Genomic DNA, 72,089 nt, shown 5'->3' with positions numbered 1-72,089 from the left:
CAAACTTCTTTTTCTAAGCTACTGTCCACAAAAGATCTATTTCATCACTTTTCTTCATTATTCCCTCTAGTAGACAAATACTGTGATCACATCTTGACGATGGATGGCAGCAACCCTGTCTCCTAGAAATTATGTTTTCATTACCGAATTATGTTATGGTGACAGACGTAATCAGCAGATGGATTATGTTCAGAGGCAATGTTTTCGGAGAGAATGAAGCACTGCAAATACACTATATGGACAAAAGTATTGGGCCACCTAAACATTACACCTACAGGAGCTTTTATGACATCCCATTCCAAATTCATAGGCATTAATATGAAGTTGGTCCCCCCTTTGCAGCTATAACAGCTTCCACTCTTCTGGGAAGGCTTTCTACAAGATTTTGGAGCGTGTCTGTAGGAATTTTTGCCCACTCATCCAGAAGAGCATTTGTGAGGTCAGACACTGATGTTGGACGAGACGGCCTGGCTTGCAATCTCCATTCTAGTTCATCCCAAAGGTGTTCAATGGGGTTGAGGTTAGGTCTCTTATAGACAGCTGAAAAATGCACCACTGAGAACACGTTGAGAAGGCTGTGGTCCCTTGCTAGGGTCAAAGGGCACCACAGCAAATACCTGTGACCTAAAATAAACTTTTCAGGGTGTGGAAGGGATGTGTTGTATTTTCCCACCACACTCCTGCACCAAACTTTACAGTTGGCATCATGCAGTCAGGCAGGTAAAGTTCTCCTGGCATTCGCCAAACCCAGACTCGTCCATCAGACTGCCAGATAGAGAAGCGTGATTCGTCACTCCACAGAACACGTTTCCACTGCTCCAGAGTCCAGTGGCGGCATGCTTTACACCACTCCATCCGACGCTTGGCATTGTGCTTGGTGAAGTAAGGCTTGCATGCAGCTGCTCGGCCATGGAAACCCATGCCATGAAGCTCCCGGCGCACAGTTTTGGTGCTGATATTAATGCCAGAGCTGGTTTGGAACTCTGCAGTTATTGAGTCAGCAGAGCTTTGGCGACTTTTACGCACTATGCGCCTCAGCACTCGGCGACCCCGCTCTGTAACATTACGTGGTCTGCCACTTCGTGGCTGAGTTGCTGTGGTTCCTAAACGTTTCCACTTTGCAATAATACCAGTTACAGTTGATCATGGAATATCTAGGAGAGAAGAAATTTCACGAACTGACTTGTTGCAACGGTGGCATCCTATTACAGTACCACGTTCAAATTCAGTGAGCTCTTTAGAACGACCCATTCTTTCACAAATGTTTGTAAAGGCAGACTGCATGGCTAGGTGCTTGATTTTATACACCTGTGGCAATGGGACTGAATGAAACACCTGAATTCGCGACTGAAAGATGCAAAAGTTAGGAACCGATAAGCAGCATTGAAATGCATGCATCTTAACAAATCCACGATTCTTGAAAATATGGAATTGGTTACAACTTGGAACCGGTTCTTGATACCCAACCCTAATGATATTTAACTTAAACAGCTCTTCTGTGACTAAAGTAAGATGTGTAACAATAAGTTACTGTTTGACATCCCAAACACTGCCAGTCAGCACGTCCACGCAATTTTCATAACGTGATGTCATTAAAGCAAAGTTCTGCTTTGTGAAACATAATGCCAAAGAGTGAATTGTGAAAAGGCTGTTTGAAAAGGACTGCATAAAAATGAAAGCAATGCAGATGGAAAATTGATAATATACCGTAACAATTACCTGCGTGTTTGCGACGGTGTGCGAAGCACTCATCTGTGCAGCTGATCTGCTGTTAACAATTATTTATCTGGTCACAGAGTGGGCAGCCTATACGGGACAAATTGACACAATATTTTTTACATGTGTTTACCATCAATTAAATTGTCTTCTTTCATAAATGTAGTGTGAATGGTAAAAGACAGTGTAAAACATATTTTACGCCAGTTGAATTGTATTTACCTGTTCAATACGAATATTAGTTTCTTTTTTTTCTCATAGACTATCAAGCCAATTTTAATGACGATGTTTAGCGAGTTTGGCAGGATGTTCAGGGTAACAGCGACGTTCAGTGAACAAGCCAAGTTAGACCTCCGAGCTACTGTGTGCTAACTATGCTAACGATGATCAGAAATGTGCTACAACATTTTTTGTCAATAGTAGTGGAATGATTTCACCCTAGGGAGCAGCGTAAAAGTGACGAGCACTCACTCTGCAGCTACCTCTTGGGACCGAAATGTCCCCAGAAACACAGTGGGCACTGACTGAGAAATAAAACCGATTCCCAACAATTCACATGCACATTTAGAGTATGCCCTTTCTGAAAAACAGTGCTACAGTATGTTGTCATTTTTAGTTTGTAGTTTCATCTGGTGTAACACAATAGCCTAATTTTTTTCACAAAAACAACACACTCATCTTGGCAAATATATTGCAAGACCATGAGAGGCTAATGATGAACAAAATAATTCCCAAAAGAACTTGTGTATTTTCTTATATGCAGGGCCTGAAGTGGCAATAGACTTTTTTGCTTTAACTTATCATTATGCAGTAAAAGTTGATTGCACAATGTAATGGCTATAGAATAATGACACCATAGGAGTATAAATTGGTTCCCTATAAGCCTCGCTTTCTCTGTGCAATTCTGCCACCGGTTATGATCTCTCGACTAGCAGACGATAATGCTTATGTTATCCCCGGTAGCTATTGGTAGCTATCCCCCATGCCAAAAGAAAAAAAGCCCCGTTGACAGAGGAGGCAAAGAAGGTGAAGAGGGAGAGTGATAAAAACAGAGGTGAAACAAGTAAGGTATTCTTTCTATTAGATCAGTAAGTAACAAAACCTGCCTACTTATTAATACTACTGGGTGTTTTACTCTGCTTTTATCTCAGCACTGAGATCAGGGTTTCTAGTTCAGATTGGGATTCTTACAGTTGTTTCTTGCTGTGGATAGTAGCCAGGCTGCTAGCGGTAGTTACTGGTTTGCGCAAAGCAATATGACAATTTCCCTGGCCTCTTCAATGAACATGTATCTTTCTTATCTCTTATTTCCAAAGTGGTGGTGTTCATTTCAAGAAAATAGACACCTTGAGGAATTCAGAAATGTATCATATATTGGGTAATTTTTTGAATTGATGCCAAGAACACGATCACAAGATAGAATTACAAAAACGATTCTATTATAGCTGAATTCACCCTTCGAGGTGAGATACAGAAGAAGCAGGAAATAATAGTCCTTTAAACGGGCTATTTATGAAATATGTTCAGTATCACTTTTTTTTTTTCAACTTGCCAGATATTAAGCGGCATGAGCCCAACTAAGGCTAGCAGTATTAACTATTGCTCCAATGACAATAATGCTAACTAGGCTCACTGGCATCATAGTATGAAGAATGCAGCATTTGCAAGGAGTACTGGTATTGAAGGAAGAGTCTAAATAAATAAAACTTCTTACCCTTTGAGAGGGTGATTAGTAAAGGATAATTTCACCTACAGCATGCTGTGCTTTTATCCTTAAATGTATGAACAACACATTTGACTGTTTACCCTCAGAAAATCATGTAGTAGAGCTGGCTTTAAGACCATGTGGAAGAACTGTCCTCCAGATGTCACTCGCAGGATAAATTCAGATTCTATAACTCTCAATAGCTCCCACATCAAATGAATTTATGCAAGACCGCTTTTGTGTGTGTGTGTGTGTGTGTGTGTGTGTGTGTGTGTGTGTGTGTGTGTTTGTGTGTGGCTGTCTGTGACATGATGGATCCTTTTGGACAGAGAGGTGCCAGCACTGCCACATGGCATTAGGCTCAGGAGGGAGAGTGGTGCATATTGGGAGCACAAACCAGGGGGAGTGATCACAGATACACTGGCTGATTCTGAGTCTGTCACTCTACTGACACATATGTGTGGATGTGTTTGCGTGGCTTGTTCATGTGTGCAGTCTGGTTCAAGGGCTCATGCTGTATGTAAATTCACTGTGGGACATTAAAGATATGATTGTAGGCCTTCTTCAAATGCACTCACTGTGTGGAGGCACTTATGCAAACCCAGTTTAGGGTTCCCCACTATGGTACCCAACCAGGTACCAAGGGGAAGAAATGTGTGTAGTGTACAGTTTCCTGACATCACATTAATGACTTATGGGTGGTATTCCATTCCACAACTTCCTCATGGTTCTCTGTTTTAACAAGCAATATATGAAAGATTTTAACGTGGAACTATTTGGTAGAACCACAGAAATTCCCTTTGTGCATAATAGTTGTTTCATGTTACTGTCAGTGCAGGCTAAACACACACACTGCACATCAAAACTTGTTATTCTTTCAGTTTTAATGATATGACATGTTTTAAAATTTACCTGTATTGTCGTTGAACAGGTGCCATAGTGTGTTATATTCTTCACCTCAGTACAACCCCGGAATCTGAATTTCAAATGTGGACATGAGCAACTGGGAAATTAGCCTCAAAGACGTCTTTAAAAATTCACTACGCTGGAAGAATAATGAAAGGCTTTAATAAGAACAGTGGGGCTCTTCCCCTCAAGAGCCTTCTATCGATCCAACTTTAACCCCACTTTGTGACCAATGGCTCAGCTGAATTTGCACAGCACTGTAGGTTTGAGACTGGGTGCCAAAGTGGAGCTTAAGAAGGCCTGATGCTATCTAAAGCCAATCTTTCAACTCTGTGGGTAGTCAGGCACTGACCTCAAGTAAGAGAGGAGGGAGAGAGGACTAGCAAGCAACCAAACATTGCTTGAGAGCCACCGAATACGAGATTTATCTGAGCCCATTCCACGACTAGCACAGCGGCCAGTTCATAGGTCACCTCTCAGGGTTTTCCGGAGACATTTATTGAGCCCTCATCACTCCCTCATTTCCTCACTGCTGCTGCCGCAATGGCCTTGCTAGAAAGGTGACTGAAGGGAATTTGAAAATGGAAAATGTGGGAAAACCTCACATGGTGTGTAGGGCCACATCACAACAGTGTGATTTTAGAGATGAATGAAGATGGATGCATGGGTGTGAGGAAGGAGATGAACACAGGGAGGAAGTTGTCCGTTTAGGCTTTTCTGGGACGGATGTATTGAATGCCGGGAAGGAGACTCAGTGTGGGGAATCTGTCTCTGGAGTTGACTCACCTGAGCCAATAACGCACTTGCACTCTGGAAGTGCCGAAGGCTAGCCAAGGCTGGCGATAAGCAGTCAAGGCAGAGGTATACGGCGTAGGTGAATGAAAAAAGGACTTGGCCAGTTTGTATGTATTAGGTAGCCAAAGATGGTCAATCAGGTCTTGGAACTTGTGTGAGAGATGACTGTGGATGCCCAACAAGTTCTCCAAAGCCATGTCAAGAATGAAGTCACTCCCTTTCCCACTTTCAAAGTAAGGAAACTTAGGCTTTGGTATACCATAAGCTGAAGCAACAAGAAGCTCCAAAATTCTAGCTCCCTCCACTGCCTGAGTAGCAGGTAATCGAGGTCCAGGAGGAGTAAAATTCATAGCAGTTGTATTAGATTACATTCGACTGTACAGGTGGACCTAATAAAGTGACCAGTGAGTGTATATTCAAATGTACTCTATTATTACTCTGAATGGCTCAAGTCAGTTTATCATTTTTAAGCTTAAGGCAACAGATACCAAATGTGAGTGAAGAAAAATGCAGAAATAGCTCTTGGTGGTGCTGGCTGTCCAGTTAACTTGTTGTTGGAGACCAAGATAAAAGAGCTGTATATCACATATACAGAATCACTGTGGCACTGTGGATCCAGCTCTAATGGTTTGTCTGCCTAACAGGGTGGGCGCTGGCTTTGGATGAGGAAAAATAAGAAGACTTGAGGAGAGCGGGGGCACATGGGATTTGATGCAGTATTCGTTATCATTAATAAGACAGCAGATGACGGATGAAAGAAAAGCAGCAAGAGGAGCACCTGGTCAGACGCCCTTATTTCTTTCACTCTCACTTCCTGGTTATTGTCTGCAGAGATACATTGTTGTGAAATTTTTAAAACTCTCTAATCTGATTTTACTAATCTCTAAAAAAAAGTCTAAATGGTCATGAAAATGATCACTTTGCAGGTCTGTATGCTTATCAAAGACAACCAGACACATATCTTTGGAGAAATCACGTCTTAAACAAGCTTGTGGAAGGGTTAACCCTAACCCATTTGATTAACATTTTAATGGGGAGCAAACAGAGACCTGCAAACACAGACCTGCAGCATGGCCTGGCCAATTGGAGGTGACACCTGGAGGAATGAGACCCACACCAACCCCAAACCAAAGAACCAAAGCTACAATAGTGGGCATCTTAGAAAAGTAATTAGGGCTCATGCTACACCAGCACACAATACAGTCAAAGTTTGTTGACTTCTTGACATTCTGCTTTTGCTTTAGTTTAGCATGATGGCACTTAAAGACCTTTCATCTCTTCTTACTTTTCAACAGAATAATTGGATTCTCTTGTGGGCCATTGGAGTGAAATAAATCCTGAGCTGAGTGTTTTTTTTAATCTAGTTAAGTGAACATGCTAACTAAAGCTAGCTGAAGTTTTATTTGCTAGTCTGCCTAGCTCCTCACCTTTACCACGTTCAGCCGAGCCTGTCATACCTGGTGCTTCTTCACACTCTTTTTTCGGCCAGACATTTGGCCTTTGCCTCTCTACTCCTTTCATCTTCTTGTTCTCTCTGTACCCTGGCTTTTCTTATTTGAGCTCCTGACTTTTGGGCATTTTGACATAGCCAGGCAGTTTGCGTTTCATGAGCAGCACATGTGTATTATGCACACCTGACAGTTTCAACCGTACCATTTTCAGTGTGTGTGTGGGGGGGGGGGGTATCAGATGACAAGTTGTCACCTTCAAGACTGTACCTTGAAGGTGGGGCTGGTGTCAGAAATTGTTCCTTAAACATAGAGTTCAAGCTGAAAAAGAGAAATAGAATGCATTAGATTGTTCATGATAATTCTCTGGAGATCAGGGGCTGATTTATGGTCAATGGTTGAAAAATTATTAGATAAAGGTTATGGAGACTTTTGCAGTTCATCACTAACAGCATTCTTGGGCAGCATGGTTAGCACTGTCGCACGGGATGTAGAGCAAGGTAGAGCGGGTCGCTGCCGATGGAGACCAGCACCTTGGCATGGCAGCTCGGTAAATGGTAAATGATCTCACTTATATAGCGCTTTTCAACCTTCACGGTTCCCAAAGCGCTTTACAGCCAAGTCTCATTCACCCATTCATTCACACATTCACACACCAATGGCGACCGAGCTGCCATGCAAGGTGCTGGTCTCCATCATCCAACTTAGGGTTCAGTGTCTTGCTCAAGGACACTTCGACATGATGGGGGCAGCCGGGGATCGAACCCCCAACCCACTCTAACCAGCTTTACCTCCTGTGCGACAGTGCTAACCACTGCGGCCTCGGTCACCATCAGTGTGTGAATGTGTGAGTGTATGGATGAATGTGACTTAACTGTAAAGCGCTTTGGGAACCGTGAAGGCTGAAAAGCGTCATATAAGTGAGACCATTTATTTATTTTAGTTTCCTAGGTTTTACAAAAGCTTGTCAGTGCTTGAAAAAAAATGGCATGCCTCATTTTGTGTTCCTGCAGGATTACATAAGCAGTTTGTCACTGGTTTCTTTAAGGACAATAATAAAAATCCAATCGATCACTCAACTCATATGGGGCTTTGGTGTTTTGTGGAGGATAAGACTGTTTTTATACGGCAGACTTTATAACAAGAATATACAAAGACTACAGGAGAACAAAGAGAGAGAAAAAGTAGTTTGCAAGGTGCAGCTGTACAAACTCCAGGGCACAAAATCCAATAAAATAAGCAATGATGAACGGATGAAAGGGACTCTTTTTCGAAGGTAAATTTTAGTGAATAAAACTATATCCTTGGAGATGTTAAATACTGGGTTGAGGATGAATGGGAAAGAATGTGCAATTCTGACAAAGGCTCTTCGGCATACAAACTGTTACCAACAGTTATGGCAGTGTGGTGCTTGTTCGGATGGTTGCAAGTGTAATGATTACTGTTATCAGTGGGCAGAATTGCTGGGGCGAATATTACAGTTGTCCAGGATAAAAATAGACCCTTTAATTTTTGGCATGTTTGGGTTTTGGCCTCGGAAGCACACTGCAGGAATTATTGTTACTGTTACTGTTGTTGCTGTGCATTTCTGTCTGTCTGTGTCTGTGTCTGAGTATTTAATAAGAGTTGCAAGGACAGAGGGGTATGTGACGGTCAATGAGCCCACTCAATGTCTTTTAACTCCAAGCTACAGCATAGCGTCTGAGATCACACTCCACAAATGGAGACGAGACGTGTTCTATGGCACCTAATAAGCTCCTACAGCAATTCACCTTTCGGTGGCTGCCTTCAAAAGATTAGCTGCAATATGGAGGCTTTACCCATGGATGTACTTTTCTTAAGTATTCCTTCCTCAAGGCCAGCATTCAGAATGAACATCCTCAGCTAAGGGCATGCCTGATCAGTATAAGACCCCTTGCTGAGCTTCCTCATGCAGGGTCTCATGTCCTGAAACTCAAGGGTCTGGAAACATGCTGCTTCCTACTGCTTTCCAGCCTGTCTGCTTTTTCATGTTCCCCTTAAAACACCCATCAAAGACACTTGGAATGGTTCCAGCCTGCAAGTATGGCTTGTTACTGAACTTAGCTTACAGTGACAGTTGGTTTAATTGATGATGATAAGTTTAGAATGTGAACAAACTGATAAACACAAATCTGCAATAGATAAAGTGATAAATTGCAGTCAAAGACACACCTGTGACCGTGTGTTAACTGCAGTTTGGAGTATGAATATAAAACATTTTTGATAAAGCTGTGAAAGTTAAATGTAAAGTTAAAGCATTGCCCGGCACACACTGAAACTGTCAATGGGGGAGAGGAGGTCGTGTGGCTCAGGTCTGTTTGGCAGCACTTGGAAGTTGTTCCATGTCCTCCTGGATCCATTCTCATATGTTTACAAGCTCTCTATGATTTTGTCATCCTAATTGTTCATACTATAATTTCCTCCTCTGTTGCTCTGCCTGAGCTGTGTAACATTTTTTCCGTTAAAGGTTTTTTGGGAGAGTTTTTTCTCGTTCGAATTGAGGGTCCAAGGACAGAGGGTGTCATATGGGGTACATATTGTAAAACCCCTTGAAGCAAATGTGTGATTTGTGATATTGGGCTGTATAAAGACATGTATTTTCTATCCCTTCCTGCCTTTTGGGGCTTTGGGGTGCTGTGAGGAAGAGCAGTGGGATCCTCCATGGCTGAACAGAAAAGAAAAGAGTGCCACCGATAGCCATTAAAATTTTATCAACAGAAAAAAAACAAATATACTAAATTTGCTGTTTGATTTACAACACAGAAGTGCACCCTTAGCATCAAGAAAATGTATACCACAGATTGAAGCTTCTATGAAATAAACCCTTTAACATACTGAGGTCGCATTTAAAAATGATTAATGATGACGACGATGATGAACAAAATATATTTATGCATCTTACATATTTCATGAGGTGTTTCAGCCAAGCTAAAAGCCTCATAGGCAACTGCCATTTTAAAATGACCATGTCTGCTGCATTATGTCAAGCCAGCAAACAGGTTTTACCCATCCCAATCTTTTCACACATGAAAGAATAGCAGTGTGTATAGAACAGTTTGTTTTTACCAAGCATGAGTTAGCATGCTAGATTTGTTTTACACGGACAGTGCAATTATCAGAAACTATTATCCCATCAGTTCCCTTTGGCACTCATTTTCCTTTTTTAATCAGTACAGTGCGTCCTTTAAAAGAAATACTTTTTATTGCATAAATTTGAAAATACACAGCCCATAAAAAAGAAATTACTTTCTCTGTGGTAATGGCTTTTCAACAAGTACAGAGTTACACATTACTGTGTGTGGGAGATTGATTACAAGAGATTGGACAGGATTAACTTTTACAACTGTTTGAACTGTCATTTGTTGACAGGGATGTCATTGCGATACAGAAAAGAAAAAGACAAGGCTGTTTGACAACTCTGCAGAGCAGAAAGGAAGAAATACAACATTATAAATGTAAACATTGGAAACAGCCCCCAGGCAGAACTGTACATGCAGAACTTTCTGGCTGTTGACCCTGTTCAGTTCCTTGTTGTGTTCTGCTCTGTCTATATATGCTTCCCCATTGAAGGTTCATGAGATGCACCTCTGAGCTATTGGAGAACTGGTTGATTATTGTTTGATCTAAGGCTTCACACATCCCCTTTCATTAGTTAAAGTCAAGATTAACCTGAGAGCAATTCATCAATTCAGGGGACACATTTACAAAAGAAGCCTAATAGAAATGTATTTAAAATCTGCCTGACAGATTATGACAACTGGTTCAGCCATTTTGCATGTAATGACTTTTGCAATGAACTCATGCCTGGATGTTTTGGGGAGAGAACCAGTATCATTTTGATCAACATGACATAAGCAACTGACAATGCAGACAATTGAACATAATCATTTGCATGAATGTGCCAAAGCATTTACAATTTGTTCAAAAGAATAAGAAATTGCTTTTATGATGTGCACTGACTAGATGGTGTGGAGGCTGAACAAGTAGTTTTGAGAATTTCAATTCTGATCTGAGAACTACACCAAAGCAACTGAGAAAAACTGTAACATCAATCCAACCATCCATTCACCATATTCACACGGTGGTCATTTTCCTCTGACGTCACGCTCAGGATGGGAAGCTCAAATGCTTATATCATGTCATACTGCTGTGTTCCAGGTTTTAAGTCATATGGTTGTAGGGAATCTGACAAATCGGTATAGGTAACGGCATATTTGATAACCCATTTGCTACCGTTTGACAACACATTCTCTATTTTGTTTCTGCACACTGCAGTTGCAATACTTATCTGAACATTTTATGTTACATGTCAGTAATTCTAATTGAGAGAGGACAAGAGAAGTGTATATTAGACACATAAGCACATATGCATGCACATACCAAGAGCCAAGATTCTGTAATGGATCAGCACCCGATTGGAATGTTATCACTCGAATGAACATTATCAGTGGTAATCAGCGGGTTATCAGAGCCTGCAACACCTACTAGTAGGTTCAGAAAGCTTAGGTTTAGCTTTAACTTTAATTAAACTATGTGATTAAGGTTTGCAGAAGATGTCATGTGACTTATGTAAGTCATGTACATAATTTTATGAAACTTGAACTTTAAATAACTCAACGGGGTTGAGTAAAAGTCCTGTGTTTGACCCATCCATCTCCTTACGCGGACTTTGTTGCTCTTTAGTGTCTACATGCCACAAGTAATTGGGACAAGGTTCCGCGTGGGTTCAGTTCACGAAGCATCCGCATTACCGTCTCACTTTTAACACAGAGGCCATGTTTTTGCTTTAAAGTTAACCACATAGTTCTCCAGCTAGTCCAGGTCCGTGCAGCTCTGATAAGATGGCCCTTCTGATGTCGCTTGTTTGAAGAGCAGCCGCCTCGTCTCCTCAGTCCTAATTCTTTCAAGCGTGCTTACAGGGTTTCACGGGACATTGTAATGTCCTGATATGTTGAAAGCTTATCGAGAATTAGATCCTAAGAGTGTCCTTTGTTAAAATACTCCCTTAGGACTTCAGTCTCCTCTTCCATCCTTTCAAACTCAGTTTAAAAGTCTTGCTGCCGAGAGTAGTAGGCTACACAATAGAAACAGGAAATGACGTTGAACTGGGACTGGACTGGGTTCAGTCACAAACAAGAAGTGTTGTCCCACCTTTTCCCTAATCTGAACTGTTGTGTTTTGTGAAATGTTGTTGTGTTTTGTGAAATGTCATTGTGTTTTGTGAAATGTCGTTGTGTTTTGTGAAATGTCATTGTGTTTTGTGAAATGTCATTGTGTTTCCTGAAATGTTTTGACCTTCAGAGACACGTTAATTTTTCGGCCTATTGGGGTTCCGGAATAATGGACCATCAGAGCAATGACATGACACCGTAATTACGATGGGAGTAAAGGGGAAGTTGGGTAATGTTCTAAAACAGGCAAAAAAATGTAGGGAGGAGGTCGATGTGGACTTTTTGTTTACCGTTTCAAACCACGTGTCAACATTGTTTTTTTTTTCAAACAATGACCACGATCATCCCCAAACCTTAACCACGAGTACCCCTAACCTTAGCGAAGTAGTCATTTTCACCCGAACCACAATGTTTTTCTAACCTTAACTTATTTGAACCCAAACCATGATCTTTCCCTACCCAAGTCATGTGTGTGCTTAGCAACCAAGCAAACCTTAAGCATAGTATTGTCACATTATAAAATATATTTTTTCAACCCTGATTTGCCATTTTTGGAAGGCACAGACAAATGATGTCTTCCTGCTGATCATCAGAGATCATCAACAGAGAAATAAACGCCTCTGCATGTCATTGTAGGGGGCGTTCAGACACATTAGCTGGTTATCTTCTGGCAGCTGTGTGAAGGTTTATTGCCGCTGTTTGCTTGTGGTAGACTTGAAAACATGTCATATTTCGCTCATTTGGTATATTTAAAGAAGGATGTTTTGCTGCCTGTCCTTTGGATATAATTGGTGACCACATTACATGCTTTTGTTTTGCATGCCAACAAGGCAAAAGTCCAGAGGCAGACCAGTGACACCAGCTTATAATTGACTAAAACAAAGTCACAGTTCACAACAGACAAGGACACTAGCTAATTAGAGCAGAGATTCAGCACAAATGTCTGGTCAGCTATATCAATACACAAAGTACTTGAACCATAAATCTGCATCGTCATTTGCTTTTACTGCTTGACAAAGAGGCTTTTAGCCTTCACGTATTGTGACAGCAGAAATCTCAGCACCTGGCCAGCTAATCGTTGAGTCATCGGTATTGATCCACAGCCCTATCAGCCCAGCAGATAAACTATGACCATGTCGGACCATGAGGGAATAAAAACCTTACTGATTGCCCCTTTAATTAGAGTCTGTCCATGCAAAACTATCCAGCAGCACAACAGCTATTCTCCCACTGCTCCCATTTACCTTTCCTTCATGGACACTGCCTGTGATAATTCTCCCATCATGCCAGCCATTGTTGCGTGCAAAGCACACCATAGTGCAACTGAAGCATCACTGAGGCCTGATGCTGGGAACAGATTCAATGTGAGCTGTTCTGGAGGGAGGGAGGGAGGGAGGCAAAGAGAAAGAGATAAGGTGTTGTTAAACAAAACAGCCTCTAGAGTCCATTAGCGAATCGAATCAGCCGTTGAAGAAGCTCACCACGTGGCCCATGGTGTTACTACATTAGCTACTTGAGTTCACAGAGAGTGTAGCGAGGAGATCTTTGCATTTAACAGGGAGATAAGTCCGAGTCTCATCCATACAACGTTGTCTTTTCTCAGCTCCATTTATTACCTGCCTGTTGCTATCTGGATTTTCTCCATACATTAAACTAGTATTTTTATTATGTTTACAAGCAGGACCTGGTGATTTATCAACCGTTTCATCCACCCGCTATCTCCCTTGAACAATGCACAGCAGCCGTTGTGGTTACTGGTACTGCACATTCATTATTCAGTATAAGTACTGAATGCACAAACTAAACCTGCAGGGAGTTGTATGTTTTCAAGATGGAGTGCATTCTGAGCCCCTGTGAAGCATGCAAAGAAGGAGTGCAGACATTTAAAGTGGTTGGCATGCTTTCATGTCACTCCTAAAATCCTTTGATATCTGTTGGACTTCCAAGTTAATTTGAGTCAGGACAGAACCCAGGATGACACATGCTTTCATTTTGGAACAGCTGTGCCAAAACACAGATTAGAAAGCGTTCAGAGCCAGCTGGACACTGTGGCCATAACAACAGCCACGCTATTGTGAATAGCACTGTACACTCTTGACATGTTTGCCAAAGTGGCATTTGGTGCTTGTGTTGCACCTGTTTATGTATTGTATACAGAGCGTCTATGGATGCCAGCGAGCTAATGCGAAGCAGGTACTCTCTGCTCCCTGAAAGGTGAGGCCTTTGTTAAAGCAACTGGGAGCCTATTGCAAGGAGCAGCTGTTATCTGCTGCGAGCAGGAGGTGAAATGTGAGCGAGCAGTAATCCACCGCAGCCACACTGGCCCTCTGAGCAGTCAAGTATACTCACCTCAGAAACAGTTGATGCCTGACAACCACAGCAAGCTCTAACATTAGCCACAAGGTTGGTTCAGAGAATGGTCACAATTACAGCCATTACTATGCGTAATTAATAGATTCCTGTCAGGCGGGGGCAAAATGACGCAGCCCTACTTTTTTTGGTCCGAGCCCTCACTGCCTCAGCTCCCTGCTATTGTCCTTTCTCACTCCCAACTGCATGCAGTCCCATTACTCTTTGTTACACATGTGGGGAGAAAATGGCAGTCTGTCTGTTAATGTCTTACCTCCACCCAAGAAGTTGTGTCACTATCAAGGATCTCACACCACGCTTGTAGAGCAAGTGATGTCAGACTGATAGAGAAGCTTATTTAATTAATGTCCTCACTGTGTGGCAGCATGAACACACCATTGGCTGACTGCTGCAGCACCAGCGCATTTTTCCACTGACAGGTCCAGCTGTCTCTACCCACAATGAGCACTGCTAATTGTATCATTGTGAGGTACTACAAGGGCCTGTCGTCTTTCTATGAGCATCACATTAGTCTTCACAGTAAATGTCTTTTAAGGAAGGCTAAAAATATATGCCTTTACACAAAAGATTACAGAGATTACAGAGAGAGTACACTTTGCAGCATACTCATGGGCTATATTCTCATATGTGCACCAGTATACTGCCAAATAGAACATGGGTCATGGGAACAGTTAATTTTTCTACTATTATTAAAGTTGAACTGAATTGACAAAAGCCCCTGCCAAATTGATTTGTAGATTTTAGTTTTTTTATCATCGAAAGGAAGAAAAACAGGTCTTATATCAGAAACTCCTTTAGTTTTCTAGCCTTCAAGCCTATAGCAGATGTATGTGTTTGAGTGACAGCTGAGCTGGCATTGGCGTGGAGATACCATGCAAACAACTTGCACTGTTAAATATAGTTTTCAAGCTATAGACCTATTCTATAGATAGCATATGGTGTTTAAAATGAAAAATTTGATTGGCTTTATGCAAGCACTGTCTCTGTGTACTTAGACAGAGATTCAGTGGTGTTCCAACAAGTTAATGCAAACAGGGGATGAAAAATATATATATAAAATAGATCTTTCTCACTTTTGTTTTTGTTTTTTTATCAAAAGAGAGCACAGGGCACACAGAGTAGCTCCGTATTTAAGATAGGTGTAAGACATGGCACACTAAGCTGTAGGCTATAAGACACAGAAGTTGGCTTAGAAATCCAGTTGTTCAACAATACAAGGAATGACTGATGCGGTTTGTAGCCAACTGGGGGATACAAATCAGTGTTTGTGATCATATAGAAAAATAGCCGTATTGAAGCTTTTCTTTTGCTACGCATGTAAACAGTTTTCTTAAAACATTCTCACAAGTATTCTCACTCTCAGACGGCCAGCTCATCTGCAAGCTCAGAACTGTAAAAACTGTCTGTGTAACTGTCTTTGTTAAGCTAGCAAAACCGTAACCTTTTGTGATCATCACTTTGAGATCAGTGTATCTATCAGTGTGACAGATTTTTGCTCCTTGTGCTGCTGGCACGGCTGCAACCTCGACTAGACTTCCCTGCAGACTTTCTAATGACTTTTACCTGACAGTTGATAAATTCTCAAATTCACAATCATAATGTTGTACTGGAAAATATGTACACCTAAATAGAACTAAAATAACTAAATTATGTCCCACAACAAAACTCTGCTCAGATGGGGGTCTGTATTTTGATATCAATGTAATATCTTGCATCAATTAATGTCTATTCAAAACAGGTTTACAAGGCAGACTATTAGTGTCCATGTGCATAGGTGTGAGACCAAATGTAAAAATGTTAGGACAACATAAAGAGTATCTTCTGTATGGCTTCATACTTGATGGGCTGAGACGTCACAGAGCTCGCTTAAGTGTGCGCTGCTACATCCTGCAGAACCACACCCATCCGGGTGAAATACCATGTTTTTAGGGAGACTCAGTAGTCTAAAGGTTGATGCAAATTCCTGTCAATGGGTTCCCAGCTCCAAGTGTCTCTCTCTCCTCTCCATCTGTGAGTACCTAGCCCTTGAGCCAGGTGTTCACTCTCCAACATTGCAGGCCTGTGTTTGCTCTGGTCAGCTCCCACATATGTGCCTCTGCTTGCCAATATGCCCACAGGCACAAATGGCTAGATTGGGTCATGAAGTGAAGGTACAGAGCTATATCTGCAAGCCTATTGTATTAATTTATAATTTCCTCCCACGTTGCTCTGTTCCTTGAAGCCATGTTATAATCACTGTTGGAGGTTGGAGGTAACCTAGCTGTCAGAAAAGTAGGCAGAGGAATAATTACAACAACAAAAAGTAGTTGGTTCAAGCCCCGCGACCACCAGGTCAGGGTGTTGAGAGGATACACTGCCACTGACACTGAGGACTGACAGAGTTAGCAAATGGGAAATACAATAAAATCAACGAAGCAGACCAGTGCCTGCTCTGGGATTGATCTGAGAGCTGCAGACTGTAAACCGACTGCTGATGTCACGAGTGAAAATGACACAGTATCACTGCGCGCACTTGAGCAAAGCACTAAACCGCCAGTCACTCCGCCATCTGTTCTGCAGCTAACGTTATCTGCCTCCAACATGCCATGCATCGTGCTTGCTACGGGGTTTAGATGTGTATCATTTGTCAGGAAAATCGTCAATTACCAATGTCAGGGACTCAGATTCTGTCTGGGCATCTACTTAAGCCTCAAAACCATACAATTTGCTTTAGATTCAGTATACCTGGCATCATTTTCTATTCCCTATAGTTCATATGTTAAACTTAAAGCTGTCTTTCTGTCCCTCTGTCTATTTGTCCATCTGTCTGTCTCTTGTATATCATTAGGGAATTGTCTTTCCAGGTACTGTTACTGATTTCCTCTCATCTTCAGTGACACAGTGAAAAGCCCCTAAATTTTGATGCTGCCTGACTTCACAGAACCTCCAAACTAAAATATATTTATTTTAAGAAGAAAGAAACAAAGCTATTTATTATTATGTTATTTATTTGTTGGGTCATTTGCTACACCTCAGCCACAATGCCACATCCGTCGATCCACGCAGTATGCACAACCATGTGGCAATAACCACAAGCAAGTGTCTGGGCTGACTAATTTGAGTTTTGCAGGTGCTGGTCTATGAGAAGTTACCTTTGTGCAGGGATTAAATTGGGATTTGTGAAGAGGGGGAACCCTTGTCCAATGAGGTTGGGGGGTTGGTATGGGTGACGGTTTCCACAGACCACACTGTGGACAGTCATAGGGACTACCACTTCAGGTATGAGTAAACAATTTATTGACATATGCAAATTAACGGAATGTGAGACACTGGTGGTGGTGGTGGTGAAAGGGGGATCTGGATGTGATGAGTAATGGACTTCTGATGAGCTCAACCCCGACACTGAATGTGATGACTGGAGGTGAGTGGGGTGGAGGAGGGTTGCAGTGATTGCAGCGAGAGATTTCAGTTTTGACAGCAGTCATATGATTGGCTGATGGAGATCATGGCAAAATCTGGTTGGATAGTGAGAGAGTAAACGCCCAAAGAGAGAGAGAATGAATGAGGCATAAATATATGCTGATTGAATTTACATTAAGCTTCATTAGTACACCACCCTAAATATTTAAGCATATTGGGTATATGCTTAAATATTTAGGGTGGTGTACTAATGAAAACACTGCCAGACCATTTTTTTTGTTTTTTGCCTTGAATTTATTGTTCAGGAAACACTGAGATTCTTGTCCATGCATAACAATGGACATATCTAAAGTATAACCAGTAACTTATAGGCTTAGTACAATAAAGTGTAAGTAAAGTATTCTGTGCTGGAGCTGAAACGTTTGTGTTTAGTAACTTTGTTGAGATTTGTGTTCATTTGTAAATAGTTTGTTGTATAGTAAATATGGAGCACCTGGTAGCAGTTTGGTAGGAGTGAGAAGCCCTTTTTGCTTGCTGTTGAACATTTTTCTCTTGCTTTTTGGTTTAGGAGCTTAGTTTAGAAACTTGTCATTTGTTTACATTTTGTTTTCTTTGTTAGGGAAGTCCAGGGTTTGATTAGTGTTAGGGTTATTGTTGTATTGGGCATTGCTGAGCTCTGAAGTTTAATAGATTTTGAATTATACTTTGCAGCTGGCCTTTCTTGGGAATGGGAAGAGTTGTGTCTAGGTTATCCCTTGGCTTATCTGTTGCCTTGTTTTTACTTAAGCGATCAGATAAGTTCCATGCTTGTAGTAATGCCACTGCTGCAAATATTACTACATTTAAGCAACAAACCTGAAAACTCCAATAATCCACTCAACATACCAGAAAAAATCTTGTAGCCATTACACGTGGACTAGGTCTGAATCAAACAACCAATCAGGGTTATCAGGGGTTCTGTGTTTTGATTCCTCTCTTCTAACCATTCTGATTCTCACTCCAATCAGCCCTTGTTTGTACAGAGTCAATGTGATTGGCATGTTACATGCTAGCTAACCCTGATTGGTTGTTTGATTCAAACCTTTTTTAAAAAACTTAATACAAACGGCAAAAATATATTTTCTGTGTTAGCAACTGTTAATGCATTCATATGATTTTATTTTCACAGTTAATGAATACTAATCAGTACAGTAATATAATATCTAATCTATCATCACGTCAATGGATACAAATGAGTTGGGATGTAACACCTTCAGCATGATTTCTTTCAGTTTTTGCCCAAATGTCTCTGAAACAATATACCATCTCCTACACACTAAACTATCATTTTCAGTGTTGTGTCTCAGTGTGTCATATAGGCCCACTGGTCTCTTTCTGTGAATAAGAACATGCCTCCAGAGTTAATATTTGAAAGTGTGCTGCATGACTGGCTGTTTTCATAGGCAAATGGAATATTATTCTTTACGAAACAATGGGCCCTCTCACTGTGTTGGTTTAGCTCAGCATGCAATTGTTCCTCCAAGCCTTGTTCAATACCAATCAGCCATGTTGTTAAAGTGAAGCTTAACAATACCAAATCAGTATGCTGCAAACTCCAGCAGCACCACATATTGGCTGCTGTGTGCCTTTGCTTGGACAGGAGATAGGAGGTACACCACTCTAACATGATTACCCAGGATCCTCACTACCATCACCCGCTGTGCTGCAGTCGACCCCCCCCCACTGCAAACCCACAATCAGCCTCAAACCTAGTGTAGTCCCTGTGGCCGTGACTTACAATCCTGAAAAGAGGATAAAAACAAATCTCTGCTCCCCTCCACAGTTAATTACAGTGGAGACAACCTATTCATGTAATTATTTGTATGCTGCCCACACCGTCCAATTTGCACAGAGACAAGGCTCGGGCCCTCCAGGAGACCTTACATGTAATATGCTGATTGTTCATCAGGTGTTCCGCTCAAGACAGATTGAAGAGACATTTCGTCCTTGAATGACCAAATGAGCATTACCCATAGTGGATTTAATAATGAATTCAGATGCTGTAGTGTAGTGACAAATCTGTTCAGAGGGCTGTCTCACCAGAATGATTAATTTAATACAGGCACTAGATAACATCCAGGCGTAAACGATAGAGGGACTTTCACAAGCTATGAAAGGTGAAAACACTCTCAAACACACAATAAGAGGTTGATTGCTGTGAGAACGTGTCCATTTTTCTCTCATACTGATGTGGATAATACCTTATGATGGTCAGCTTGGGAGAAAAAAAGAAAAAAAAATCTTGCGCCTTCTATCTTGAGCAAGAGAGCCATAAATGAGAGCAACAATATTACTGAGGACATTGCACTCCCACTCATCAACCAATAAGAACTTCTTCCATTAGGAAAGACATTCAGATTCAGTCCATTAGAGAGCCAGGGGAACAGCAGGGACGTTCATTCCAATATCAATACACATAATGAGCAAAGGACAATAACTCCACCCTCAAACACACTGTCACTGTTGCTGCTGACGTTCCACAGTGAGACTGCTGCTGCTGCTTCCAGCAAGGTGTTTTGTTTTCACTCTAAAACTGTAATGTATTGTTTTTGTGGGTGGGTGGGGGGATGGGGGGGGGCAAGCCATCAGACTCTGTGATGGATTTTTAGGTCCGATGATAATCGTAGTCAGATTTCTTTTAAGCAATGTTGTGTTGGAGTATGATGTTCCCAATCTCAGCACTTTCCTCAGTGACTACAACGTTATTATTCCCAAGATAAATGTTGGCCAAAGCTAAGAAAATAATAATAAACTGTAATTAACTTACTTACTAACATTACATGAAAATATGTAAATGATCAGAAAATCAAACAGCTGTCAATGCTGTTGATCCAACCCTCTCTCACTGATAAAGAAAGTTGTTTCTTTATCAAGCTAAGCTCAGGCTGAGAGACAATTTAACCCTATTTCTGAAGAAAAGTAATCACATTACACCACCAAACAAAAGAGGCTTTGAAGGAAGAATGAGCAATAACAATGTTTTTCCTCTAACATCACTTGATCCATGTGATAAAACATGGATTATTCACTTTATTGCTGATGAGTAGGAAGGATAATAGGAAGAGGTAGGATCCTGGAAGACGAGGTCTGTGATAAATCAATAACACATGATGAGGATTGCTTTACATCTAATTTCCCAGCCTGTGCATGTACGTGCACACGCTTCACCACGCACCAACAGAGATGTTTATTGTGAAACAGGCACACTAGCTAATGAGCCAAACTAATCTTTTGATAGCAAGCCAATACAAGCTCAAAATGAACAATGGGTCATTGTTGACCTTGGTCTGCGCTCCAATTTACTGACCAGACGTGGTTCTGCTGGTTGCTGAGGATAATATATTCGGAACAAAACAGAAAGCACAACCACTCTGGGAAAAAAACAAACACAAAGAGCCAATGTGAAGATTAAAAAAACCCTGCTTAGGGCCCCCCCCAGCAACATCCACTGTGGGGTAATAACACATCTGCATTAACAAGACGACAGCTGACTAAATTAGTATTCATAAATCATGTTGCCATTTCCATATGGGAATGCTGATGTGCCTCTCTCATGTCCCATGGTACACTCAGTAATGAAGGTGGAGGAAATATTCTGAGAGCGTCAAAAGTCTTTGCATTGAATGCCAAAGTAACTCAACAAGGCTTGTATGCTACATCGCTTTCCAATTAGACGCTCATGTAGTAGAGCTCCCCACTTTATCCTCCTGTGAACACATCCTTATTGGAGGGATTCAGAGGAGATGGGGAAAGCATTAAAATGGGCGACCTCTGTCACTGTATGCACCAGTCAAGATCACCCAAGTCCTCCGTCAATGTTGGCCATCTTTACAAATGAGTACCATATATCTGTACACAAGAGAGGGAGTGAGAGGAGTCATTATGGAAGTCTCGGCGTAGTAAACAGACATAGCCTTGCCATCTGAGTGACAATGATTTCTCCCACTTGTTTCTTTTTTAATGAGGAGGCAGCAAGCGAATACGGGAGGGAAAGCAGTTGTCTGTCAAGAGAAGGCCATTACCACATAGCATAGTCTGACACGTACATGCAGGTATGTGCATTTAGCACGTATGCTTGTTGATTGGCATCTTGTCTGGCTGGTTATAAGTTGGAATATATGCGTTTTAGCATTAATGTTGCTTTCTAAAAAAGGAGTAAGTGAGTTTGTGTGATGCTGATGCTCTGCTTTACCAGCATGGCCACAGCTCACATCATTTTTACAAGTGGCACCTAGCCTGCAGGCTCGGGTTCCATTCACCTTCAATTAAATTGATCCATCCAAAGTATTTTTTCAGGGGCTCAAGTTTCATACCAGAATTCCTCTGAAATTCATTAAATGAAAAGTGAATTGAGATCCATCGCTGCCAGTGTGTCAAATGATCAGTGCTATCACACTACCTGAGGTTTAAATGCAGTTACAGGAATCTGTGCTTTCTTGTTTTCTTGCACACAATCCTGGCAGCCTCAGCATCAAGTGTACGCTATATCTGTGGCAAGTTAGAAATGCATTCTTTCTGTCCCGAGGTTCAGACAAGAAGGAAGAAACAAAACAGCATCAAACTAAGAGACAATGAGAAAGAGCAAGAAAAAGGGAGATAAAAAAAGAGGTGTGACAGCTCACTAGAGCTGGTGAAACAGCTCTCTTCTGTCTCTTTTGTCTTGGTGGTAATCTGCATTCCAGAAAGACGCTCTGCTGAAGTGCATCTCATGCAAATGAGCATGTGTAAAAGACACTGGGGCCCACCATGTGCATTCTTTTCCTGAAATGCAATCAAAATAGCCTTGGATTGTGTTCCTATTTACTTAGCCTGCTTCACTGCTTTTTTCATTAGCAGCGTATGCTTTTGTTGCTTTCCTCCCCAGTTCTTGTCTCCTTGTTTCCCTACACACTGTGCATGAGCGCACAAAGAAGTGCCACACACACGGGTACATCAAACTCAAAACTCAGCTCACAAGACAGGAGTTGCAATGTAACCGCAATTCCTCCTGTATATGGATTTTTTTCAAACACTAAGAATAGAAAGTGAGGCTTGGAGAAGCAGTTATTTTCTGCAGATATGTAATAGGCATAATCAGATCTTAACTAGTAGTGAATCCAGTTTTAGTAAGTTCTTTTTGCAGCATTGTACCAGTATAATGGATGCAATTGAACAACACCAGAGGACTGACAGCCTCTCCCAACCTCAGAATCAGAGAAATGTTTAACCTCAAATCAAATTGGAAAAGCACTAAATGCTGCTACATGTATCCTCTTGATATAATAGGCTAGGACTGTCCGTTTTCACCAAAGGAACACCAGCAATTCTTTATAAATCGGCACCCACTTTTTATTTGAACAGTCGAAAAAGTGAAAGAGCCTTGTGGTATCTCCGGGAGGGTCAGTGTCTGTGGTGATAGTTTACATCCCTCTCACCCAGACGTGGTGTAAAAAAAAAAAATGCTGTTGAAGCACAACATCCAATCTGCCCTCACCTGTCAGGAGAGAGGACTCAGAGCTGGTGGTCGACTTAAGGTTTCAGTCCAAATCCATCAATTGAACTCCACTGTACAGCAGAGTGGATGGGCAGTTGGCTGAACACGTAGCTTTACATGTAGGCTTGATTTATGTGTCAAGGCAGTGACTGGACAAAGACAAAGGGGGGTGCTGAGCTGCTGCTGTAGATAAATGCCACAGCTCAAAGACGCAGAGAAAAGAAAGGCCAAAGTAAATTATGTTGATGAAAAATGTTTGAATCGGAAACGTTGTTACAGAATTGGAGCTCTGCTCAAGATTGCAGTGACATTCACAAAGTGTCGAATGTGTTTCCCTTCAATGTGAGAGTTTGCTGCCATTAAGAGTGCACCATCAAAGAGACACACAATTTCACCACAATTGCAACATGGCAGAAAACTGCTTTAATGTGTTTTAGATTTCCTTGATTAGCAAACTAGCATTAGCATTAGAATAAAGCAAGTGAGGTCTGAAACAGAAAATGCACTACATTCCAATAACAGGAACAGTGAAGCACTGAATGAAATCAGAATTATCATCCTGAAAGCGAAACTCCACCTTGGTATAAGATTTCTTATTTTTGTATTGACAGTCCAGTCTAGGTTATGGGTGTGAACATGCCCTTTGCAGTCCTTTTCTAAGAGTCCTTTATTGATAATACATGAGTAGATTACTCATATTCACTTAGCCAGGGTGCTTTCATCAGCAAGACTTCAAATTCAGTGATTTTAGCAGTGACATAAAATAAAGGTCCTACATATGTAGAAGCTCAAAGAAAACAAACACAGTCTGCTTCTGGATATACACACCTGTTGAGTATCTTTGTTATTGAGATTAAAGAAAGGAATCATTGTGACAGCTTTCACCTGTCTGACCTTAAACACAAAGCAACATCAACAGATAACACTCATTAAGCCAAATGAGAATATTATCCAAGAGTATTAGCTCTTGTTCAGTCATTTTTTAAAGGAACTATTCATCCTAACTTGGCAGTGAATAAAAGCAGGTCAGATATAATTCAGTCTAGGTCATGTGAAACTGTGTGCAATACTGCCAGAAATTAATATCATAAATGGTTGGTGGGGATGAAATAATATCACATCCCTGCGGATGTCGAGGCAAACCAGAATGAAATGAGTTAAAATAGCTGTTCTGTGTCTTCCATTTACCAACGAATTCACATACCACCCACACAGCCTTTAGTGCTGACATCCTGATATAATTTGGATTCTAATATGCATCAGTTTTAGAGAAGGAGGAGCGCACTGAAGTGTGCCAACAGGCCCTTTTCTGTGATGGCCTTTACTTAGCCTCGAAGCTTAGAAATCTACAGAGTTCCAGGCCAAAAATAAAGATTTTATTGGTAAAAAATAAAGAGAAAAACAAAGACAATGAGCTGTACTGATACACTATTCATTCACTTGAAAGGAACAAAGATGCGTTTCAAATTAGTGACTCGAGTTGGAGTCGTTGGAGAGGGTCATGTAATATCATGACTCTGTGTAAAACAATAGCACCTTCAGACCACGGCAAATTCCTTGTAATGTATGTTACTTGGCAATAAACAGTTTCTGATTCTGATTCTGATAACCTGATCTCATGTCCCTTTTCTTTTCCTCCCTCACATACATGTACTGGTGCCATTTTCCTCCACAGAAAGATGCTGGCAGGGAAATAAAGCCAGACAAAGAACATGGATGACTATTTGCTGTGTTGGAAAAGGGTAGGCATTTAGATCTCAAATAAAGAGCATCTTACTATTGACATGAGCGTCAGGTATCAGAGATATAGCTGCGACTGCTGCTGCCGCTGCTGGGAAGGATGAGCAAATGAGCCCGTCTCATTGGCTGCTGGGACTCCAATCAATATGTATCTGCTTCAGAATCACCAGTCTGAAAGCACTAGGCCAAAAACAATATGAAAATTAGGAGCGTTCAGTAGATGGTGGCCAGCTGTCACTTACTGCCATTAAAGTTTCAGAATGGAACTTCCTGCAGCTTTTCTCCTCAGCTGAGGGAACAAGCAGAATATGGACAGTAATTATAAGTTGTTTATGCCAGTTTCTATTATCACGCTGTGGTTTTAAGCATCATATCATATTATAAAGTGAAATGACTGGCTTGTACCCCTAAATGAGAACAGCCAACTTGTCCGTCTGTCCGTCATGCTGTCCGTGTAATTGCTGATAAATATGCTTGTCCTCTGGATTAATGACAGTGACAGAAATAGAGATAATGATAAAGATGTACATAATGCAGCATCATTAGTATCATTTAGCGCGTGAAATACATTAACAGGATTCATATTAATGCAGCCGAGAACTAAATGCAAATTCGATAACTTAATTAACTCTTTTCAAAAGTGCACAATGTGAACTTATCAGAAAACAGGACCATGTTGGGGTTAAACTGAATAATGGGAGTTTCACCAGAGAGAAGGAGGAGGATTTTGGCATGAACAAGACTCTCTTAGTCGGCCATCTTATATTGTATCTCCTGCCTATACAGTCCTCCTTTTTTTTTTTTACACCCAAAGCAAATCAGTAATATTTGCTGGCAGGATGATGATAATACATGATACGTCACCTCTGTGAACAAGTTGCCACCTACAGAGACCTGGAATGGAGGATTGATGCAGCCCAAGCTGAGGTGCTTCCTGTCTCCAGCATAAACACAAAGACCTGAGCAGTCTGACCTGACCCACTCAGTCTGCACACACACACCAGCAACCCCCAAACCCCACACACTGATACACACGTGTCCTTAGCTCTGGGACTCTGGGCTTACTTAATGCTCTGCAGAGATGTGAGTACCATCCAAATCTATATTGATGGCTGTAATCTCTCTCAGTCTAGCAGCCCTGACATCCCATGTTCAGCCATTGGAATGAGGCCAAAAACTGTGATTTCCAAAGAAAGAACTTGAGGGAAGAAGGAACATGTGCGTCTTTCCTTTCTCCTTAGAACATTATTCCTGTGGATACAATAAAGAAGTTCATGGCACTCTAAGGATCACCTTATTGATGTTATGTGGTAAAACTCACTGACAATAGTTATGATTACTGCAGTCTAAGTGCCAAGTATAGCAGGTGGAGGAAGTCATAATCACACCAAGAGGAAAGTTCAGCTACAGAGGACATGACAAGGGGGGAGGATTGCAGGCAGTAGTAAAACTAAAATAAAAAAAGTCAGTAAAATCATAGTTGTATTGACTTCCTGCACATGGCTCAAGCGCAACTTTTTATAATGGCTTTCTCCCTGTCTTCAGACCCGAACTTCCTGATACTCCTGATGCCCTATAAAGTAACAGATCTGAAGTGTCAGCAGCCCATTGGACTGTGATGGGTAATGCTATGTCATAGTTTCTATCTCGCTGACTGTTATAGAATCTGCTTGATGTAATTGGGGACCAGATTTTACAGTCGCTGGTACGAGAAGCTCTCTCCATCAAACTAGATTTGCTTCAGCATCCTCCATCTGAGATGCAGCTCTGGTTCATTTTTAATTTAATGTTGTCTTTTTATTGGCAAGTGTTACATACCTCGTAACACATCACTCCAATCTTGACTGAATGGTTACATGGAACAAATCATCCATACAGCAGTTTGGATTTCAATAAAACCTCAACTTTTGTCACTATTCAGAGCCCTTTCTAGCCTCAATGTTCAGACTTCTGTTGAGTCTAAAGAAATATGGTCACTACTGTCTCACAGAGTTATCATTTACCTCATATTTTCAGTGCTTGGCTGATGTATTGCCCCAACCTGTGCTTAATACACTGTTATGTGGTCAGTGGTCGGAAGAAGTATAACGGTGATGCCTCTCATACAAGTGAGGGTGAGAGCAGACTTTGTGTCATAACAAACGCTGGCGCTGGAATCAAGCCTGATATGTTTCCAACTCACCACCTAAAGACAGCTTTAGGAAGACTACATCCACTGGTCGTGCTGCATGGAAAAGGAACCTGCAAGTCTGTTCCCAGCATGAGACCAATACAGAGCCAGTGTTTGTTAAATACTCAGTACTCAGCCATGGTGTCACCTAAACTGCTCACATAATGTGCCTTTGAAGAGTGTCATCAAGGAAATGGTGTTTGGTTTGTTTTGGTGTTTTGCTCATGCATTTCCTGTCCTCCTGTAGCCTACATCTCAACAACGACACTGTGATCATGTCCTTTTTGCCTCAAAATAGACTAAAGACCTCTACAGTTCCAAAAACCTCAAAAAGAGCAGCCACAGTTGTTCTCTCGTGGCGCTCCACAGTCAAACCCATCTATGGAGGAGATGTGTGAAGGTGGCTTTCCTTGCCACTGAATAATACAGTGGCCTTGAAAACAACTGCGGTTTCTGAAAATGTTATTAGATTAGTGCCAAGAAAAAAAACACATTACACCTGAACCTCTGCTGAAGCATTCATTGTCACATTTACGAGAAGCAGAAAAAGTTACAATAAAGACATTATCTAAAATGTAGATATTGGATGTATTCACAACCAAACAGTCCCGGGGAGAAAACCCTGCAGTCATTCATCATCAGTCACACAGTATAATCATTCTGTGTATACAATTACCCAAAATGTTGCCTCCAATTAGAGTTCCTCTCCCAGACTGCTTCATTTTCATTTAAAAAAGGACAGAGCAGATTGCTGCATAAAAACCCTCCCACTCTCTCACAAAAACAACACAACAACGTAAATGTGTGATAATGGAGAAGTTGGGCCTAAGAGCTTCTTACTGTGAATGCGTGCTGCATATGATGAAGTAGCATTGTTATTGTACAGGTTCATGCATTAAATGAAGACGTGCGCCAATCAGCCAAGCAATTACACAGTGATGTTTTACCAGGGAGTATTAAACAAGTGTGAAACTCTACACATCTTTTACTGTACATGAAATGTTATCGTTGTTGTTGGTACAATGCTCATACCAACCAATGCTCGGGCCTGTTCCCATGCGTCTACAATAACATCAATACAACTAATAAGAACATGATTTATGATGCACTTCACCTCACTGAAAGCTCAAAACTTGAAAGAATGTTGTTTTTGTATGCTGGGCTATTAAAAAAAACCAGTAGAATTAAATAAATAAGCATACATGAAAAAATAAATCTCTGCTTCCTTTATGATTTCTCAAATGCCTTTTAGGAGTTTTTTTCCAGTATGTGTTTCATGCTGTCTCTGCCTTACTGAAGGTTAATTGACGGCCTGCTGAGAATGAGAATGCCTAATAAAGGTCAGTCTGGCTTTCTGCAGGATGGTCCTTCCAGATGTTATGGAAAGGTCAGGCTCTTACCTTTAAAAGAGGGACTAAGTGGCTAAGCTAAAAGAAATAAATGAGATACACAGCTTGAGAGTGTTTTTGGATAATGGAGATGGAGTAAATTCGAGGGCCAAATAGAAGCGTAAAAGATTTCGCATTTCTTTTGGGGGAAGTGTTTTGCCTGTTTTATTCCTCTCTGTGCACCTTACTGTGTTACGGTTTTGTTAAATCCATCCTAGAAGTGACTCCACGCAGAGACCGCTTTCCATCAAGCCCCTTTACATCTTACAGCCGACTCACTCTTGTGTGTGTGTGTGTGTATCTGTGTTGACTCCTAGTTAGTGACAAAATGCAGGAATGATAAGCTCTCTGACAGACTTCTTGGTTTTTGTGCATAGGCTGGAAACTAGCAAAAATAATTGGTTCTTTCACTTTGCTCACTTGAGGCAACACTACAAGGTGGTGTGCGTGTGCACGGCCGTCGTATATGAAGTCTCTTTACAATCATGTCTGAATTGGAAATGAGTGTTTAGTAGGTCAGGGAGCACTGTCACTCATCCCCTTCAGAGTTTCCCCTCATTTCACAGACCACAAGTCACCTTGACAGAGGTTTACCTCATCGTCGTGAGGAACACACTTTATTTCTGCAAGTTTGGTTTTGTTTCAACCAGGGTTACTTTTTTGGTGCGGTTGTACTTTCTCTCTGCGCCGCTGTTAGCCCTTTTTGTGATACCTTCACACTGCAGCTGAATGTGTCCCAAATCTAATTGTTTCCTCACATCACACAGATTGGATTACTTTTCTAAGCATCTTCAATGTACTTTAAAGCTTAAATCATGATTGAACCATAGTACTTGCAGCCCAAATTCTCCCGACAGTCTAGAGGATCTGATTAGATTTTGGAACACCTTGTTGTGTACTTTTGCATGTAAATGGAAAAAACCCAGCATAAACAAACAAACAAAAAAGACAAGTTGTGTTAGCAATTATAAACAGATACATATGTCACTTGAGGCACACAAGCACTGACACACAAGGACTATGCTGCCATATCCATGCAGCCACTATGTTGCCATATTGGTAAAAGATTGCCTGTGACTGTGATAAACTTTTGCCCAATCTTTCAGCAACTCCAACGAGGCCAAACATAAACCAGGAAAAGGGTTTTCTTAACATACAAAAAAGAAATCATGTAATTACACAGCTTCCTTTCAGCTGATGTGTAAGCTGTAGGGCTAGCAGGACTAGGAAACCTGAAATAAGAAACCTTGTATTTAAAGCCACTATTGCTCTCATTTTCCAATATTATTTTTAGTATACAGTAACCGCAAATCTTTGAATCAATGATTCAGCTACTCGACCAAATTCGAGAGGATAAGAGTTGTTGTTGTAGAGGAGAGAGAGAAACCAGAAACCCGATGGGATTTGAGCCACTGCTTAGCTAACTTGGGGTTAATAGTCCTATATTTTAAATAACAAGTGCTTCAAGTCTCGTCTTCCTGCTTTTGTTCATTCTCCTGTCTAAACCCAGGTGTCCTGAAGTCCTCTCTTCTGCTGTTTAATATCTCACACATCCTCGGACATCACGAGATAGAGCCCATTCCAGGCACCCCAGAGTCAAAAATGAGGTTGATGTTTTTCTTCATAATCTGACTGCTCTCAGAATTCATGCTAACCTCGTTACCTCTCATCATGAGCATTCAACTTCCTCTGTCCTCTCAGGAGAGAGCAAATCTCTCGGGCTTCTCTCACAGCTCCTCTCTAGACGCTGCAGATGAGTTCTCACCGACACCAGAGACTCTTTCATGTGTGTGTGTTGTGTGCATATGTGAGTATCCTTCTTCCAATAAATCTTTTGATTGCCTTACTTTGTTCCACACTGATGGGGAAGCACTTTACCGCTGGATTTGCATTTGCAGATTTGGTCTCCACCGAAAAAGCCAGGATTTGTCCTAGATCCCTCCTCATTTTTATTCTAATGTGTGGCAGTAATTTGTGAGGACAAAGTCCTGAAGTGATAACAAAAAATCTCCACTCGCTGTATATCATCAGCATGCGGGGCTGATGTTTTAGAAGAGAAATGCAAAGCCTAAACTCCCATTGTGTTTGATGTTTCTGCTTTGTGCATGTGTGGCCAGGTTTCAAACCATGAATCCGACAGCTGTTACAAACTACATCTTATCACATTACCATTTGTGCACGGGTGGAGGCTATTATCAATCAGAAAGGGAATGCCAAGATAAATTCCCACTGCAATAAAAGATTTTCATGGTTCTCTACCGATGTGGGTGAATTTCCTGGCATAGAAACAATCCTGCCAGGAATGCAGGATTAACAGTTACTCAAATTCTTATAATTTCCAACATAACATAATTTAATGGCAATGTTCGTTCGTTGTAGAATTTGAAATATATTAAAAGAAACTGCCATAAAATATGTCACTGAAGGTTATGAAGTTTTATACATACAATTACTTTTTAGACTACACAGGATGTTGAAGGATGGATGTTATCAGTTGGTTAGATAAGATAACTATACTTTTACCAGGTTATCATTTTCTGACTGTATGGAACACATGTTTTGTTCGTTGATTTTCATTGGATGATAACAGATATTCTAAGGATTAGGCCCGGGGGGGGGCACCTGATTAACTGCCTCAACTATCACCACTCTAGCTCTCAAACAATCAGAGGGGTTTCTGGCATGTCAAAAATGTTGGCTTCTCTCATTTTAGTCACATTGTTGAGGGCGCAGCTTGTTTGAATAAACTTTATTGGAATTGTCGCTTGACAAAACTGGCAGAGGGTTTTGTCTGTACAGGGTGAGCATAAAAGTAGCAAGTTCTGGCCACGCAGAAAGGCTGATTAACAGGTGTTTTAATTGTGCATGGATCTTGTGCAATGTACAGGCAGCATGCCATATTTGTAATCGTGGGAGTAAGGAACATCAAAAAGAGGAATCCCACATGTTTCTTCCACACCTACTGGAGACAAAACTTGGCCTACCATCACCTTTTCTTTGAGGTGTTTTGACGAATCTTTACAAAGCTACGAAGCAAATTTCCCCCTTCAATTTGTCAACTATCAATCCCTCCTTTTTCAACACCGCACTACCTGCCATCCCACAATGGGTTAACCCGAACCCTTGAGAAATGATCCAATGGAAAATGAGCAGGGGTGGACTTCACAGAACTTTAACACAAAGGTGAGATGGCTGCTGAGATGCCCGTCTGACTCTGATGAAGACAGATGATCAGTCAGAGTGATGATCAGTGGTTTTAGCAAGAAAAAGTTATTTTTCTAGCAATTTCTTCTCTAGCATTTCAGCCAATAGTTTCAGAGACAGGACATTGGATAATTCACTTTTTAAAATTATGTTTAACATAAACTGAAAAACTGCAATAAATTACAGTCTGGAATGTACAACTTCTCATAGCCGTCCTTTGGAGCATCACATGCTACATGTTGTGATGCTGTTCCCTCACTAGATGTTGCTATGACTGACTGGCACTCCCACAGACAAGTGTTGGCTGCTTCTCTTCTGTTTTCTTCCCTAATTGGAGTTGAGTTGATTAGGAGCAGGATGGGACACAGAGAATGTCTTAGCAAGCTCTGAAAACATAAACAGTGAGCAAAAGTCATCTGAGGCAGGACATTTGAAAACATGCACTTTGGTGTATCTACCATTCCTCAGAGGACAGCCTTTCTTCAAGAAAATTTAAGATCCCTATTGCTCCTTGAAATGAATGTCCTTAATTATGCCAACTGCCTTCTGTCTAATCTCTGAATATTCCCTGCCAGACAGTTTACACTATAAAGCCTCATTCATACACAATGGTAATCCAAGGTGCTTTAATTATTGCATTAAATATATAAACTTTTACTCGAGACATAGATGGTGATTGTTGAGCAGTTAGTTGCCTTGCTCCACTGCTGACTTACTGTGACCCTCTGATGCACATACACTGAAACTAGTTGATGCTTATTACCCATGCAGTGCTGACCTTTGATATCCAATTTGACAGGCAGAGCATGCCATGGCAATCCAGCGCTTATTATAAAAGGCAAGTTAGAAGTCTTAAAACACCCTGCAAGTTTTGACTGGCTGAAAGATTCTTTACGCTTCATTTCCTGACTGGCTGAGCCACCAGCTTGTTAAATGGTGCAATGCCACGTCGCCTGTGATCTCTAATGGGTCATTACACTTATTAAAAGGCCTTCCTCATTATCTAAACTCGGTGACAGCCAATTTTGATGGATAAATGTGATAATTACCTTAGTGAGTGCGAGATTTTTCAGTGCCGCTGTTTGAGCAATTTTAGGAAACAGTACGGTGCATGTGGGCAAAAAAACTGTAACTGTACTAAGAGGATATTATTAGTGTCTGTTGTTTATTGAGTAAGTATGAAACATTGTATTGATATTATTTATTGATGTTGACAATATGAAGTATATACTATGATTTAATGAAACCAAAGTGAAAGCTACACAACAAATTTGGGATTTTTGTATCATGTAAATTGCTTCAAGTTTTTGAATTTATGAGGATTTTTCACATCATTTCTATTAGTCATCATCATAAAGACATAATGAGAGTAACCTATATAAAAGAGCCTATATGTTATATATTATACATATGGAGTTTCAATAAATGGTTTGTTTAATCTGCAAATTGAAGAGCCTCTGTGCGCTTCTTTTGAAATGCATTTCATTGTAAATTGTGACTTGTGTTAGTTTTTGTACAACCTTGCTCTGATGCTTCTCCTTCTCTGTGAAAGCAATCAAAAGTGCAAAACCAGTTGTGCTTCAGTGTGTTTCACCCACAAGATCAAGAGAAGCGTAAGGAAGGTAACAAGAAAATCCCTTCATGTAAGAGGTTTTATATTATATACACCCTCACTGCATCCGTCTGGTACCACATGCACAAACACACACACACTTCACGATATGGGTAATAAGGGTTCCATGCCCAGCCACCACGCACAACAGTGCGTAGAACCCCATATGCGCCCCAGTGGCACCGCACAGTAAAATACCTGATATTCTCCGTGAGGGGATGAAGGCTGGGAGCAAAATAAAGCCTACTGCTGTGAGAAAGCGGAGATGAAGGTTACGCACTGTAATAGTCCAGCTAGGAGCAGAGGAGGGAAAAAAGGCAGCTCTCCATGCGCCAACAGGAAGCAGGGAGAGCGCTGGCTGGCAAGGCATCATCCACAAACACAGTTCGTAGCAAAATGGAGTCGACTGTCTTCTGTAGAATAATTTACTATTTGATTTATGTGTCAGGGTTGGTATGAGATGAAAAAGTATGAAAAAGTGAAGTCTGAAAATGCAAGTGAGAAGGTGCATAATCCTGTTATATCCTCCTATGGAGTAGGAGCTTGTAGCAGAGTTCATGTTGGGAATCTCCTCCAGCAGAGCTGGAAGTTTCCCGCCGATGCCAGCATAAGCAGAGGAGCCTAATTCACAAAATGTGCTCAGAGGCTTACGGTTCATGGTGGGAAGCCTGCCGTGCCTCTTTGTAACCACTGAAAGCTTAAAGTGTGCTGCAGAGACCTGAAGTGGCTGGTATTCAACAAAGACTTCCTACTGCCAGTGATGACGGCCAAAAGAACAGAACTGCAGGCTCAGTTGGTGCATGGGACTTTGCAGATTCCTGTTGATTTCACTGTTCAGACTGCTTGAAAAACACACAACAAGCCCCAACAAGAAGTTGCGCTCGAGGGGAGGGGGCAGCACTCTGGGCCCACCGGCATAGGCAAAGCATCAGAAGAGAAGGGTCTTTTGGCTTTCTTGTTCTTATGTCCATATTATCTTATTGTATCAGGCAGAGTTGGCTTCGGCTTACATTTTGTTTAATTGCAAGCTATGATCAAATCACTTGTTATATAAAAGTATATTCACATTCATCCTGTTTTTATCCAGTGAATGAGACCACACATCTCATCTTAATCCTTTCAAGGTTGGTGGACATGTGTACACTTGCTTGTTTGCAATGCTGTTCTATATGTATATATGCCACTACTGCTGTTACTGTGTATATTTTCCAGTCTTTAAACTGCAAGCCACGTTTTTGTTTTTGCTTGATGTATTTTGGGAAGCCTTTTTAACACCTTGGCCAGGGACTATAGATGAAAGATAGCCTCTCTGTTCTAGTTCCTTTGTAAATGTATTTTAATTAATTTGCACTGTCCCTTCTCTCAAATAAACTAAACTAAAAAGGTATATGATACGAGTATATATGGTGACTTGCTGTATATGGACATCACATTAATAAGTATACATGTGTGACACATACATGGTAGTTTACATATTTTGTGATATCAGATTCATGTATGGGATTGTTCCCTATGGAGAAATATATCATATACCTCATCAGACTGCATCCAGAAGATGTTAAAAAAAAGTCAATCCATAACATTAGCGGATTTTGGCAGTACCATTTTAAAAATGTGCTTCTCCACAGCCTTTATGGGCAAAAGACAACTACACATCAGCACCAACAACTAGACTACAGGGAAGGACAGGGAGAGGGGGCCGCTCTCACACCAGACTGGGACTGACTGCTTTGTTCAACTGCATTCAGCTTCCTGAAATCTGATGCGAAAGTCAAGGAAATATTTGACATTCCAGGCGCCTACTTTCTGTGTTTACTTTTGGTCAGACTCGGAGGCAAGCGTTATCTATTTATTTAATTGATTTGTTTACTTGATAGGGACAGAACATGTTGATGAACATCAGTATACAAGATGGAATGCTAATTTACACCCACAGTTGCTAGGAGCTGTAGGAGGCTTGCCCTGATGGAAGCAAATTGGCATGACCCTAACCCATAGAGTCACGTTAGCCACATTTATGGGAAATACACCAGGTTGAAATAGACCGGAATGACCCTTTAACTTCACTGCAGGCAGATGCAGTCAGTTACTCAGCCCAATAACCCTCTTTTAATCCTCTCCTGCTCTCAACAATAATCCCTGTCATGCTGTGACCGGAGAGAGCTTGTTTGCAAACTTTGAGGAGCACAGTGGGACAGAGAAGTTGAGTATATATATTATATTACATTATATTATGCATTGAGAATGAATGAGCAGAGAAGTTAAACATAGAGCAGATTATGAAGAACTTTGTGGTGCCCAAGACTTGCAGAATGACGTTCAGACAGGTGAGAACAACAAACGCACCAAACTAACTCTCCAAATGAGTATGTCAACAACCACTGCGTTGCCTAACACCGTGGTGTGTTAAAACGGTGCTTTAATATGTGTGTTTGTGGGTGTGTGTATTGTTTATACATCCGTGTTGTCTGACTAACAGCAATTATTTCATTTCTGTAGTCCTTAGCTCTTTTTCATTACTGTTGCTCATTACTGTCATTGTCTGAGCTTTGTCCTCTTTTCTGGTTAATTCTAGTGGGGCTATACTGAGGAAGGCAGTTGTATGCACTGGCTGTAAATGTCTCAGTGGCGTGATGGTCCACCAATCTGTGTACGCTGACATGTAATCCAATTTATTTTTCGCCCAAAGGCATTATTCACAGTACTATCATATATCATATATGTCATAAAATACTCAAGCCCTACAAAGCCTTTTTCATTTAGCACGAGTGTTTGTGACTCATACACAATATTTCACATTTTGAGCCTTTGCGTGTCACAGCATGGATGTGTGCTCACTCACTTAGCGTGAGTTGTGAGAATGTGTGCAGGTGGGCAGTCCATGCTTGAAGTTGGATTGTTTGTTCAGTTGCGGCTGCAAAGAGTAATGTGAGAATGTGGAATAACGAGCATGAAGCTTCTTCACATGAGCAGTCCAGCACAGACTGAGTCACAGCGGCGCGTTGATTTGTGTTTGGCAGCAGAAAAGTGCGTTAGAACAAAACCAGCAAGGACTACAGAGCCCAGAGAGAAACAGAGCAGGAAAGGAAAAACAACTGTCAAATGTAGAGCCACCATCTAAGCGCTGCTTTTTTACTGCAGCTCCAAACTATTTGAACTTTCAGGATTAAGTAAAGACGAATGTACAGGGTTTGTTTCCTCTCCTCCATCACTACAATGTATCTCCAACAAGTCCTACAAAGTAAACCACAAAATATGTCACAGAAAGAGGAAAGAGGGGAAATGGAACTGTGGCCCAGTTTGAAGTGCAATTGCTCTCAAATAAAGCCATGAAAGGCCCAAAAAAACACAATGTGTGGTTAGAGAAATCTATTCAAACTGATAAATTTGAAAACAATTCCACTTGATTTTGATGCAGCTAGTAATTAGCACTAGGAGGATATTGCACTAGGAGGATCATTTTTTCCACTGTGTTCACATAAGTTATCCCTTGTTTTGATGAAATGACCATTTTAAAACTGTATATTGGTTGATTTAAATTGTAATTTAGGGGTCGGAGAGAAGAGGAGCAGAGCTGAACTAACCAGTCCTAACCCTCATGAAGAATCTATAAGCGCAGCAGCTCTACTGTGTGCTGTCTGATATTCGAAAGTTTATGGCTTCAGTACCAGTTCAGCATTCACCAAGCTGCAGTCTTGTTTTTATTGCTCTACTCATATTCTCTTTAAAGCGCATGACCATTTAGAGGATGGGCTCGGCTCTGTTTGGAGCTGCTGTCCATAACCAACGCCTTACAGCCAATAAGAGGACGCGATTACAGTGTGCAGACACTTTAACACCAGCATGATAGGACTGGACTGTTTCTTAACAGTGTGGGTGTCTTTCAAGAAGAAGACACATACAGCACATACAAATACAAGACAAAGGTTTTTCCCGCAAAGCTGTCTCTGCTCTCCTCCCACAAGGTTTGTCTGCTGGGTTATTCATTGTTGCAGGAGGCTCTGATGGCAATGGTCCAGGACATGTTCCTATTCACTGTGAGATATTTCACAAAAGCAAGCTTTACTCCAGAGGCTCATTTTGCTGTGAACCAATCCGAAAACAATAGCAAGAAACACATTGAGATCTACCTGAATGATGAGATGTTTATTCTCAACATGCAAGGAGGTTTATACAAAGCCCACACATTTCCCATCGTTTGATTTAATGTGTTTGCAACATATCAAACACCTTTTGTAAGGTTTTCTATATTTTTGTCACATCTGCTGAAGCCTTGATCTCGAAGCCTGTTTTCTATTTCAATATTTATTTTTTCATACCACAATGGTGCTTTGTCATATGTTGAAAAGGAAAAAAGGAAAATTTAAACCAGCTGCAGATTTTTTTCTGCATTTACGCTTTTGGGTTCAAGAAGATGATCATTTGAAAAAAAAAGAAAAAGTTGGCTATACACTCTAAAAGAAGTTACAACAGTGCTAGCTATCACAGCTCAGTGCGTTTTGTGCTGGTGAGGAGGATTTAACTGTTTGTGATGGAAAAGTTAGTGTTTGTGGTTCTCATGTTTAGGCTGGAGGATGATGTTCACGGCTAATGGCATGAGGGAAAGTATTGTTGGTGCCAACCGGACATTTCAAATGGCTTCTGTCTCAGTTGAGTTGTCAGCAGCACCCTTTGCTTTGACAGGCACGGCACAAATTCTCACAGCTTGAAGGTAACGCCAAATATGTATGGTATGTCATGAACTAATGTCACTGTCACTAATAAATAGGGTTTACCAACATAAATTGCTCTTTCAGACAATATGATGGCCGGACATGCAGTCAAGTTGCTGTTCTTTGTTAATTCCACATTTGCTCTTCCCCAACGTTCTGAGCCAGTTGCTTGATGGGCACTGAACGGCTTCTGAGGCATTCCATCATGAATTTCACATCTAATAACAGCCAAATAACAGCTAAGGCACAAAGCGAAACGCAGCAGGTTGGTCATAAATCACAACTGTGAAACAGTCCAGAAAAACCTGCAGCTTTTTAATAAGAATTGATCAGAAACTTACTGTGGCAGTGATTACCATGACAGCACGAGATTACAGTCGCCCTGTTCTGATTTGTGCCGTCGGTGAGAGCCAATCGAATTATTATGCTAATTAGGTATTGCATACTTCAAAGACACTACTAGTTTTTCATGCCTATTGGTATATTCAGTGCACTCAGACAGCACAAGGTGTCAAAGAAAGTGCTTCTCTGCAGAATGTTTGAGGCTGTATACAAACATAAGATGAAGGATGCATGTTGATGCGGGAGATGTTTATTATACATAATGCCTAACCCCTCTCACAGTCTGTGTATATCAGAGGATCACAAGATTTGAAGTGGGCAGTGTGTTTCCAGGAATGCCATCTCAAATAATTTGTTGCAGACCCTACACTCCTGAAATACAGCACCACGTGAACTCAGTAAGGCTGCAATCCTGAGCTAAGTCCACATTAAGAGGACTTACTACCAAAACAACACGTTGGTATTCAGACCACAGACTTTTCTTTTGTATTAAGCAGCTTTTCGTACAGCTGTGCAGGCTGGGTGAGGTTTTCCTAAAGTGCAAGTATGCTCAACCTTCAGCCTGCAAACAGACCTTTACTTGGATACATAATGTTTGTGCTGGATGAAAAGCAAAGGCTGCTCACAGTGGTAATGGTTTGAAAAAAAACAAAAAAACACATCATTAAAAACACACGTCATTATAATAGATGCTGAAACAAGTGGTAAACTACAGCCCATGTTCAAGCCTGTAATATCACTGCTTGAAATGTCAGAAAAGCAATTATTATGAGGAATATTCTTTTTCTTTTTTCAAGATTAATTTAATTGTCATTTTACAACACAGTGCTGCACAATTAAATGAAAGTTGTACAGTTACTTATATACATATATAACACAAAAGTATGTGCAAAAAGTTCCATGTCATGTAATTGTAGTGAAGGATCAGGTGGAGTTGAGGAGTCTCTGCACACCGAATGATGCAATCATGATGCAATTAAGGTTCAAAGTTAGTTTATTGCAAGCTGGAGTCCCTTCATGGTACACACAAAACAAAACTATTTATGGTGGTCTCACAGCCTGAGGAAGGAAGCTGTAGTCTGGTGGTATGGCAACAGATACTTCTGTATCTCTTGCCAGACGGTAGCTACGGCTGGGGTAGGTATCTCTGCGGAGACACCTCACTGATATCACAGATGCTCGGTAGATGGGGGCAGATGGGCACCAAAGATGTTGGCAGTTAGGTTAGAGTTAGCTCTACGGTCCTGGGCCATGCACATCCCAAGCCAGTTTGTAATGTTTCCAGTCAGGATGCTTTCTATTGCTCCTCTGTAAAAATAACTTGGCACTGGAATTGTGTGACCGCCAATCTGAACTGTCTGGGGTCTGTTCGTTAGGAAGTCCACTATCCAGTTACAGAGTATAGTACTCAAGCCCAGAGTGCTAAGTTTGCCAATCAGTTTCATGGGGTTTGATTGTGTCGAATGCTGAGCTAAAATCAACAAACAGCATTCCGATGTAGGTGTGTTTTACATTCATTTTTGTTGTTCTGTTGATTTGATAGGTTTCGGTTTTTATATCTGTGGAGTCTACAAGCTTTTTCATTCAGTGTGGTTACATTTGCAATCAGTGCCATAATCATATTATTGTTAAAGCACGTATCAATAGATTACACTCATAAGGGTCATTTTCAAAAATAATGCCTTGTCGAAAAAAGATAAAAGTGTAACAGCGTAATAATCCTTTATGTCCAAATGAATTTATGATCTTATGATCAAAAGTGATGGTCCAAAATTATCCATTTGTTTTAATTTAGGCAGACCACAAAATGAGGAGTGGGTGTTAAAGGGTTAAAGTTATTTTTTAACGCCTAATTGTCACCATCATTTTTGGTACAGTTCTGAAGGAGCTTGTAGTGGGTGATGCCATGCTAATTTCATAGTAAGCTAGTAGCTATATATTGACTCCAAGAATAATTATCACCTTTGGCTTAGATAATTAGCTATTAGCTGTCATATAACTAAAATTACTACCGTGCATTTTTTTCTCAGTCACCAGAAACTTTTATTCACTGTTGGCTAATTATGCTGCAGTGGATGGAAAAAGCATTATCCTCAGCCTTGTCATTAAAATACAGACAAGTCATCAATCATGGAACATGAATGGATGTACTGACAGCTGTACTCTTAACAGGGCCATACTGAATGAGAAAGGGATGGAAGATGATTCTGAAGAGAGGACAGACAGTAATGGCAGTCAAATATTCAAGTGACGAAGAGGTGAAAGTAGGTGCACGTGGTGACCACTGCAGAAAGTCGTCATACGTTTTTGGCTTTAAATATACTTGTGTACCCTCAAACCTCTGGGAAGTTTCCCTAATGTTTCAAGGAAGGACCACTAGACTTCCACCGTGAATATTCAAATGGGTTCTGAAATGAAAACAAAACCCTTGGCCACGTGATGGGTGACCAAGCAAACCAGAAATCTCAACGTCTGAGCAAGTAATTGTAGAGTCAGCACCCTTGTCAGCCACTGCAGATATATTAGGGTCATTTCATGAATAATTATACCTTTAATTAACACTTCCACACAGCTAGCCTATAATGTACAGTGAGCTATAGAGGAGAATCATTTATGACTCATCCTTTCAATGAATTTACTGGTCATAGGCTAATGAGTCCCTTTGTACACTGTGTACAAATAAAATCATGTGCAGTGAAAGAAAGAGTCCCTCTTTCCCTCACAGTGCTCAGCATCTAAACCTTGTTCCACTGGCTTAAAAAAGTAGAGAACTTTGGCAGCTTTGTGGGCTGATTTTTTTGCACTACTTTGCTGATTGTGGGGCATTTCACCCAACAGCCTTACAAGTGGCGTCATGACCTAGTGTCCGTCGTGGTGCTACATTTTTAAACAACAGAAAACAAAATAGAAGCTCCATTAGGTCAACTAAGAATGTGTTCACAACCTAAATACTAGCAAAATAATACGTATGACAGTCATGGAATATTCAATCATTCATGATCCACCAATATCAGTTTTCACCTGCAGCCTGCAGGTGTTATTGAACAGACATACAACTTAATGCACATATGCACGGGAAATCCAGGAAGTCCTCCAAACTTAACAACAAAATCTGTTTGTCAGTGCCTTCCAAAACAATCCATGTGAGCATTTTCAGATCTATTGGCAAGGATGACATTGTTTTTCAGTCCAAATAAACTGCAGTGTGTGTGCTCATGGTAATGAAGGAACATTGTCACATTGTCAGTGAGATGTTGTGGCTCTTTGATGTGTTTTTAATCGTTTCAGGACAACAGAGAACATAAGCCCATAACAGGCTTTGAAACACACACAACACTACACTAATTCTGCACATCGACATTATTAAACCAAAATGGAGTGAATTCTTTCAGCCCGGACTTTTCTTAAATAAAACATGTTCATGGTCGATACGCATTGTCATGTATCAAAGGCCTTTATATCATTTTGAAATGAAATTAAATAAATGGGCTAATAGACAACAATAATAAATCAATTTCCATCTCATACCATTCACAAAAACTCAAAAGAGACACAAATGGAACAGGAGGAGAATTGAAATGTTTTCTACATAACAAAGGCCCAAAGAATTTCTTCTTGGTTTTTACAAAAAACTTTGGCATACCAATAAATAAGAATTAAAGAAAGATAAATATTGCTTCCTGATGACAAAACCTGGTCATACCTTGTTCATTTTCAAGGTTTTCGCTTTGCTTCACCTTAATCTTTTCCGATAACCATGAAGGGAACATATCAGTGTTACTTAAATCAGTAGTAGTAAAAACACCAGTGAGCTTTTTTCTGTTTGGGAGGACCAAGACAAAAACAAGAAAGCGATTTCCAGCAACACAAAAAGACACCAGTGAGCTATGGTTTATGGCTTTTGGATTTACAAAATTGTTTTGAGTCTTTTGTTTCATGACACATTTTTGAATGATCTGGAGACAAGCGGAGTAGCACAGAAGCAAGCAAAGACAGACAAAAAAATGAAGAAAAAAAAGCGGTTTAAGGGTTTATCTTTGCCATCTGCATGTAATATCAGCAGATTACACAACGACATTTTTGTGAGGAAATACAATGAGGAAAAAAAGCAGACATTGCTGGTGCCCCACAGTGCACACTTCTCTCTCCAGCTGCACTCACTTATGACGCTGAGGCAGTCCATAATCGCAGGCAAATCAGAATTCAGCAATAACAACAGGACACAGTTGGAGCAAGATCAATAAATCATCTCCTTGAAATCCCAGAGCAGAAGTGAAGAATAATCTGCCAAATGAATCAGGACATGTCTCCTCTGAGTGTTATCCATTGGAGACAGATGCATAATTAACGTGCCTTTGGCTTTCATCTCCTTCATCACAGCGAAGTGCCACTTCCTCAGCAACTCTGGCTTTATCGCATATCCCCCATACCCACTCCTGTCACTCCACACACACACACACACATATCACATCCTTATACACAAACATGCAGAAGCAATTTGCAGCTTAGCACACTAGCAAATTAGATAGGTATTTTCAAAGACCATCTACATCCTAATCAGAGAGAACCGGCATTAATATTACTGATGGATGTAAATAAATGAATATACAGTATAACTCAATAGGAACACAAACTTACAGGCAGCATGTTATTGTTCTTTTCCCATTTGCTGCCCTGAACACAGTAAACAAGGGGATCAATCTCTTGTTTTTGGGGAATAAATGGACATACTGTTTGATTGACAAGCAATCTCTGGGAAATGCAGGTGCAAAAACCCCGGAGTAATGAGTGCATAGCGATAAAGGTGTTACCAAAAGACGCTGCAGATCACCCCTTTCATTCCCTTTCCTGATTAGAAGAGATAGATCCCCAGAAAGAAAAAAGGCATTTCCGCTGTGTGAATAGGTTGAACTGAACGGGTGCCCTCCCCTAATGGAGGAGGAAAAAGACTGTCTCCTGCTATGTCGCTCCCCCACCCCCCTCTGTCTCTCCCTCTCTCTCACTCAGTCGAACAGCCAACCTTGACAAGACAATTCAATGTGCCATTTGAAGAAATGTATAGAAAGAAACACTACAAAATGCCTCCAAAAGAAGCTCCCGAATTGTGATCGGCAGGCAGTTCGTATGCAATCATGTGGTAAAGGTGATGTAATTCACAAGGTTCAGTGCAGTGATTCAGTTGGAGTGAAAATGTTCTGTTAAGACTGACTTCAACGAGAAGTGACAACAAGAAGATGCAGATTAAGCCGTTTTCAATTTATAAATGCAATTTCATCATCGTCATGAGGAAACTCAGCCTTTGTATCTGAATGCTGGAAATATCCTCAAATTAGATTAAGAATTTAGATTTTTGTTTTTACTGAGCAGTATTAAGCAAAATGTGGAAAACTAAAACCATTTAACAAAGCCATTATTTAAATCTCCCACACTTCTCCTTTTAAGCAAATGAGTTGTTACATTTTACAACCTATTTCTGGGATGAATACAATTCCACAGCCCTAGAAAACATAAAAACAAAGACAAAATCTAATGTAAAAAAAGCTTGAGTCTTTGGAGAAACATGCAGCTTCTTTAAGGATTGCAGTCTGCATCAAAATGTTACAAAATGTTGTGTAATCAGAAGTGTGAGAATTTAAGGCTTATATGGCAAAGGGACCTGGAAGGAGACATAGGTAAACTATCTCTGATAGTGGTAAATCGACAAGAGAGGCAAGGTATTTTATGTAAGGTAGTCTATTATACACCTATAAAATGGAAAAAGAATGGTGCTAACTGATGACAGCAGGTGTTGGAAGTGTAAGAGAACAGAAGGTACTTTCCTTCATGTTTTGTGGAACTGCTCTGTGATGAAACCTTTATGGGAAAAAATACTGAAATATGTGGAAGGGGGTCTGGCTTTTTGTATTCCAAAGTTCCCTAGGTTCAGTTTATTGTGTGATTCCTCAAATGTACCCGGACTGACTCAAATACAGGCAAATATGTCAAGTGTCATTGATTAGGCCATTCAAAAACTGGTTAGATTTATTAATGACAACACCATATAATGTTATTAAAATTAAGTAGGAACTATGAGAATTCTAAAGAATTATAGAATGAAGGGAGCAACAAACAGAAATGTAATCAGTCTGCTCAGATAACTCAGCTATGTGAGTGTAATCCGGCTACATTATCGAAAAACTGGATAACGTGTCCATGGCATATCAGCATATTGTAAAACATTATTTTCAAGAGAGAACAAAAAGAAATGTTATTGCTTATTTCTCTAACAGGCTGTGTGTGTGTGTGTGTGTGTGTGTGTGTGTCTGAGTATTTGTTTGTGTCATTGGTTTGTTTGTCTAACCTCACATGGGTGTCATTTTATGTAATTGTGACAAATAAAAAAAGTAAATCCTACATAGAGACTCTAATTTTCATCGACAGCCTTATTTTTCTGAATTTGTGTTATCGAATTCTCACTCCACCTTTTGTTTGACCATTGTGTAAAAGCAGCTGGGATTGAGGTTACATGGTCCAGATGTTTTTGTACATATAATGGCACATATATAAAAATTTCCCATGTGATCATAGATTCACAGACATACAGTACACACAGTACATATGATGGTCACATATTTAGCATCTAAAATACCTTCTATATATGTAAGTATTGTATCCTACGCTATGTTTCTTTATGAACAACCAAGAAATGTTTGAATTTCCTTTGGTGTTTATGTTTCCATTGCGCTCTTTGGATTTGATTGGTGGGCAAGAGGTGCAAACTAAGAGGTAAGCAGCTGAACAGTGAGGAAACCGACCAACTTGATCAATGCGATGATAAAAAACAGTATAATAAGGCTGTGTCAAAAATAACTGGAATTATTCTTTCAACAATTGCTGTCTCTCTGAAAAGATGTCATGTTTGCCTTAGTCTCTGGAGCTCATTGCCACTTGGCGCCTGGACCCGCTGACCTTGCCAAATCTCTGTTGATGCCACACAAGTCCAACAGCATCGAATGGGCACCAAATCTGCTGTAGTAGCCAAAACTTCCTGTATGGACATTCCATCTCCATCTATCCAGGACAAACAGTAGCAGAGTCCTCAGTCTCTCCTGTGCCAACAATCATCTCTCTGGAGGCTGCACTCTACTCTGCACATTTTAGTCAGATTCGACCATTTAAAAGAAATGCTGTTGCACAGATGCTTCTGTACATTACACATGTGAGCTTCAAAAGACACTCAATAATGCAAACACGCAAACATTTTGTTCTGGGCTTCACCCCGGCCTGAATTCCTTGTCAAAAGAAAAGATTTCATGAGCAGCTCAATTCAAAGTGATAATATTCTGTAATATCTGAAACCTCAACATGATGCAATTGTAAGAGAGTTTTCATAATCCATCATTTTCAATCCAAGCTTACTGGCCTACTTATCACATTTTTCCCACTCTCTTCTCGTTCTTCCCTCAGGATTCTACATTATTTTCCTGTCTTGTTCCCATGAAAATGTGATTGGAGAGTATGTAAAAAAGAAAGAAAAAAACGTCTTAACGCTCGGTGCGTGGGTTTTTTTCATTGGATTCGTGGGGGTCAGTGTGCTGAGCGGTGAGAAGCGAAGGAGGGGCGAGGAGCCAGGCAGAGCTATTGCAGTGCAGTGTTGGTGGGTGCAACAGGGATTAAGGGCACCACAGACTAAGTGTGGTAGATAGAGAGGATTTAAGCAAGATGTGTATGGGGTTCTGAGTGGCGAGTGAGACCTGGTGGCTGGTGGATTTTGGCACAATTATCCCCCTTTGTATTGTCACTGATCTGCATTGCAAACAGGCTTTTTCTCCGTTGATGCCTCATATTATCACACGTCTTTAAAGGAGAATGAAGAAGCAGGTCACTGTGTAAAAGTGCAAGACGAGGCTTTACACAACGGAAGCAACTACCAGAACAGGATCCGGGACCTCCCAGATTGGGACCGGCACCTACTTGATTGGATCCAGCACCTCCTTTGTTACTATCAAAATCTGTAAACACATTTTGTGTAATATTTAATGTTATCTGTCATTCTTTTATTTCCCATTTAAGTTACTCTGATCGCTTGTTTGCCTATTTCAGATGCATTTTAAGTCTAAAGTCACACGGTGACTGAAAGCACCATTGTCAGCTCAGTTATGACAAGCAGCATGTTACGTGCCAGTTAAAAGCCAACAGAAAGGCTGCTAATCAACAGTTACTCTGTTCCATGTGGGTGGTTGCTGAGCTGTTAAGTGTACAGTTCTTAGATAGGCCAAGGGTTGCACTGAACTAAACAGTTTGACCAATAAAAGATTTAACTTGAATCCCAGACGAAACGAATAATTCGAATGGGCGAAGGGATTAATAATTTCCACCTCTAAAGCTTTAGTTTCTTCTAGTTTCAGTGGTTTTCACACGTTGAATGGGTGTGGCATTTAAGGAACACTTAAGCCTTGTCTGTGCTCACATGAGACGTGACGCGAGCCTCCGCACATCTTGCATGATTTACGACATTGCACAGAGGCGTTTATGCATAACGTGCTATCTGTTGCAGTATTCTCTGAAACTTCAGGGGGCTCACAAAGAAAATATTCTGTGAATTAGCAAGAAGTCAACAAGTGTACTGGAAGATCGTCATAAACCATCATGGCTGCATGCCAGTCTAGCTTTGAAGGCGTCCATGTTGAAATGAAACACTCAGGGCAGGACGCCTGGTCACAAAAATTCAGAGGTGCATGACCAAGTGCTGCAACAACTTGCAGAGCCTAGCGCTTGGGTTCATCTTTCCACTTTACTCTACATTCTGCAACCAGCTGACTTGCGATTGTAGCAGCGAGACAGAAAGAAGATGAATGAGTGATTCTTCACCCACAAGAGTAAGTAGCCTATACTTGAAGGCCTTTCCTTTACTGTGGTGACTATCTTCACAGTCACTGAAGCCAGCATCTGCAGTCTCTAATTGGAGTGATGCGCACTGTCAAGGCAGATCCACTGATAAAATGTTGTGCAAGAAGAACCAGACAGTTGTAACAACAAAAACCTGTGTGTGTATATGCACATCATACATGTCATTATGATGTATTATTCTACACAGTTTACTGCATTGTAAATCGACAGGCATGTTGGAGACAGACACATTGATAGTTCACACAGTCCCATGAACAATCATAGGTCAATTACAACTTTTGTCACTGCTAATAACAGCCACAAGACCACTCCTGCCAATTCTATGGTGGCCGACAAGGGCAAACTCCCGACAACAGCCCAAAATATTTCCATTAGGAGGAACGTGCTGCAGCTTCAGAAACAAGGCAAATTCATATGAAACGTGCTGCTGAAAGCCATTAACAGCAAACGTGCTGCAAATACAGAGACGGTGCACAGTCAAAAACACACAAACCCCGAAAAACTAATGCAACATGAAAACGCTGCATATCAAGTCAACACAACTGAAGTGCTCCGGCCTCTAGGGGGAGTGCTGAGTGGAACAGCTTGATTTTCGACCCGAGAGAGACCAGGCGAGAGCACATTAACGATAAGTAAAACATTTATCCTAATGGAAATGTTTTAGGCCGTTAGAGCGCGTTTGCACTTGTCGGCCACCGTACATTCTCCATCCAAAACACTGGATAATCAGGGCAATGACTGCGCACGTCATCATTTTGGCCAAAGTACCACCAGGAGCTCCTAATTTTCAATTAAAGTACAGGTAGAGGTGCAGCTATAATCTCCAACATGACGTGATAGAGATTGCCCAAGTTACATTTTATTTCCAGAAACAAAAGAGTGTTCTCATTTTAATTTGTGGAACATCACCAGGTTTACATTTTTGCCAGAATATGAAGATTAAAAAGGCAACAGGTGAAAGTTATCATTCTTGCATGCAAAACTGTCACATCTGCTGAATCAAACTTAAAAATAATTTCAGAAATAAAAAAAACACAACATGCAAAAAAACTATATATACATTTATATTTGAAGCTCTGCCCCAGACAACAGTAACAGTAACAGTAACTCTCCATCATGACGGGGAGAGCCCTGTATTTACAGGGGATGAAAGTAGTTAATGTGATTGGCTTTGACTGTTGGATAATGTATTCTTTCTGATCTCACACCATATTCAAATACGCCACAGGTACACCAGGCAAGCCTGGTCATGAAATGACCAAAACCACATTAGTTACACCCCTGACGCACATTCACAAGATAATTTATTGAAGAATGACAGCCCACCAGTGTGATTTAAAAAATAAGGAAAACACATGCAGCATTGCATTTAACATCGCCTGTTGTGTTGCGTTTACCCGACTTTCTATCATATACCACTACATGTTGACACAAGGTTAAGCACAGGGCTTAGGGCCATATCAAGCAGTTGTAATGTTAAGAGTTAAAATTTATGTCCCCTTCTTCTCTCTCTGTATCTCCCATCTCTCCTGTCACACTACAGCATCAAGAAGCGAAATAACTCCTCCAAACAAGCTAATAAAACAAAAACTAAACAAACTTATTATGTTCCACATTCCAGGATCCCATCTTGAGCACAAATTATCAGTCATATGTTTGCCATTGAACGGTGGTGATGTTAGATTTGCAAACAAATCATTCTCTTTGTACGACTCTTAAAGAGAAACGAGTTAACTCGATTCCCAAGCGGGATTGTATCAAAAATCCTGCTTCTGTATGTGCATGCACGGTTATGCATAAGAGGCAGGTTAACTTCGTTCGTTCTGGACACAACCCATGAGCCAAAGAACAAGTGAGAGCCGCGGCTCAGCACTGAAGAAACCAAAATAGACGTTGATTAGTCGGTTCGCTGGTGGCAGGTGAGTGACAAAAACAGAGTTACTTCCAAGAACTGGTCTTCTCATCACTGTTGAACAGGACACCAAGAAATCTGCTCTACTTCCTCTGCAATACTAGTAATGATGGATGGATGGATGGTGGATGACCAATCCCAATACATTGCAGCATAATCAACTACTTCATTAAGCTTAGCTACTCCCTGGTAACCAGCAGAGCACATGTAATTGACTCCATTTCCATTTCTTTTTCCACTGGGCACCAAATTTATAGATACTTACTGTACACAAAACTGCATCCTTCTTTTAGCTATATAATCATGTTGAAAAGGACAGTGGCAGGTCATCTGAGTAACAAATTAAAGCAAACTACATGGACCGGGACCCATACAAGATGGCAGCCCTACCCACAAAACAGGAGGGCCAGTGTACTTCATTAGGCCACCCCTCAAAGTGTAGAGTGTATCTTTATAATGTGGATACAGTCTTGGAAAAAAAAAAAAAACCCTGAATGCTTTGCCTAGAGCCTTCACAGACAATTTATCCAAGGTAAATTAAGTCAGTGTGAAAATGGTGGTGGAAATAAGACATTTAGTCAAATGTCAAATTCCCTCAAGCTCACCTGATTTTTTTTTATTTTATTTTAATTATTTTTTTGTGTGAGATGAGCACTGCTGCTTTACATGTGGAAGGGGCTTAGGGGCGGTAGATCACTCCACCTCTGGTATGTATTGTGTATGTAGCACCCTTAAATTACTGAATATATCCTCCATGTCAGCAGGGTTAGGATTATAGGCTACTTTATGGCAATCACTTCATAGATAAGCGAATCATAAAATTACATTTTTAGGACTCATCATGAAATACAATCAGTGAAAATAGGACAACACAGGCTGAACGTCATCAACCCTTTCTGAATGAAAATGATTTGTTTTGTCGTTTTTGCTTCATACCAGACTGAGCCAAATTGGGAGGGTGTTTATCTATTTTCCAATAAGCAATAACCCTCTGCAAGTACAAAACAAACTTTATCTCTGTGTTACTTCAGTAATTAATGCTTAGGATGTTCAAAGTCATCTGAGCTCAATTGCAGCATGATTTCAAAATGTATTAACAAAGCTACTAGAGATCAGAGTGAAGCAAGTATTCTTGTAGTTGATTTGCACAGCCATTTTCTGGGCAGGTCCGTTGTGCAGCAGGGATCTCCTTGTTTAGGTTATGAATACAAAATTATGCTTAAATGGCAGAGAGGAACAATGGCAATGATTAAATATGTGGTTGTGCATGCATTCGATTGCTCATTGGCATGCTAAAGTAGCGCTTACCTTATCAGCAGCAGATTGCATTCCACCACTGGTAATTACTTTACTAACTTTGACATTTCCATGACAGTGACAAAGGGAAGCTAAATTGCTCCAGTTTTTTGGTAGTTCATATCTTCATATAAATAATGAAAACATAAAAGTGTTGCGCTCTGCTCCTCTGCCTCAGAGTGATGCCATGGTTACTGATCATTAAAATAACCTAACAATTCAAGGCTTCACACCTGCTTATAACACACTCGGAGTGAGTAAATGATATACCTGGGGGTGTGTTTGATTGTGTCCTCAGATGATCCAATCAGCCTTTTTTCCATAAAAGTGACCATCTACACTACAATTTGTTTTTTATTCATGTTTTTAGTATGTTGCTTTTTATGACCATTTTAACATGTCTTTGAATACCATGAAAAGTGCCCTATAAATAAAATGTTTTTATTATTATTATTATTATTACAATTCAACTACAAAAAAGAAATCTGTATAGGTTTAAACATTGTTTCAAAAATGAAAATGGTGATTTAAATGATCAACAAGTTCCTATTAGTAGCTAAAAGAAATTCCCTGGTGTGGACAGTTACTTTACTGTTTTACTAATCGGAGTGTTGCAATTATATAATATTATATAATAATAGAATTACCTGAATTTACTTGGTGATGTAGCAAGCTATTGAAAACCTGGGGAGAAAAGCAAAATATACTGCAGGAGCTCTTCCCAGGAGCTTTAACAAGAACCCTCTTTTAGCCTGAGATGAGACTTCATGAGGCGAAATGTAATCTAAGGCTCTAATAATTGACATCATAAATTATTTGATCCCACTGCAACACTGGCCTGTTATCCAACAAACACCTGACCACGCACCAGTTTTGTCTGAAAGCTCTCTCTATCATCAAGTCTGATGGCAACAGTGAATTCTCCAGTAAGATCAAAGTTCCCCTGGTGAAGTCAAGTGGAACATGGACGGTGACACCTCTCTCTCTCTCTCTCTCTCTCTCTCTCTCTCTCTCTATTGTCTGCAGGGACCTTTCCTCTCCCTGCAGGGCTCGCTGCAACCACACCATCGTCATTTGTCACTTCAAAAGCTCTGTTTGACAGTGTCTATTTGACAGTGGCAGTGTGTCCATTGTGACAGTGATTGGCAAGGGAGGTCTGTGCTGTGGGCGGGGGGAGGTAACAGGACAACAGTTAAATATGACAATTGTACCCCCTGGTAAGAAAAAAGGGGGGAAAAAAACACAATGAGATGACAATGCCCTGGCTGGCTGTAGATATAGAGGACATTTTCAGGGAGGGGAGGAGTAGAGAAGAATGGCTTCATCACTGATTTTACTGTATACCGATGGATGACAAATTAAATGGTAAATGGTCTTCACTTATATAGCACTCTTCAACCTTAACTGTGCCACAATGCCACCCATGGCAGGAGAAAACCAGTGTCTTACTAAGGATTTGGGCTCTGGAACTCTACTGGAGGGATGAACGGCATTCTTCCAGAACGTATTCCCCCATTCGGTGTTTTGATGATGGTGGTGGAGAGCGCCGTGTAACACTTGGCTCCAAAATCTCCCATAGTTCCACTGGGTTGCAATGTGGTGACTGTGAAGGCCATAGCATATGATGCACATTCTTTTCATTCTCATCAAAGCATTCAGCGAGCCCCTGTGTTCCTATATGGAAGCGTCTGCATTCCTGTGCTTCCATGTTTTCCAACTCATTTATTTGGATTTATGCTTTCATTTGCCACTTGTCTGCATATACAATATATACTACAGTAAAAAAGGTTGCATACCTTTGTCTCCTAAATCTCAATCTGAGACACTGAAGTGGACCTTTACCGGTGAATTCAGGGCTTAATAACAACAATAAAAACGTGCATCCTTAGCAACCACTCCCTGGGGAAACACAGAACATGTGGGAAATAAAACCTGGCAAGCACTTGTTTTTAGATGGCCCCTGAAATGCAAATATGTCCAATATGCTGGACCCACAAAAGATTTGTGATAGATGTTTTAACTTTTACCCACGATCAATAAAAACTCTCTCAGCATCCTAAGGACGGAGGAATTGTAGCGCTGCCATTTCAATTTCACTCAGAGGTGCAGCTCCTGCTGGCTACATTCTCTCTTAGATCTTACTGGACTTGCAATGATAGGGCATAGAGCATACAGGGCTGTAATATATTTTGATTCCTTTGACTACCAAGTATGAACAATGCCACTGCTACAGTGTGAGTGTGTGTGCAGGAAATAGTTATGGAGAGTCAGTGAACAGGAACAACATTTAAGTTTCTGGACTAGACTACAGAAGATGCATTAGCTGCAGGCTGCATTTCTGCACTTGCAAGTTCAATTCATTCAGTTACATGACCTTTAATCCTGAGTGACATTTTTGTTTCTGTGGTGGCATTTAGTGCTAAGAGAGAATGAAAGAGAGTGAGAGACGTGGGCCGTGCGAGAGGGATCTCTACTGCACCTCTCAAACAACAGACATTTGTGGATTTTGTACCTAACATTTACGCACTGATGGGCTTTTTGGCAATGTAGTGTGATGATAGAGACACATCCTACAGAGAGTAGAGAGAAAAGGCTGGGGTGGAAGGCAGAGTGTGAATGTACAGGCAGGATAAAGTCAATAAAAGTCCTCCCTCCACCTTGGCACAAGTACGGCTTGGGAAAACCACTCTGAAGTATTTGCTGGGCCCAATAAATACACACGGGTCATCCAAGGTGCTTACAGAGTGAGCCTAGCTCTCTAAAATCACTCTTAATATCTTTAATATCAAAGTTATCAATTGTTACTGCTTGAAAGTCAGTTCATTGCAGATAAAACCAGACATTAAAAAGTAAAATACAATATAATAATGGATAAACTGAAAATATCTAGCCTGTTTGCCTCTGATTTCCATTTTTTTCTTCTACAAAACTGTAGTGAATTAACACACCACATTCTTTGCTTGATTTATCTACTTCCTCTCCATTTTTTTCAACAGATATATATTGATATCTAATATATCACTTATATATAGATATATAATCTCTATAGAGATTTTCCAAATTGTGAACGGTATTGGGCACTGGGAGGTTTGAGTGGCTTCATACTCTCCAAGCCATTGTCTGTTAATGATTTCAAAGACCCTATGAGTTACTGCAGCTCTTTCATGTCAAGACTTTTTGAGCTTTACATGGCTTGACAAGTGCCTTACTCCCTCAGGGCGCAAGGGGGGAGACACAGTGAGGCAGCAGGAGAGGGAAGGAGAAAGAAGAAGTGACGGAAAATAGAGGCATAGTGAAGGATTTGAATGAGACCAGTTCTGTTGGCCTATCAGTGCAAAATTGGAAGCAGATGTGCAGTTAGCTCACCTCTCAAAGTTTTGTTATAATGTGCGACTCACTCTTACTAACAGTGATTTTCAAAGACACATAGATTTCTTTGTTCCATTTCCCAAGTTTAGCTGCCTTGCATGTGAGTTGATCAGAATGACAGAGTTCCTGCGCCCCCAGAGATGCCAGGCTTGCCAAAGCTCCTTCGCTACCCCTCCCCTCCTACTCGGCATTCCACTTGACAAACTCGAAGTGGCACCTTGGCGGTGCAGCATTTTTTATTGTTGCTTTCCCCCAAAAGTACCTCTCCTGCACTCATACAACCTGAAAACTTGGTAATAAATACGAGATATCATTTTCAGGTTTGTTGTTTCCTTTTTTTCCACATACAGTTTCTCAAATTGCCCTTGTACTCAAAGCAGCCATGGATCTGCTCATTAACATGTTTTCATTTTAACTCTCGCCTCGCCTTCAGGAAGTAGCCTTGACTGGAGATTGGCATTGACCTCACACACTGCCCATGCCTCTAGACACTCAACATTAATGCGAAGAGTTCTTAGGTAATCCAGCAAGGGCAAACCACAGGAAACTTCAAGGGGCTATGTGCTTCCTTGCCAAGAGCCTTAAACAACATAAATTGCTAAGACTTGCAATTCTGTCGTTCTGCACTCCCAAGAGAAACAATTACCTCTTCTTTGTTCATGGAAAGATGGATATGATATGTTGAAACAGCAGTCATGGAAGCCATTTAGATTTGCTCTTTTCTTGCTCTCCAGTGATCTCTTAAATGCTGTGATAATGGAGATGTCAGTTTAATACAGTGTGTACTTGTAAACATAATGCAGTGGAAAGAAGATGTGGAGGGTTTTTTTTGTTTGTTTTTTTCTTTCGACTCTGACAACCAACATTCAATGCCAAAATCAAACAATAGGAATTTCTGTGTCAAGGCTCAAGTGTTCCATACATTGAGTTGCCAGTTTAGGCCCCACCTTGTACAAAGATTGTACATGTCACGCAACTGTGGTGTCTGGTATAATATAATAAAAAAAAGTTGAGGGTATGCCTTTAGTGATGGTTAAGGTTCAGTAAACATTGTCTTTATGGTCAATAGAAAACAATGTTGATGCAACAATTTAACACTATTGACAGATAACAGTCATTATTACACCCACCTCAGGTCACTTTCCAGAAAAGCGTACCATTGGTCATTTTCTGTAATTTCAACATTCAACATGGTGTCACTTTTTTGATGAGGACTGTCTCGAATGTCTCAAAACACACCCACCATCTGACTTTGTCTTGAATGGTAAGCTGTAAGTAACTGACTAAGGCTGCAGTCAGACCAAATCCGGCGTTGCGGCGAACACGCCAGTCCTCCCATTCATTTTGAACGTGGGTAGTCGGATTAGGCTGCGGCGGTGGTAAGTGCAGAAAAAAACCCGCAGAAAAAATGAGACGGATTCAACTTCAGGAGAAACGCAGCCCGACTTTGGAGCTCCACAGCACCCACACCGCCACACATCCCTGCGTTAATTGGAGCAAACGCTGGATTTGGTCTGAATGCAGCCTAACACAGGTTCATAACGATTGACTATGCTTTACATGTCTTTAATGGGTAAAAAGAACTTTTTTGCTATTGCCACATAGCCCAATTCATTATGACAAGTGTTCACAATGTAAACAACATGTCTTCTGTCCATCATAGTTCTTGCTCATTTGACAAAGTAGCATTAGTAGCCAACACCAGGCTCTTACCCTTCTTGTCACTGTCTCTCTCTCTGATAATAACATTCCTGCTGCTCCTTCTAGTCCTTTCCAAATGATGATTTCCTCTTGATTTACACTAGGCCCTCTCTCTCTTTCATTTCCTTTGCACTGAGTCTCGCAGCCAGCCAGGCCTTGACAAAGCAATGCCTGGCAAGCATGTGCAGTCATGCTGGAGACCTTGAGAGTTGGTGCCATTACAGCCAAGCTGTGTCACCCTATCAAAGTGAGTCTGGGCGGGAGGGCGGTCCAAGATTGCTGGACCATGACCTTTAAATTAATTTCAATGAGGCCTTGATGCAGGGGTTGCAGAATTGGGCCCCAACACAGATGGATGCCAATACATATGAGGTAGAGTAATGTGGCATCTTTAAAAGCCTACCACAAAAGAGGGGCAAGGGAAAAAATCAGAATCAGAATCTGTTTATTGCCAAGTAACATACATTACAAGGAATTTGCCGTGGTCTGATGGTGCTATTGTTTCGATAACTCTCACACCTCCTACCACCACAGCTGCCCCCCACAGCGCCCCCCACTCCTCCAGCATCAACACCTCTGTCTGTCCTTGAAAGAGATGTGAACAGGCTCTTCAAGAGACAAAACCCACGTAAAGCTGCTGGACCAGACTCCATCTCCCCATCCTGCCTGAAGCGCTGCGCCGATCAGCTGTCTCCGGTGTTCACGGACATCTTCAACACCTCACTGGAGACATGCCACGTGCCAGCCTGCTTCAAGGCCTCCACCATCATCCCCGTCCCCAAAAAACCAGGGCCCACTGGATTAAATGACTACAGACCCGTCGCCCTGACCTCTGTGGTCATGAAATCATTTGAACGCCTGGTTTTGTCCCACCTCAAATCCATCACAGACTCTCTGCTGGACCCCCTGCAGTTCGCCTACAGAGCCAACAGGTCTGTAGACGACGCCGTCAACCTGGCTCTACACTACATCCTCCAGCACCTGGACTCCGCAGGATCCTATGCCAGGATCCTGTTTGTGGACTTCAGCTCTGCCTTCAACACGATCGTCCCGGCTCTTCTTCAGGACAAGCTCTCCCAGCTCAACGTGCCTGACCCCACCTGCAGGTGGATCACAGATTTCCTGTCTGACAGGAAGCAGCACGTGAAGCTGGGGAAACACGTCTCTGACTCGCGGACGATCAGCACCGGCTCCCCTCAAGGCTGCGTTCTTTCTCCTCTACTCTTCTCCCTCTACACCAACAGCTGCACCTCCAGTCACCAGTCTGTCAAGCTCCTGAAGTTCGCGGACGACACCACCCTCATCGGACTCATCTCTGGAGAGGATGAGTCTGCCTACAGGTGGGAGATTGACCATCTGGTGACCTGGTGCAACAGCAACAACCTGGAGCTTAACGCTTCAAAGACAGTGGAGATGGTTGTTGACTTCAGGAAGAGCGCAGCCCCACCCGCCCCCATCACCCTGTGTGACTCTGCAGTGGACACTGTGGAGTCCTTCCGTTTCCTGGGCTCCATCATCAGCCAGGACCTCCGGTGGGAGCTGAACATCAGCTCCGTCATCAAGAAAGCCCAACAGAGGATGTACTTCCTGAGGCAGCTGAGGAAGTTTAACCTGACACAAAAAATGCTGGTTCACTTCTACACTGCCATCATAGAGTCCATCCTCACCTCCTCCATCACCGTCTGGTACGCTGCTGCCTCCACCAAGGACAGACGCAGACTGCAGCGTATCATCCGCTCTGCAGAGAGGGTGATCGGCTGCAACCTTCCATCTCTTCAGGACCTGTACTCCTCCAGGACCCTGAGGAGAGCAGGGAAGATCGCTGCCGACCCCTCCCACCCCGGACACCATCTGTTCGACCCCCTCCCCTCTGGCAGGAGGCTGCGGTCCATCAGGACCAAAACCTCCCGCCACAAAAACAGTTTCTTCCCCTCTGCAGTCAGCCTCCTGCCAGAGGGGAGGGGGTCGAACAGATGGTGTCCGGGGTGGGAGGGGTCGGCAGCGATCTTCCCTGCTTTCCTCAGGGTCCTGGAGGAGTACAGGTCCTGAAGAGATGGAAGGTTGCAGCCGATCACCCTTTCTGCAGAGCGGATGATACGCTGCAGTCTGCGTCTGTCCTTGGTGGAAGCAGCAGCGTACCAGACAGTGATGGAGGAGGTGAGGATGGACTCTATGATGGCAGTGTAGAAGTGAACCAGCATTTTTTGTGACAGGTTAAACTTCCTCAGCTGCCTCAGGAAGTACATCCTCTGTTGGGCTTTCTTGATAAGGGAGCTGATGTTCCCACCGGAGGTCCTGGCTGATGATGGAGCCCAGGAAACGGAAGGACTCCACAGTGTCCACTGGAGAGTCACACAGGGTGACGGGGGCGGGTGGGGCTGCGCTCTTCCTAAAGTCAACAACCATCTCCACTGTCTTTGAAGCGTTAAGCTCCAGGTTGTTGCTGTTGCACCAGGTTACCAGATGGTCAATCTCCCACCTGTAGGCAGACTCATCCTCACCAGAGATGAGTCCGATGAGGGTGGTGTCGTCCGCGAACTTCAGGAGCTTGACAGACTGGTGACTGGAGGTGCAGCTGTTGGTATACAGGGAGAAGAGTAGAGGAGAAAGAGCTTGAGGGGAGCCGGTGCTGATCGTCCGCAAGTCTGAGACGTGTTTCCCCAGCTTCACGTGCTGCTTCCTGTCAGACAGGAAATCTGTGATCCACCTGCAGGTGGGGTCAGGCACGTTCAGCTGGGAGAGCTTGTCCTGAAGAAGAGCCGGGACGATCGTGTTGAAGGCAGAGCTGAAGTCCACAAACAGGATCCTGGCATAGGATCCTGCGGAGTCCAGGTGCTGGAGGATGAAGTGTAGGGCCAAGTTGACGGCGTCGTCTACAGACCTGTTGGCTCTGTAGGCGAACTGCAGGGGGTCCAGCAGAGGGTCGGTGATGGATTTGAGGTGGGACAAAACCAGGCGTTCAAATGATTTCATGACCACAGAGGTCAGGGCGACGGGTCTGTAGTCATTTAATCCTTTGGGCCCTGGTTTTTTGGGGACGGGGATGAACTGGTCTTGTAGTCTCTCAGTCGTTTAGCTTCCCTCACCGCCTTGCTAAACTTGTACTTGGCTTCCTTAAACTCTGCTCTGTTGCCACTCTTAAACGCCTCTTCCTTTTCCAACCTCAGCTGTCGCAGTCTTGCTGTGAACCAGGGTTTGTCGTTGTTATAACTCACCCTGGTCCGAGTTGGTATGCAGCAGTCCTCACAGAAGCTGATATATGAAGTCACAGCCTCTGTGTACTCATCCAGACTGTTGGTAGCAGTCCTGAAAACATCCCAGTCAGTGCAGTCCAAACACGCCTTCAGGTCCTCTGCAGCTTCACTGGTCCACTTCTTCAATGTTCTCGCAACAGGCTTAGAAAGTTTTACTTTCTGCCTGTATGCAGGAATCAGGTGGACCATGTCGTGGTCAGAGTGTCCCAGTGCAGCGCGGGTGACGGCGTGAAAAGCGTTACTGACTGTGGTGTAACAGTGATCCAGAGTGTTCCCCTCCCTGGTGGGGCATTTAATAAACTGTTTGTATTTGGGGAGTTCATGTCTGAGGTTACCTTTGTTAAAGTCACCGAGGACAATAACTAAGGAGTCCGGGTTGGTCTGCTCTGTTTCCAGTATCTGGTCGGCGAGTGCGCGCTGTGCGTCCTGCACGTTGGCCTCCGGTGGAATGTAAACACCGACCAGAATGAATTAAGCAAACTCACGGGGGGAGTAGTAAGGTTTACAGTTTATGAAAAAGTACCTCCACCCTTTGTTTTGCCGGAGAGGTGCGCGTCGCGGTCTGCTCGGAGAAGCTGGAATCCGTCCAGCTGCAGCATCGCGTCGGGAGTTCTTTCCCCCAGCCATGTCTACGTGAAGCACAAAACAGCAGATGAATAAAAGTCCTTGTTTGTCCTCATCAGCAGCTGGAGTTCGTCCATCTTATTCCCCAGTGAGCGCACGTTAGAGAGAAATATTCCGGGTAGCGGTGTGCGGTGTCCTCGCCGGCGAAGACGCACGAGCGCACCGGCACGTTTCCCTCTACGTCGACGTAGAGCTGCAAAGGTGAGAGCACCTTTGACCAGAATGTCCCATAAAACAGTTAAAGGTGTAAGAAATTCGGGAAACAAGTCCACTGGAGTTGTTCCCCTGATTGTTCATGAGCTCTTCTCTGGTGAAAGAGCTCCGTGAACCAAAACAGAAAACGCTATTTACAAACAAAACAAGGCAAAACAATGCGCTCCAACAGACCGAGGCAGCCATCCGCGGCACCATCTTGAAGGTGTCAAAAACATGTGGATGGAAAGAGGGTGAAAGAGTGCAGGAGTTGGATTGCCATATAGCAGTGTGCAGCCATACATATGTAAGAACTCCTCTGAGAAACAGTTGACATTGATACAGATTCTGACAAAATTTTGCTATTACACTGAAGAAGCCATTCAGGTTTGAATGGATTGTACTGTATATGAAAATGAATATGTATCAGTGTACTTAATACATATTGTGTGCTTTAGTGTAATTAATACATATTGTGTTGATTATGTGCACACAAACATGAGCAAACATCTGGGGGAAAAAATGTCACATCTGTAGCATAATGCTGATAAATTCCACAGTTCAACCTCCATCATGTAGAGAGCCTAATCTGTGACACATGAAACCATAAATCTAAATCCAGAGAAAATGTTAAGAAATTAAGTCTATGATGTTTGTGAAGAAAACATTCAATAATTATTTCATAAGACTGTTTCTGAGGGCCAACCCTGCCTACATACCTTCTGACTACAACATCGATCTTTTAAGCCCATGTGAGATGGAGATCCTCGGGCAATGTTTTCTTAGCCATTTAAAAGTCTTGGTTTGAAACTGGAGACTTCAGACTTTAGACTATAAAACAGCTTAGAGAGCTTTTGCCTGAGGATCTCAGGCTACATTTCAGCTCAAATGAGCTTAAAAGATCAATAATCTGGCCAGAAGATAAACCCAGACTGGTCATAAAAGTCTTCAGCAAAATCATAAAATTTACAACTGACCAGCAGCCGCTGCAGAGAGGCTTAAAGTGGGGCAAGGTGATCATGTTTTATTTGTTTGATGTTAAATGTGTCATTGCTACCTTTTGAGTTGATTGATTGACTCCTTCTGTGGAAATGTTTAAAAGGATTTGAAAATAAACAGAAAATTAAACTGACCAGGAAAAATATCTTGACTCTCAGTGAATAAAATAGTAGTACAGATATTAACCTCATGGTGATTTTAGCAATCTTTTATATGATGGTATTGGTTTGGCTGAAAGCAACAAATCCGACTTCTCAGACCCGGGGAGCTTCTACACCCCAGAATATTGAGGTGGATGAGAAAAATGATTGGGAGCACAGTTTCACTCCCTCGACAATGCACATGAGGCACAACACATTTCACATACTAACTCTCCTGCTCTATCTCTTTTTGATGATAACAGATGAATAATGTATTCATTCGTTACAATTGAATTGCAGGAAATGTCTACTAATAACTGTTGTCACAAGAGTGGGATTGAATATGTATTACTATTATTATTTCTAGAGGGTGTCTCATTTTTCTTCTAATCAAACGTCCTCAGTAGGGAGACCAGTGACCATAAACATCCTGGGCTCCGAAAACAATGTTTTTAGCAAAACTCTCAGCTGGAAGACAGAGGAAACCTGTTTCATTCCTTTAAACATTTCCTAACAATATTTAATACAATCTGTAATCACTTTATGCAGTCATGTATAATCATGTTTTTACAAAGATAAACAGCGGAGGTTTGAAATATTAATTCATGGGGTTATGGTTAGACAAAACATCTAAAGTGATGATGAAAATGCTAATGCTATTAGATAAAAATATACTGAGTTTTTACTGCTGCTCTCGTGGTGGTGATTAGCCCATTGCATGTAGTTCCTTTGGGGGGTTGGAGTTGAAAGTGAACTCTTGAAATAAAGATAAAGAAAAGCAGAGCCGCAGGCTTTACTGGAAGGCTTCAGTATCCAGCCGTAATCTGTGAGAAAAGCATCCGTCTGGTGCCCTCTCTCATCCAGCCTCAACACTCCACTGCCCTCCAACCTCTTTACACTCCGACAAAATGGTGCAAATCTGAAATGGGAAATAGAGAGGGGGAGAAAAAGAGCTCTCCATCCCATAATTTCAGCAAAGATACTCTTTACTTTCAGTGGAGCTTTCTCCTCTGCTCTTCAAAAGTATCCCAACTTGTCGCCATCTGACAGCCAGACAGCTGTGGAAATGGCATCGTTTTCACAAAGCCCACCCACTCTAAAAGCCCCCCAAACTAAATCCACTGTGCTGTTTTCTCCCCTACTGCCTCGCAGAGGAAGTGTATGCTCCTCCACCTTTCTCTAGCAGCTATCTGATCTGACATTAGGGCCTTTTATAAGGTTACCTCCCACTCACATCCCTCATTACTAGACCCTCAGTGGTGCCATCATTACTTAAGGTAAGGCTACAACAAACTACACTTTCAGTCTGAGGGCTCCACTCTCCCCCAGCCTGCCCTGAGAGCCTGCCTTGCCTCTCATCCTCGCGTATCAACTCAGTTACTGTGACAAGGCTTGTGAACCTTAACCGAGTCTTTCCTTGAATCTGGTCTTCTCTGTGTCAGGCCACAGTTTTTTGATTGTTTGTTTGTTTGTTGTTGTTTTTTTGTTATTGTCCAATAATGAAGAAGCAGGATGCATATTTAATGCCCACTCTGTGCCTGCTGGATACAGGCTAATGGATATCCATATGATATGGATATGGGCTTATGTTGGGCTGTTTATGACTTGGGCCTGAGCCAAGCTGCAGTGAATGAGCCCAGTGACTCAGAGAGATTATTATATTATCATTATTATACTTTTGATATAATGGGAGATGAGCAGAGTTAAAATGTAAAGCTACACTCAGCTTCTTCTTATTTACATTTTCTCTCAAAAGCATCTGTGTACAGTAACTTGACCTGACAGTTAATTTTATTGCAGTTGACTACATCAGTGTTTTCTAGCAGACACAGCCAATGTTACCATAAGCACTTACTCATGGGCCCAATAGCTGATGAGTTATTTAAATGATGGAGATACAATCTTTATAAGCAGGGGGCTGCTAGAATTACATTTCGGATCAGTATCATGGATCACTTCAGTGCAGTTGCTAATTTGGATCTTTGCGGGCAGTTTGGCCTCCAGCATCTGCTAATTTATTTAACCAGTTTGTATACACTTTTTGACAGCTAACCATCTAACCAGTTTAATGCGTAAAACAATAATGAGGCGAGATTAAACAGAGCGCGCTCATCAAGCGCAACTTGATCCCACTTAGGCACTCTGGGATGCAGACACTGGTCAGTAAACTGAGGTACCGACTGAGCTGCTTTAGTGACTCGGGAGAGAGCATATTTCATGCTGCAACCAGACTGGAATAAACAATAAAATCCCTAAACAAGTGTCGACTGGGAAGCGTGAGGTGTACTACCATATTCAAGCGGCACACCTTTGTGATAGGCTGCATCTAGTGGCAAGGAAACACATCATTATCTGAAGGTGAGGTACTTGGTTCCAGCTCTCCATGTCTCTCTCCCTCCCCCTCCAGGAGTTCTTGTGTACAAGTTAAAAGGTTTATTTACATTTATATTGCAAAAGCGAGGCATAGTGTCATAATTGGTGTTGTGTAGCCTGGTCCACACGCAAACACATGCTTCTTTGCACACACTGCGCACACTTATATCCACACATATAGGCATGCAAACAAAACCCTTTTGCACCATTGTTCATCTGAAGAAGCCCTTAACTATGAGCGTATGTGTGTACAGCTGTGTGTGCTGAGTGTGCTGAGTGTATCTGTGTGGCTGGTGTGAGAGTGAGTGAGTCAAGCTCTGAATAAAGATTTAAAATACAAACTCACATATCTGCATCAACAATGTAAAGAGCCAACTCTGTCCAGGTAGATAGTGCTGTGCTGGGAAAATGCGGGCAAACACTGCCTTCCCATATCAAATCACCAGCTCAGTTGTGCTTGCCGTCCTGCAACATGCAACACTGTGCACAACCTAACAGCTCTCTCAATAGCTCCAGCCATTTGTTTAGCCCAGCCGCCTTCAAGCAGCGCCAGGAAAAGGCCAATGGAAGTGCAAAGTGCAACACAGCCATAGATTTCGACAGAGAACAAGATTCATGTCTGCAATAGCATAAAAAATATGTTGATGTTCATACCATTTACCCCTGCTCTGCTCTGGCTAGGCTGCTGAATGATGAAATGATTGCAGCAGAAATAATCTGAAATCCAAGTAAATAAAAAATAGAAGATACAGCATGTTCGGCAATCACCCACAAGTGGACTTGCACACGCACACACCCACACACTCAAACAATGATGCTCGACCAAGCAAGCAGTACCTCCCCATTTACACATTGTCACTGGTTGGCAGGTCTTCCACCAAGACAGCCTTAAAATATGTCTCCCTTCTTCTGCCTACAACTTCTTTCCCAATGTCAGCGCGGTTTAAGCTGCAACTGTGCAACATCAATCATTAACAAGAGGGTTTCTCATTAGCTGCAGCTCAGCAAACCAAACATGCCACATAGTTACTGTAACCTTCACTTCCGCTCAATCCCCTGCCTCCCACAACAACCCCTAAAGGTAATCCATAGACTTATCAATGTGTACTGATTTCCAGTTTATCAGGATGACTTGAGGTAACAACCTGACTGTGTCTTGTTATTTTAGACTCCTTTGCTGGCATTAAGGGAGAGGTTAATGGCTGAGATGTAGCACTAAGGGAGCCTGAGGCTGTAACTTCCTGTGCATTTACTTGTTCTGAGGTCATCAATCCATCAGTAAAATGGAAGAGATGTCTGCTGCATAGCGCTGCATGAAAGGATTAACAGAGCTATGCTTACCCTTTCGACGTAGTTGCAGGGAGAAGCACATCTCACCACTGTAAAATACTAACTGTTGGCTTTTAAATATCCTGTTTGCCAGAATATACAGTATTGTATTTGGGTTAGGAGAGGATGAGAGGAGGAAGATACTGGGGTTCAGGGTCCGTTGTGTTTAGCTATTTATGGACTAGGCAGTAGTAAGTATTATATGAACATCATTTGAGCCAGACATCACAGGAAGGGCTTCTATAATGATTGGTATACGACTGGGGAGTGGCTTTGAGGTTGAGAAATCCCTCTTCAATATGGCATTTCTGCTATTTTGTTACTCTGTCATTTTTAAGGTGAGAGGTGGCAGTGGGATTCATTAGGCTACTCTACCTTTGAGCAGTGATTTCCAATAATATCTTGATGGAAGTATGAGCTGTGCTGCAGGGCTGGACCGATACAACACCTCACTGATACTGGATTTTATTAAAAAACAAATATCAGCCTGTCAGAATGTCGACAAAACTCGTGTTTTTTGTATAAGATGGCTGTGAAAGGATTTTACTCTGCAGTTAGTGCAGAGTGGTGCAGTTAAAGCTTGTCGATACGTTATATAATTACATTATAATGCCATAGTGTATTATATCTTAATTTCTCAAGATTCCTCTGAGTCAGGACATCATCATTAGACGTCCTGGCTGAGAGTGAGAGGAATGCGACCACAAGGAGGTGTCCCCTTGTGAGAAAAAATTATTTCAGGTCCAATTCTGTGGCTGATTCATGTTTATACACCAATGGCCAACCAATGTTTACAACCATTCAAAAGGGTTGCTGATAACATTGATGTGTACCTCATCAGTAATGTGTTTAATATGTGCAGTAATCTCAGAGAAGCTAGCGTTGTAATCTGGCACATAAGTACAACATTCAACACCAGTCACTGCAAAGGTACCACACTAAGGTGGCTGGCTAAGAGATAGTCTAAAGCTGCTCGACTCTGTAAGGCAATCAGACGGGTTGCAACTCTGTTGATAAGAGAGACATACCTAAGGAAGTAGTGTTAGCTTAATCCTCTCTTCACTTGGGAAGATCTCTTATCTGATTGAGCGAAGACAATACACTATAACTGGGAATGAGCATGCCAAGTAGACAGTGCCAATATATCTGTGAGTGGGTATTTAGTATATCGCATTTGGATCTGGGTGAGCTTCAGGGAACTGAAGGCAAGTTATTAACTACTCGCATTGCTAGGACTACATAGCCTACACTGCACACTCCATTCCAACCCATAGGAGCGGATGCTGCAACACTACGCTTCCACTGTATTCAATGAAACTGACTACACCCAGCGTGAGAGCAGCGCGTAAGTGCACAGCCCTTTTACACAGAAATGGGTCATAAAGTGTCTATATTTAGTGATACTGTATATCCGTTACTTTGTATCAAACAGGGCTTCCACTTTGGGGTCTTGATCACCCTGTCGGCATTTATTTTGCTGGCACCAGCTGGCAGTTGCCTTGTAACTTTATCCCGTACATGTAGTCTGTAGATGTTAACTTACCCATACTACACAAACTAGGTGAAAAAGTGGAAGTTTCACTGTGCTGTGCTGGGTCCATAAACTGAAGACACAATCCCCAAAGAAAAGCTCACCCTCTTGTTTTGCCTTTGACTCACACATCACTACCCACCCCTTAATGTGCTCTGCCTGTGTAGCCGGTAAGAAGATTAATTCCGCGGCACGGTCCATATACGTTACGTGTTCAATGTAGCCAAAGCGTTAGTCCATATATCCAGTACATTCCTTTTCCAGTGTTTCCAACTGGCCACAGTTCAAGGGTGTAAGATGTATACGTTTCACAGTCAGAGATGAGCAAAGCCACTTGCCAATTGTTTTCAGGCCCAATTCTCTGGCTGTTTCAGATGAGTTTTATTCACTGCACAGTGGAGACAAAAAGTTCACAACAAAGCTGTAGAATTCTCTCTGACCAGAAGGAGTTTCAGGCCAGGATTATATTCATGGTTACAGGAAACATCAGGCGAAACGAAAGATGTGAGCTGGGCTAAGCTAATTCTCTGAGAAAGGCAAAGAGACCATGAAACCACCAGCACCCAACATGTGTATAGCTTCTCAAGGCCTACACAGTGGTCTATACAGAGAATGGAAAATTTGTCACACAGCCTCATGTTAAACAATTGGATGAAAGGAAGAGCACTACAGGGGTTCTTTTGGGAAACGTCACACCTTAATTAACACTAAGCTGATAAAGGAAGCTAATTTCCTGGGTAGGGAAATACACTCTGATACTGGTTCTGTTCTGAATTTACAAATGACTGTCTGGAGAGGAACCCTTATTTATTAACAGTTGGATGACTAGAATTAGAATTCGGTTACCACATATGCTATAACATTGAGTAACAATAGCAGTAGAGAAGAGTCATTAAGTCAGCAAATTGACTAATGTCTTTAGCTAAAATTAGCCAACATAGGCTACTGGTCATACCAGACCAAGTAAGCTTGGTAGTAGCAGCAAAACTCCTTTGTGTATAGAAATGAAGCATAAGCATTATGAATTAAATCTTTCATGTGTAAAAGGAAGATTGTGTTATTTCTTATTTCAAAAGTTACATAGTCTCACTTTAAGTTGTTAACACACTCAGGTCAGTATTATGGGTTTATTACTAAGTACCAGTCTATGACAAGAGTAAAGATCCTAGAGAAAACAAAGCCTCTTAATACCTCTTGGACAATCAACACAACGCTTTAGCTCTCAGACACTTCTTTCTTTTTGTTTTGATTTCAGTGTCAGCCATAACCTATACACTGCTGTGCCCCAAAATGTCTGTGGTTGAAGTGTGACCACAAAAATCGAGAAAAGGTCAACTTATTGAAAGATCTGTATGTGTGTGTGTGTGTGTGGGGGGGGGGGGGGGGTCCTTAAAGATGAATGAGGCATAAACAAGCACAATAACACTCCACTGGGAAAGTCAATATGGCTTCCCTGTGTACAAAAGATGAGGTGACGTGCCGGTCATGCCCCCAGAGGGAACACCTGTCTTTTTCAACCACGGGTGAGAGAGAGGGTTCAAGTGTGTGTCATGGTGTGTTCGCCTGACTGACAGCAGTGTTATCTGGAGGTCTTGCCGATCCCTAAATGAATCTTGCTGTCGATTCACAACAACCACTTGAGACGCATACAGGAGTTACATGTGCTGTTAAAGTTGCTCTGAGCTGAAGGGAAAGTTAAGTTTCAGGTTGATCTCCTGGAAACCAACACAGCAGTGATTGCTAATCATATAATCAACTGAGAAGCTGATGAGAATTTACTTTGCTCATCAACCATGCAGCACTGGGAATGAATAGTGTTTACAATATCCTAATGCAAGACTGAAACACGTTCATGTTTAGTAAAGGATCAGGAAAAAATGCAAGAGTTTGTGGTTTCATTTTGACTTACTTCCTCACAATAATAAAAGACACAAATATGCAGTCAATATGAAAAATAAATAAATAAGTATGAATATGAAGCTTTTCATGATTAATATGCAAACATTTAATTAATCTCACAGAATGAATGGCCAACCTGTGACAAGCAGGCCAATGGGGTATATCCATTCATATTTGCCTCGTAATTCCCATAGATGAAGCACACAGATTTTGCCTTCATTAAGAAGTGTATTAATATTTCACTCCACAGTCTCGATTGAAAGGTGTTAACGTCAAAAAGTATACAGTATATAAATGAACTTGTTGCTTACAAGTGGTATGCAGAGTGTCCTCAGTTGGTGCCAAAATATAACCAAATGCGACATAAATAACACAAGTAATAGCAATCTCTTTGAACCTTTTCAATCTGCTTTCAGGGCCTCTCTTTCCACTGAAACTGCACTAACTAAAGTGGTAAATTACATTTTGCTTACCTACGATTAAAATTCCACTTCAGTACTTCTATTACAGGACCTCAGTGTGGCTTTTTATTACTGGACCTCAGTGCAGTGTGACCATTGATCACAGCATACTCCTAGATCGTCTCGAAAACTACTTTGGCGTCTCTGGTCTGGCTTTCACATGGTTAAAATCTTATCTTTCGGGGAGAACTTTGTGTGTTTCTTATAATAACATCACTATTTTCTGATGTGAAATACGGGGAACCATAGAGCTTTGATCGCCTTTTCCCACCTACTCAACATAGCTAAAATGAGGTATTCTCTGTACTTGGCTGATTGAGAAATCCTAATTCATATCTTTGTTTCATTTAGATTGGATTAGTGTAACTCTTTTTGTCTGGCCTACACTGCTACTAAAAGTCTGCTGGAGCTAGGATCTTAAAAAAAACAAACAGAAAATTTGACCATATTTCACACATTTTAGCTTTATTTCATTGGCTCTCTATCCATGTCAGATTAGACTCTAAGGTGCTTCTGATGACTTACAAAATTGTAAATTGGCTTGCCCGTTTCATACTGATCTTATTATACCTTATATTCCATCCCAAGCTCTGAGCTATCGGAATACTGGCCTCCTGTCTGTGCCTTGAGTTAAAAAGAAGCTCAGCTGGCTGCAGGGCATCATTGCAATTATTTATAACCAGTTTAACATGTTTTGAATGTATTATTTGTGCCATTAAACTACATTATTCATGGGTAATGACGTCCTTCGATCTTTCGAAATTTTCTCTCTGCCACAAGAACAAGAAAGTGCCTTTTGCACCCATAAGATACACAACCATGCCAATGTAAAACTAACCTCCTCTGACCCAGTGCTATGACTTTCATCCCCAACTTTATCCAAACTCCACACAGAGACATCCATTTCAAGTGTCAGTCAGTAGGCTTCTGTCTCTCCATCACTCTTCCTCTCTCCCATGTTTTGTGCCAAAGCCAGTCTAGGACAGCAAAAACACAGGAGGAAGGCTGCCATCTCCAGAAGGAGAGTCAGATGGCAGCTGGGATTCTTTGTCTGCGTCCTTTCTCTCATCTCCTCTTTTGGTGCAGGCTGATGTCCTCGCACTCTGAATCCTCTCGCAAGAAATGCAAATAATCATGCTTGATCATTTCTGTCAAAAGGGGAAGTGACAGCAGTTTATATGTTTTGTGCCTGCGTGTGCATGTGTTGGCCTAGGCTCATCTGTATGTATAAAGAGATTGCTCACCTTGCAATCTCCTTAAATGGTGCATGATAACCAGTTATGCTGAGCATGGGGATCTGGCACCGAGTTTACAAGTTATTAACAGCTCAAGGTTGTCCAAGTTCTGACAGCTGCAGGAGGATGCTTTGCTCCTATATGATTTGGATCCAACCCCAGCCTCCTGTGGATTACAGCTCCAAAAACCCAGAGGACTGAGTAATACATAATGTGCAGCCTCTCTAATTAGAGAATCCCACTAACTCTTAGGCTACTTGATCTCACCTGTGTATTCCCAAACACTGCAGATTAGCTGAAGCACTTGCTTGATTTTTAAATTTTTCAGCTAAAAACCATTTTGTGTGGTGCACTGGGGAGCACACTGCTATAAAGCATTGCTTCTGCAAATTAAGCAGTCATTTGGAAATGGTGGCAAATGCCCCCTCTCAGATTTACATTTTAGGAGGGGGGTAGGAGGGGGGGGTCAACTCAGTTCGTTCCGATACCAGCACACGCTCATACTCATAAAACTAGGCAATAAAGCTGTTATCCTCTTGAGAGTTGATGTACAGTGCCTGAAAGAGAGCTACTGAGAGTCATATTAAAAGCTTTATTACCAGTGTCAGAATCAAATTAGCGGTGGTGTGCCAAAGCCTACAGTGTGCGGATTCAGCCTGACTAGGCAGGTTTTCTAGCACAAGTCACACACAGCTCACTTTGAATGCTCAACCTCAACATTAAGTTAAGAAATAACATTTGGAAGATATCCATTTAGAGCTGGGACTCCAGATGAGTGAGAAAGTGAAACAAGAAGTCGGTGGCACAACAGGTGAATTAGATTGAATCCCAGGGGAAGACAGGAATGGGGAAAACAGCAAAATGCTTTATTAAAAAGGAGCATAATGGTATTATAAAGTTTTCTCCTCATCTCACAATGTTTCTGTACAGCCATAAAGGATAATCTGGCTGTAAGTATTTGGTTGTGTGTGACTGGCAGCTTTCATTGACTCCTTTTTTTGACATGTGTACAGGCCTGGTATGAAGTCCAGTTTAGAGTCAGTTTCACCCTTTTCTGATTCCTAAACATGCATCTAGAGAAACAGTCATTTGAATTGTCACAAAATATTTCTGTCCCATGTCTGGGAAAACTTTGCAGTGTAACCCCATATGACAGCAATGAACCGTTAATTTCAGATTCAGTCAATGGACTTGAGGTGGCATTGTGAAGTCATCACTAGCCACAGGATAGGGGCAACAAAATCAATATGACCATGCAGAGCTTTTAAATCTTTTCCAACCCGCACTTTCCAACAATTACTTAATTTACTCCTTTGTTTCACAATTTATTGCATCAGCAACGAGTGCTCAGAGAAGATAGAAGGAAAGTTTGGTTGGAACAAACATCCAAATAATGTCTGTTCAAACACTCTCTGTGTGTTGCAAATGCAAGCTGATTTAAATAACAAGAAAAATCACACTGTCTATGATGCATACAATACATATACACTGAAGCACGTGCAGCAATTATACACAGCATCAAGGACTTGGGAATATATATTGACCTCAATTGCATTCATGAACCCAACTGTGCATTAAACTTGGGGGTTATGAGACAAGCATAGGTTCGACTTAGAACAAATCAGCACTCCTGCCCGCTGAGCATAAACTGAAACATCACTTTCTGAAAAGGAGATGCAACAGACTACGGCAAGACATGAGGTGGGGGGTTCCCCACTGTTATGGATAAGCAAAACATTGATGACCAATTCACCAACAGCTTAGCTGATATTACATCATGTCCCACAGGGACTTGAAAAATGGCTTGGTGCTGGGAGCTCCAGCACAGAGCGCAGTTTCACACTGCATCCAAACTTGCAGACAGTGACAGGGGAAACAGAGAAAGGAATAAAATGCATTGTTCACTCACCCATGCTGGCAAAGCTGCAGAGAAGAGGAAGAAGCAGCCAGGAAATCATTGTTGCAGATGAGTATACAGATGTCTTCCTTGTTATGAGATGCTGACGCTGAGGCAGAATTAACAGTTGAGATACAAAGAGTGTGTGGAGTTTAGACACTGTAGCTTCCTTCCTCAGCTGCTCTTCAGGAAGTCTGACTGAGTCTTCTTGTTTGTCCTTTCTTTCTCTGAATTCGTCTTCAGTCTTCACCGCCTCTTTTTCTCCCTGCTCTCCTCCTTGCTGTTCACTCTGCATGCATCAGGCTTGCTTTACTACTTGCTCACTCTGACTCTGCTCTCTTGTTCACTGGCTCTCTCTCTCTCCTCCCTGCATCTCTCCTGCTATGGTACAGTCAGTGAGGAAAGTGCTTAAGAGGCTGGCTCCTCCCTCTCTCCCCGCCTGCTCATCTGCCTCTGCCATTTAGATGGTCTAGACCGAGGCAAAAAATCTCCAGGATGATAATGCCATGCATTATCATTTAATGAGACAGTAACATAATGTTAAGCAATTTGTACAAATGGATAATAAAATATTCATTGTATTTGTTGACATAGAGAATAGATATTCAGTGAAGGCAATGGGCAATATAAGCACATAAAGACATTCAATTATATATAGCTTTTAAAGCATGGAGATTTTTAATTTGTGAGTCTTGTTGGTTTTTGTGTTGTTGTCTTTCCCTTGAATTATAGGCAGCATAACCAATTGTCTTGACATTACAGACAAGACATTAAATT

Source organism: Enoplosus armatus, chromosome 13, assembly GCF_043641665.1.
Source record: "Enoplosus armatus isolate fEnoArm2 chromosome 13, fEnoArm2.hap1, whole genome shotgun sequence".
NCBI classification, from domain to species: domain Eukaryota; kingdom Metazoa; phylum Chordata; class Actinopteri; order Centrarchiformes; family Enoplosidae; genus Enoplosus; species Enoplosus armatus.
This window is presented reverse-complemented; position numbering follows the sequence as displayed.